At 40.4% G+C, this 72,089-nt stretch overlaps 1 protein-coding gene and 2 long non-coding RNA genes across 3 annotated transcripts; 1 reads left to right on the forward strand and 2 right to left on the reverse strand.

The window, feature by feature from the left end:
- Positions 1-11,903: 11,903 nt before the first annotated feature.
- LOC148160815 (uncharacterized) lies at positions 11,904-20,623 on the reverse strand. The gene is made up of 2 exons (XR_015765971.1): positions 16,697-20,623; positions 11,904-16,604 (listed from the first exon to the last, which is right to left on the reverse strand). It is a non-coding gene; the product is annotated as an uncharacterized LOC148160815 (long non-coding RNA).
- Positions 20,624-32,934: 12,311 nt separating this feature from the next.
- Positions 32,935-35,599, reverse strand: LOC148160816 (uncharacterized). Its single transcript, XM_088015119.1, has 2 exons — positions 34,296-35,599; positions 32,935-33,756 (listed from the first exon to the last, which is right to left on the reverse strand). Exons 1-2 carry the CDS (start codon positions 35,254-35,256, stop codon positions 33,698-33,700), a joined length of 1,020 nt encoding a protein of 339 aa, XP_087871245.1. The 5' UTR covers positions 35,257-35,599; the 3' UTR covers positions 32,935-33,697.
- A 17,154-nt stretch (positions 35,600-52,753) lies between these two features.
- Positions 52,754-53,224, forward strand: LOC148160817 (uncharacterized). The gene is made up of 2 exons (XR_015762399.1): positions 52,754-52,873; positions 52,954-53,224. It is a non-coding gene; the product is annotated as an uncharacterized LOC148160817 (long non-coding RNA).
- Positions 53,225-72,089: the final 18,865 nt, after the last annotated feature.

Raw genomic sequence — 72,089 nt, forward strand, 5'->3', positions numbered from 1 at the left:
TCTGTGTCTGTATCTGTTTGACTGTTAGATGCTACTGCAACTGCCTGATCACAAATAAGTTTATTCTAGACACCTGACTAAGGTTTACAGATGTAAATGTTGGACCATTAAAAGATGTTTTCTCAACAAACTGTCCGTCTCTGCAAGCATAAATAAACCTCATATTTCCATTTTATTATTTTTTTTAATTTAATCTGAATGGACTACTTTAGTTTTAATGTGACAAAATTCAAAATAAGGATCTGTGAGTACAGGCACAGTTTGATGATAGGAAAGATAAATAATTCTTATGATTAATTTGTGTATTTTCCATTTGTTACAAGTGTAATGATCTGTCAATGCATTTCTGTTTTCTGTTATCTATTTAAGCAAGCTCTAAGTCTGGAAAACAGAGATAGCCCCTCTTGCAGGCACTGAAATGCCAACGTCACACGGTAGTCATGGCAACACACACAGAAACTACACACATAATTTATTCCAGTGCAGGATTCCAATGAAATGGAGCACAGAGATCAGAACATGAGAGCTGACCTAGATAGGGAGGAGCTGGTTGTCAAAAATAAGAACAAAAGTAACGAAGCAGACGGTCAAAGGCCGAGGCATCTGGTTGGATTCGGCATCATACTGGTTAGTTAAGACTAACCAAAACCTTTAAACCACATGGATCTCACACATGATCAAGTTCCAAGTTCATGACCAGATAATGGGACAAACTGTACAGCTTGTTGGACAGGTTGAAGGAGAAAGTTGGTTCTCTCTCTCAGTTTGAACTTACAGAGAAACTGTTTCAGATAAGTGTTTCTGGTCAGGTTTAAGAGACTGATTGGTTGAAAACAACTGAACTCCTTAGATTTGGTTCGATGGTCTAGTTCAAACCTGCTGTTGTCTAATCAGAGGAACAAAGGCGATGACCAGAAACACTCAGGTGAAGTGAGTTAGCTTTTACACTTTTTGTAATTTCTTCTAGACACACATTGCAGACATCTTAAGGAATTCAAAGCTTTTTCAAAGTAGAACATTTAACTGCCGTTTGCATAAAAGTTACTTATTAGTCGCACCAAAACCAAACCCATATGACTTCCTGGTTAAAAGTTTTATTCTATTTCATTGGGACATTACAAATGAAATAAAACAAAGTACCGTAAATGTTCTACAGTGCAAAAACACAAACTCGTTTAAAGTAACTTTGATCTAGTTATAGTAAAAATTTTAAAAACACTTGAAATAAGACTAAATTAACTTGCAAGTAAGTTTTCATCAAAAAACAGAAACTTGTTTTAAGTTGATAATTAATTGATGTTGATTTAAAAAGTATTTGTTCCAGTGTCAGATTATTGCACTCATAACAAGTCAATTGTGCATGCAACCCCACTGGACCGCACACAAAGTAAATCAATTAACCCCTTCTCTTGTTGAAATTCAAAATATTTGTTTGTTAAATGTATTAATGTGTCTGGATTTAAAAATCACAGTTATGTGTTATTTTTACTCTGTTAAAATGTAAAAATGTTTAATTTATGTTGTTCTGAAAGACACCACTTTTCTTTGTACAAAATACAAAAATGTCTGTTTTTCACAACAAAATACAATATCATTTTTAACTTTTTGTTTTAAAATCTACACTGGTTTTTGGTTTGACATTATACAACATCATACTGGAAAAAAACAATATTACTGCATTTTGCTGATTTCACAGAATTTTACTCTTTATGTTTCTGACCTCTTTTAGAGTGAAGGAAACAAACTGAAAACCTCTAAATGAAGTCTAGACTTTGGCCTAGTCAAAGTCTAGACTTAAATCCAACATATGTGCTTTGACATAATCTTAAACTGGTTATTCATACTTAAAACTCTCCTAATTGTGGATGAATTCAAACAAAACTTAAGTGTGTCCAAAATGCTTGATGAAAGTTGTTGGCAGCACAACCAAAATAGTTGCCCTCCAAGGTTCTGGGGTAATTATTTCTTCACATTCTAGCTAGGTTGGTTTGGATGTCTGTTTTCATTTGCAGGTTGTGTTTACTCCAGTTATCTGTAATGCGTTCATGACCCGACCCATGCCGGTCTGAGCCCTGAGAACTTTTATGGAACCCCATGGCCGCTGATCTGCCTGGGAGTTGAAGATGGAATCATCACCTCATTTAGCAAAACTCACTTCACCAAACCTGACTGATCAAAGTAGGCAGAATATGAAAGATGATTTATGTTGATTTTAGAGGTATGTTTACCATCATCCAACCTGCACAGCTGTTTGAGAGGCTGCTGGAGTTGCAGGTGGATGCCTCCTCAGATCCCAGAGTGGCTGTCTGTCTGACAGACACATCACTGCTGGTGCAACAGAAGAGCTGTGTGTGTCTGAGGGTGGTCAGCAGCACAGAGGGTATGAGGGGGTGAGAGGACTCTGACAGTTCTTCTTCACCCACTGCACCTCAGACTTCCAGATTAACTGGGTGCGCTGTCAGCTGCAGGAATCCTCAGCGGGCCGGCCCGTTGTGGGCTGTGTCAGCGGTGGACAGCCGGCGGACAGCAGCGACCCGCTCTGTGGTTCTGTGTTGGAATGGTCCTGACGTCTGAATGGGAGGAGGACAAAGGAACATGTTTGCGGATTTAACAGCAATGAGATCAAATGTTTTTTCACCCTGATAACAAAATGAAGAAGGAGGAAAGACAGGCCAGAAAAAAACACTGATGGACCAGAACCAGGCTGATCATTTTCAAACTACTTTCTACTGTGTTGGAAAAGTAATCACATGTTAAAGGGGCAGTACTATGTAAAATCAACTTCTATGAACTTTGCATCATGTTATAATGTTATTCTCGCATCAAAGGCACACCTGGTGTGTTGCTTTGATTCTTTCATACATGTTTGAGAAATCCTGCATCTCCTGTATCTCCCATAGCAACCATGGCAATGCTATGTTTGTGGATGCAGCTCCTCTTCTGACCTGCAGTTTCCAAGCTTCCCCTTCACAGAGCAGGCCTTCTCTACTCAGCTCCTTCAGCCTAGCCAGCAGCAATTAGCAAACGCCTGCTAAAACTGTGTGTCAGCTGAGCTCATTATAGGAGCTACTTCTCAGTGAAACTCTGGTAAAAACATTGTTTAAGGGTTAATAAAGGAGCCATGCTGTGATGACGGAGTTTCACAAAGAGCAGGAGGCTCTTAGAGAGACGGAGGAATAATTTCAAGGCCGAAAAGTGCAAAGTCAATTAATTAAAGTAATTAATCAAGTAAGCTTAATTACTTACTTGATTATGCTGTAAAATGATTCTATGATGCTGACCTTTTAATATTTTCACATTTCAACCAAAAACTTCAATGCATTTCACATGACTGTGTCAGTGAGAGTGTCCTGTAAATGTCTGCTTTATCTCTATCATTTATGGGTATTTAGTCATTTAACAATACTGAACATTTCAAATGAAAATCGAGATTCAATATAAAAGATTCAATATTATTACTCTGAGTTTTGAAGGAAGTTTGTCCAGTTTTAAGCCTGAAGTCTGGTGCTGCTGACTGTAGGAGTTACTTGTCTACAATTGATGAATTGGTCTGATTGTACTGAAGTATTGTTCTATAATAACCAAACAAATAATTAAACAACAGCATAAAGGATCCGTCTGTGTTTATGTGCGTGGGTAAATGAGAACGTAAACAGATTATTAATGAAACTAAATGGAGAGGCTACTGTATGATTCTGCAGCTTTTATAACTGTGCTGTTATAAGGTAAGGTAAGGTCATTTTATTTATATAGCACATTTTCAGCAACAAGGCAATTCAAAGTGCTTTACGTTAATTAAAAGGAAATACAAACAAAATAACAAACCATAAGAAAGCCAAAAAGAAGAAAGAGAGCTAAATCCTTTTCTGGGTTAAAAGTAATATAGACTAAGCAGTGACTGTTCCTGTTAAGTATTTCTGGATTCTAAGTTCGTAGTAATTCTAAATCTAATTCTGATTCCATATCTGGGCTGTATAATGTTGATCTAAATAGTAAGTACTCCACAATTTCTAATTTTACTAATAAACTAAAATAATGTAATACATATAAAAGCTGTTAAACATGATTCTCAATAATAATAATAACATGGCAGTATAATTTATGTTGTAAATAACAGTTATTCAGAGTGTTGCTACAGATGCTCAGTAAAAACAAAGATGTGACTCATTAAATGAGTTGGAAGAGAAAATAAAAGAAGTAAAAAGTTTAGTTTTTTTTCTATGACTGTGACTCAGAGATGAGACAAAGACAGACATGAAAACATGGTGAGAAGTTTGGAAAAAAATTAAGGAGTATACTAGAAGAACAAATGTAACTTTATCCTCTTTTCAGCTTCTCTCATGTTCAGAAGGTGAAAGCAAGTCTGAAAAAAAAAGAAAAATCTGGATCCAGGACAAAAAAAAAATCATTTCCAGATCCGATGAGCATAGAGCCGTAACGACTGCAGTAATTAACCTCATTCATTTTCATAAGTAACCAATAAACAAAAAACGTTTCTGGCTTCCCAGTTTTATGATACCGACTTAATAACTGAGCTATGGGTTTATACAAGACTGAATTATTAAAATGTTGAAATTTTCTCTTATTTTGTATGTACTTCTTTTCTTATTAATCTGTAAATGTAAATATAAATTTTGAGCTTTTACATAAACCTTTTCACTTTTGGTATCGACATTTGCTCTTACATTCTAAGTATCACTTTAATCATCTTATAGCGACCAGAGTTTGCATATTTAACAAGTCTTGTCCAATACAATGTCCATTTGGGTTGATTGTGGTCATAAAACATCATTTATGCAATTTGAAAAATAAAAAATAATTTAATAAATCTACTGCATCGGAGGAATAGGCTGCGATAACATTGACTTAAAAAAGTTGCATCTCATGATGGCGACACAAACGACCCCAAGCTTCTGATAAAGTAAGTTGTTGCTTTCTATCAAAAAAGGTTTTAATGACACAACTACTTAAACTCTAACAGAATATATAACATTATCATAAATTGTAATGTACATTTTATTTTTCTGCAAACACAAAGTGAACCTTAAGAACGGACGTTTTGTGAGCCAGAGTTTCTTCCTCTGATGGATTAATCAATAAAGGTGTCACATAAAACCTGTAGCACAAAAAGATGTTTGGAAAGAAAATCAGTTAAAAAGCAAAATTAAATATTTTTTTTTTCTTTTCTGGAATATGATGTCAACCAAAACTGCTTTTTATTGTAGGATATATATTTTAGAACCTGGTCTGATGGAGTCTCCTTTCTGCTCTTCCTCCTTTCCACCTCTTCTTCCTCTTCCTGCCCCTGATCACCTATGACCTCCACACCATTATTAACTCTTCATCTTTTCCCCTCATCATGTCTGCGGTTCTTCTGTCTGCTACCTTGACCCTCCCCAGCTGTTCAGGGAGAAAAACTCGCTTCAAGCTTCCCAGGATCTCTGTTAGAGTCAACAGGAATTCTGTTTGAAGCCGCCGGTTGGCTTCATGCATTACAAATCAAAAGGCATTTCTCAAATAAGGTTAAAAGTTTCAAGTTCTTTTCTTTTTATTAGGTCAATAAGTGAGTTGAGGCAGTTTTTTATGACACCTTGATTCATAATATACAGTTAAATTTAAAAAGTATTTGTACCCATGGCAGATTTAAATGTAAAGTTATGTTTATTTAACACTGAAGTTTATTAGTGGAAATGATGCAGACTTCTTCCCAAAAACAAATACCGAAAAAAATAATAATAATAAAACTATAATCTACATTTTAACAAAAAATATGGCATAACAAAAATTGCTTATAACATCTGCTGATATGTTTCTTTTTTAGTTTTTTTATTTGTATTATTTTTTTCATTCTTTTCTTTTTTTTTCTTAATGTCTATAGGGGGAAATAATGTAAATAAAATTCCAAATATTCAGAAATGGCAAATATTTTCCCATAATAGAAATTTTATAATTAATTCTTAAGAGTTAGGCTCAGGGGACCAAAACTGTTACATTTGTTTCAGTTTCAGCTGAGGTACGATGGTTGGACATCTCTCAATCCTGAAATGTCAAATAAACCAAAACCTTTGAGCAACCTGTTCCCCCCTTTGCCCCTGTGGGGGCGCTGCACCAAGATCAACTGAAGGAAACAACAAGAACACCTCTGAAGAAGACACTGAGAGCATCTTCTTCTGCATGACATGTAAACAAAAATGGAGTGGCATCAGATTTGCAGTTATGCATTCACATCTCCTCAAGCAAACCGGAGTGACCAGGTCTGGTGTCACTGGAAAGGAACTGCTGACCAGTTAGTTCTGAAGACCCAAGTGAAGAAGAACATCAATCCAAGGTGGAATTGATGAGACAATGAGCGACCAAAGAACAGGACACTGTCTGCAGTGACAGAGGGAGGGACCAACACCTGCTGAGGTCCAGATCTGGTTCCCAGTCAGAATCACCAGCTTGATTCTCAACCGAAGTGAAAAATCCTGTTATCGGTTTTATTGTGGTCCAAAGGTGAAGTTCCTTCCTGCGTCTGTGTCTTTTATGTTTGTCTGTTTTGTTTTGTAGAGTACATTATTGTGATTACTAATAAATTAATAGTTGACTCCATAAATCCACAGCTCAAATGGAATAATTAAAATGTATTTGTGTTTTCAGTATTATTATTCTCAAAACATACATTTATATTAAATGATTAAATGTGTGATTAGAGCTCTAATAGAAAACATTTTCCGTTCACATTTACTATTGATGGATTTGAGACTGAAATCATAAGCTCTATACTTTTCATGATAAGAATTTTGATCCATAAATGTGATTTAAGTACCTGGCACTCAGTGCTTTTATGCCTGACCTTCTAAATGTTGCTCTTTGACATGTGAAAATAGTCTCACCTGCAGCTCAAACCGGCGCCGTCACCACACTGTCAAACACAGAACAACAGCCTGTTCCTCTGTGTAATTATTTTTGTGCGAAGAAGCATAAAGATAATTGGGACAGTGATATCTGTGGGCACCAGATTAACTTGGTGACTGCTGCACAGATCTCGTTTCTGCCTCATTTTCTCATTCTTAGTCTATCGCCTGTTCCAATCTGATGTAGATAAGAAAGTCTTTAAAGATTTTCCATGACTTCTCTTTATCTTGTCAGCATTTAGAGTCATGTACTAGAACTGACCCTACATCTGCACTACACTCCTATTCCTGTTGCTACTTTTAAAATACTCTCACTGATACCAAATGAGAAACGTAGCGACTTAAATGTGTGTACGGAACGCTGACAGGCATGAGGGAAAATTATTTTCTTTTTCTAAGTCTGACAAAAGTTTCTTTCATCCTTGACTTTAATCAGCAGCTTCAGGTTCAGAAACATTGTCTTGACGAGGTTCAGAAACTGAACCTGTGGAATAAAAGACTATTGTAGCTCAAACTGTTATTACACTGAAGGCCTTTTCAGCTGTATGAAATTTTTAATTTTCTTGCAGACGCGTTCATGCTTCTGTTTCAGAGATAATCACATGAAGAAAGGTCTGGTGTTTTGGCTGTGTGGGTTTGGAAAGGACTGGATTAGTTTGTTGACTGTGTCAAATGTCAACATTAGTTAGTAAAGCTGATTTAAATCTGCTTTAGACTGAATGTTGTGTTGGTGAAAAAAGTGCAGGGATGTTTCAAAGAGTTGGACTCTGCTGGGCAGATGCTCCAACGCTCAGAGGCAAATCTATTAAAGCTCGCCGGAGAATCTCAAGTAAAACTAAGTTAACTTAGTTCTTCTGTGTCTATTTACTTCAAACTCTTCTGATCAAAGCATTGCACAGCAACAGAGAAGAGATGACATACTTTTAAAAGTATAAGACAAACTTATGCTGCCTGGTTAAGAGATACACAAAAACCAGCAGCATTTCAGAACAGCGTGTTAAAAAGAAACAAAGTATGCAGAAAGACTCAATGAACACAATGAGAGAGGGAATCTTTTGACAAAGCTGTTTTTCTTTTGTTTATGTGATTCCAATCTGTTCTATAGTGACTTCCTGTCCCTGTGTGTGCGTGCGCATGTGTGTGTAGGCGTATGTGTGTGTGTGTCAGAGCAGGGAGAGTATTGACTAATGCCCTGAGGTGAACTTGTGCTCATTGTCGAAAATTCAGAGCAAGCAGCAAAAAAAAAAAAAAAAAAGTGTCAAGGTTGCAGAAGACAAATATACAAGTAGACCAAGAAAGATATTAATGCACCTTAAACTGAATGGACTGAACTGGATTTCATATTCAGCAATACAGTTATTATAAAAAAGGACAGAAAAATTTTACATTTTTGTTGAATTTTAAATCTTTTAAAAGTACTCAAAAGAAAAACAACTATTGTTTCTGTTTAGTGAAGGTACAGGTCAGAGCTGAGGTTAACAGCCTGACCTGTTAACTTTAGTAAACTCTGTTTTGGAAAAAGGAATTCAACACATTCTCATGTAATTCTGAGATGTTTAATACAGTTTGTCACAAATATAATTGTCCTGCTACAAAATGTCCGACCACCTTAATCTGAGACAGAGTAAGAAGGAGGATCCACATGGATGCAGAGGCTGAAACAATCTGTGACAAGGATGGGACTTAAGGTAGTTACCTTCCAGTAGGATGCTTTTACATTTAATACTGATGCATGTTTGCCATTTGTAAATACTGTCTGTTGGTGGTTAGACAGCAAACAATTTATGTACACCAAGGTGTCTGTGTTGGTAGAAGCTGGTGACATTCTACCAACACTCTACAGGTTTTCTCTTACTTCATCTGAGGAGTTTCTGCTTCCCTTCTCAACACCAGGCCTGATGTGTTGTGTGATTGGAGGAGGCTGTCTACAGAAAGCTGTGGCACCTTCTCTGTAACTGTTTGAAGTAAGAGGGGTGTCCCCAGGTGTTCTGTGAAAGATGTGTGCCATGTGTATGAATATAAACACCCTGCAACGTGACCACACATCAGCTGTTTGGTTTCGGATGAACTATAGGAAGGAAGCTGGGAACTTCCCCCTGAGAACCTGGCGATCCATCACCATCCATGACTGTTTGGAGGAACTAAGATGATATGAGTTATGACAACAAATTTAACTGAATTTGAAGTGACCTGAAGAAAAACTGTTATGTTGGTTAACTTCATCTCCACTGTGTGAGCTTCATTCTAAGCTCTGATGGATTCTCTCCTCTCTCAGCTGAATGTTGGTGGCAGCCTCAACATGCTGGTGGAGCTGGAAGCTTCGCAGTGTGTTGAGTCTGTTTAGCGTGGAGGAAACATTCTGCACAGTGAATTCTTGTGGTGAGAGTTGCAGCCGTACATACACCGCCTATGTTTTCCTCTGAGACCCCGGGACAAGTTGTCAGGACCAATCTGTACCTTGCATCATCTCCAACACTGATGGCAGAAATCTTACACTTTAGCAGAGACATTCTACAACCAAGTCCCAAAAAGTGAAATGTGGTCTGCTTTCCGCAAGTGTGCAGTGTTAATTGGGACAACATGAACTGTCATGGCAACATGGCAATTGTCACACACCCTCTGTGGGATAATTGATATACCCAAAGACTGTACGTGGTGAGTTGTCTTCGCCTCTAATTTGCCTATCTGTGCCCCCCTCCCCTCTCTCTCTTACTGTCTGTCTCTCCTCCTGCATTCTCCTTCCTCCCTTACTGTATCTAGGTCATTGCTGAGCCTAACCAGTAAAGAGCTTTTTCTACACAGATGAAACCTCAGTGGAACACAAAACAAGATGCATGTTTGAAACCACACATGTCTAAACACACACTCACACATGTGCATACAAACACAAATGCAAAGACACAGAGAAGCACCCACAATGGTACGGGGCTTTTTTTTTCCAAGCAGTGATTTTGCCAAGCTGCAATTACCACAGCTACCCCACAGAGCTGCTAAGCCAATGCAGCACATATTACAGCTCGAAAAGAAAGGGTTATAATGATCTGTTCACAGCATTCTGTTCTCTGTCATGTTTATTTGGATAACTGTTATTACATATTCTGTTTTAATGGAGATACATCTAAGTTCAACAATAAACAATACAAAAAGAAATTTTAGTTCCTACATTTTTTAATGAAAGCTCTGTAACAACTTACTTACCCCTGCTGGTTTCCCATTATTGCCTGTGTTGTAGCTCTATGAGTCACGCTAATTCTGATCAGCCCATTAGAGTCACATATTCCCTAACTCCCTAATTACACGCCTCAGCTAAATGTAAACACAGACAGGAACGGACCATAATGGTCATTTTGGCTAACTAGATAGGAGCAATTTACTCATTGTTTCAGTTTGTACAAACAGAGTGAAGTAGCGTTGCGGCTTTTCATAAGCATGTGGGAATGTTTGGAGATTATGTGAGTGAGAGACCTCACATGAAAAGCACAAAGCTTGAAAAGGCGACAACTAAACCGTGTTGTTCAACAATAGATAACGTAGAGAAAACGCTGCAGCATTATCGAGACGGGAGAAACAAAGTTATCATTCTCTGGCCAACAGTTGCTGTTTTTATATCACAGCTTCATGAAAATCACAGACAAAACAAAATGAAGCGCCCAGGAGGAGTGGTGCAATTTGGACCAAACTTGTCCCACACAATGGGTTTTGGTTCCCACCATTAATGAGCTGCTTTTTTCAAACAGTGAATGTCCGTCAGTAGTTATTGTAATTATTTTTTTTTTTTTATATGGAAACTGCTAACAAATGTGATGTTTCTACAAAAACAAGACAATTTTCAAAAGTTCTCAAATTAGTCAAAACTTTTACTAGTAGTTGTAATTGTGTATTTAGATCTGGACATTATATTCAATGAAAATTATGTTTTAGAAAAAAAATAGTAAAATAAACTCAGTTGACCTATATGGAACTGAGAAAACGTCTGACATCTACAGAAAGGTGCTTCAGAAAAAAATGGTAAGATGCATTTATCACTTGACACTTTCACTTTGGTCCAACTAATTGGTTAATCGGGACATGACGACGTCTCTATTCCAGGAAATGAATTCCACCAAAGAGCTGACTACAGAGACACAAGATGGAACCTGTGTCCAAAATGGTTGACCAACATATCAAAGAGAGGAACAATTTCATTAACCCAGTGGTTCCCAAACTTTTTCTTCTGCGCCCCCCAGTGGTTTCCAAACATTTTCTGTGCCCCCCCTATGGATTACAAATGGCTGTCTGGTTGAAACGACGTGTGTGATGGGTGGGGGGTGTGGGGAGGGGGGCATCGACTTTTTGGGGGGCAAAATGTACGTAGCTGAAAATAGACACCAACATCGGTAGCCTACAAGGTACTTGTTAAGCTTAAGGTTCTGTATTGATATTAGCTAGTCATCTTTTAGCTAACATTACCTGCATCCAACAGCTTTACTCAACTCAGTCGGTTAGTTTGGAGGGAAAAACTGTGAAAAGTTCTTTGCGTTTTGCTGCCGTGATTCTAACACAAACCTACGTAGCTCCGCACAGCAGCAGCAGGTCTCCGTCACAGGTGTAAACCCAGCGCGAGCGTCGTAGCGCTCATGTTGCGTTTAAAGGCGGCTCGGAAAAACAGGTTACAACAGTTTTAACTGCTGATAAAAGTAACAGAGGACACAAATATGGGAGGTGTGGAAGCCTCTACTGTATCAAATTGACATAGGAATAACAGAGAGTTGGCCATTCTAAGGTAAAAACCCAGTGCATACAGTGTTCATGTTTTGTTTTTGTTTTTTTCATCCAGACGGCTTCCCGCGCCCCCCCTGCAATGACACGGCGCCCCCCTTAGGGGGCGCGCCCCACAGTTTGGGAACCTCTGCATTAACCCGTAACCATTAGCATGACCAATATGCTGTATTACTCAGCTGAAAAACAAAAGTCTGAAAGAGGGAGAAATGTAAAAAGTAACAGCATCCAATAACTTGGCTGCATAAGTTTGAACACAAAAATACTTTTTTATTTACCATTCGGTCTTAAATAACATCAGTTATATTGAATCTAATTGCAGAATCGTCATATTATTGATTAGGCATATTGCCAGAATGAGGAGTAACAAGCAAAAATCTGAACAGAGACAATGGAGAAAACAGAATGAAACAGAAGGAGCCAGTGGAGAACAATGTAAATGGAGGGCTTAATATGATGAGGAGGAAGGAAGCAGAAGAGCTAATTACAGGTGAGCGGAGGCAGCTGGGGAAGGAGCAGGTAGGAACAAATGAAACTCTTACCCGAAGAAACAAATCCAAATCACAAACAATGAGTCAATGAACTGACACAAGGGATTAACCAAAACGGTCCAACATAAGGAAATAAACAAAGGAATGAAGCTACAATCTACATCCAGAGATCAGTACGATCTTCTGCTCTATCATGTCAGCTACTGACTAAATCACACGCTCCATAATCACTTACCTTTTGTTTCTTTTTCATGAGTGACAGTTTAACAAACGTAGCTTGTTGGCTGTGGATGTGTTTCTGTGGAGATGATTGTAGCTGAAGAGATGGAAAAGTCTCAATAGAACCAATCATTATAGTACACATTTAGTTTGCAAAGCTGCCAAAATGGCATTCAGAGTTGATAACACTGCAACATATGGACTGACGAGGAAGATTAGCACAATACAGCGGCTGCAATTTTCACAGAGGAAGACAAAAACATCCACAGATTTATTAAATATGAAGTTTTGGACCTTCATGCATGATGGGTATTTTTCTTGAACCTACATAAAAAAACCACAGACAACGTATATGAATTTTATGACAAAGCTTTTGCAAAAGGAGAAATCTCCATCAACAACTTCTCCAAGCCGTTCACAGAGAGTTCTGATCTCCTTCCACGCGAGCCCCTGTTTTATTGTCCAAGCAGAACAGCCAAAAGGGTTGGCTGTTCTGCTTGGAACAGCCAAGCAGAACAGCTTGGCTGTTCTGCTTGGACAGAACAGCCAAGCAGAACAGCCAAAAGGGTTGGCTGTTCTGCTTGGACAGAACAGCCAAGCAGAACAGCCAGGGACAGACTGCCCCTTCCTGACAAAAGGGGCAGTCAGGAAGAACAACAAAGGTCGTAAAACTTCTAACCTAAACAAACCAGCCAGGTGTGATATCTGATCTGCGGTCTGAGCTCAGTTCAAATCTCGGTCAAGCTGTTGACAAAACAAAATACAACTGCTCACAGGCAGTTAGGAGGTATTCTGGTTGATAAGAATTAAGGTCTGGGAAACACAGAGTTAACTGTCTCACATGAAGATGAAACAGTCAGTCCTGACCTCCAGGTCAGTTCATACACACATAAGGAAGAGAACACTTTAAACAGAAAATCACAACGATCTATAGACTGAATGTGAACTAAAGTAATTACAAAATGATAATACCGAAAATTCTCTAACATTCCCCCCTTTTTATCATTTTACTATGTGTGTAAACTTTATGCAAAAGCCAAGCATAGAAAAGAAAAGAAAAGAAAAGAACCAATAAATGCAAGACCCTTTTTTTTTCTAATCTAAACACAGAAAATACACAATGAATAAATGTAATATAATGAAATAAATGAAAAATAAAAGAAACAGCAAAAAATCAAATGCAGTTTTCTCATCTCTAAAACCACTTGTTGTAGGAGTCATTCAGCAAATGAATTCATCTGTTTATTGATTACAGAACTTCATCACTGTTCAGAAAACCATCAGAACTCGAAACAAGTCATCTTCAGTTGTCTCATAAGATGCCTTTGCCAGCTGATAGTTGATAACAGTTGTGTTAATTGTTTTAAACATCATGCTTCGAAGGCATGGAAAAATGCAACCTATGAACAGGCAAAAAAGAATCAAAACACCCAGAATAGGTGTTTCAAGCTTCACCAGTAAATTCCACCATGGTCTGGAAGTGAGCCAAGAAAGAAAATCAAAAGGAGATGATCCTTGTGTTCCACTTTCTATGTAATGTTTAAGTTCCTCCAGTTCCTGTTTCATCAGACACAAAAGTACAGCATGTTGGGCCAATGATTTTACAAACACCTCCCTGAGAGGCTGTGAGGAAGTCCAGTACAACACGGTTTTGCAGAACCATCTTTCTCAGTTCAGTCAGCTCTCTCACGGTGCCGTTGGCTGTGTACTGTTGATGAGTCGCAGTAATTCATATCTGTTGATCTCAACGTGGCTTCGAATCTCACCTACTCCGACCCATGGAAAAAGACTTTGCATGACTTTTTCTCCGCCGTTCCAAATCCTGAATTCCCATGGAACTCCAGTATGTGTTGTGAGGCCTCCCCATCTTTTGACCTCTGACATAACTGTTCGCTTAGAGCGGGTGTGTAGATCATTTTGTACTTTCCTGATGAATGCAATCGGGTTGATCAAAGGAACCACAGCACACAGTCCTCCCCAATTTTTCGGCAAGAACATGTACGCTTCATTCCCGCATATGATGTACCAGTCTGCCAACATCCGTGAGCCATAATCTCCTGGCACTATGGCGCTGCACAGTGTTGTCACTTGTCTCCTCTTTGTCTTATGCGTGATGTTGAAACTCCTCTCCTGAAGCAGGTTGTCACAGTCTGGGTTGTCCTTCCAGACTTTGCAGTGTGGAGTTGTCCTTTGACCCCTGCAGGCTGTGCAGTCGATGAAATCCTGTGTCGTGTCGCAGTAGGTGTATGAACAGTTCATAGATCCAAAAAGTCCTTTTGTGGCATCTCCTCGTTCTCCTCGTGAGCAGTCCTGTTCATCAGCTGCCACTACAGGTTGGTGCTGTAGTCATGTGGGTGGAACTCAGGCTCGCTTCCTTCTCCAAACATCAAACATACTGCAGTCACAGCGCAGTAGAAGATCCATCTGGCATATGGAGTCCCCATTGCTGCTCGGCGTACAGAGATGTTAGAACCCCCAAACTAAAGGAGTGAGAATCTTAGCGTTTCTTCACCGGGTTTGAGACGAACTACAACTATAAAGTAGCCCCCCTTTGTACCCCGGGAGCTCTCAAAAAGCTCTCCTTCCTCTCTACTCCGAATTAGGGGTTTAACACTCTCTGCAGCTTACAGTGACTGAGATGTATCCAGCTGGGTCTTTCAGCAATCTTTACTGCTGTTGGTGTGGTCATCAGCACTTGGAACGGTCCTTCCCACCGTGGACTCACCCAGTTCTTTCGTTTGATGACCTTTATGTAGACCCAGTCACCTTGCTCGATGGGAGCGGCCTCCTGCGCAGGAAGAGAATCAGAAGGCAGTAACTTTGCTCTGGACACTTCCTTCAGTTTAAGAGTCCTGATCATATAATCTGCTAATGTCTGATCTCCATCAGCTTTTTGTATTCTGGAGCAAACAGAGGCAATCTGTAAGCTCTCCCATGAAATATTTCAGAAGGTGTTAGACCATCAGCTGTCGGGGTGATTCTCATATAGAGCTTCACCAAATCTAAACATTCTGTGGAATACCGTGTGTTGGGATATAGTTTTGCAGATAGCCTTAGCTACTGTCAAAGCATCTGCATGCTTTTATAAAGTCTTTGGGAGGATTAGTAGTTAATGCAGGTGAACTCATAGGTTTATAGAAGATATTTTAGCAGACACATATTTTAATTGCAGGGTTATATTTTGGTTTTTCTTTGTTAAACTCTAAATTAAATTTTTCAGTTAAATTCAACGAAATATTTCATAATATTTCAATACTGCAATATCAATTATTTTCAACACGTAGAGATGTTTAATTTAGTTCCAAACTAATAAATAAAACATTTGAAAATCATTATTAGCTTAGAATCTCTAATACATTTTTTTAATTGGTGTAATTTAATTGCATAGCTCTATCAGTTTTTTTTTTGTTTAACTTTTAATGATTATAATTTTTCTTGTTCATAGTTTCCCAACCTATGGCTCGTGGGCCCTAAGAGGATCACTGGTCCTTCTGTTAAGGACTGAGTTAACGGGTACAAAATGAACGATTTTATCTAACATTGTACCTAAAAACCTTTAAAATGTTCTGTTCTTGATAGATTATTCCTATATGCAAACAGGATTAGTGAGCACATTCTTTATCACAGCGGTGTGTGTATAACTTATGTTGAGAAAATAAATTTAAAATAAGCTAGTTTTAAAACTTAACATGTCTTGATTCAAATGGCCTAAATTGTGGTTTTAAATCAGTGACTTATTCTGGCCTTTTGACCTTTATTTTACCTGTAGTTACAGCAGATGGTTTGCTAGGATCATTTGAACTGCCTTTTGTCTGTGGGAAAACAATACAGTGGAAGTTGTAGCTTTTCACACTCATCTGTGAAAGGCCGCAAACACGGCAGGGGTTTCTGGCTTGAGAGAGGGTCAGAGATAGCTCCTGGTTGGATGAGCAAAGATACGCCTTATTTGAATAAATTAAAGAAAAGAAGACAAAACTTTCTACACAGAAGTAACAAATCAGATTTGCCCTTGCAATTCTCCAAAGATGTCTTTGCACGTCTTTGCTTTCTTTTCCATTTATGTCAGGTAAATGAATGTATGTCTCCGTTGTTCTGCAGTTTCTGGTGTAAGTTTGTGCATTGTCTTACTTCTAAGTTTATGCATTGTCTTATATTGGATTAAATTCTGTAATTCTGTGACGTCAACACACATTGTTGTTTTCCTTGTGGCTACACGTGGCCTGCCGAGAGGACCTGGGATCTAAGGAAGAGAGAGAGAGCCAACTTTTACCAAAGTTAACTATTTTAGAATTTCTTCCTTAACACTTATCTCGCATTTCTCCACTGTCTCACTTCTCGCTTCCCCCTCCTGCTGTTGGCGTCGCTGCAGCTGGTCCTCCCCCCGCCTCTCCTCCAGCTCCCTGTCAGTCCAACTAGCTCTGGTGTTGGATAAGTTGTCCAGACTGTCCTTAGTGAATGTCCAGGTTGTCCACCAATGAATTTAGTTCCAGTCCAAACGTCCAGCAGGACTCCATACAGTAGTTTGCTGCATGGCAGTTCCCAGATGTCCAGGAATCAGGATCAGCGGACATCTTAGTGCCTTCAGGTGGCAGAAATCATCATGTCCTTTTTCGCTTCTTTATCAACTGTCATTGGCTGGTGATGAAGGAGGGACGTCATCTGATCGGCAGGACAGGTCTGAGTTGAGGTCGGAGGTCAGACGCACCGCAGCGAGGCTCAGACAGGAAAAGGAAAGAAGCAAATAAGAGTCCATTAGGGTTTGTTTGGCTTTCTGTGTCTTTTTTTTCTTTTTACAAACATTTTCCATATAACTTTTCTCTTGTGATCGTATAGTGTTTATCCACTTATTACCCAACATTTTAAGAAATCATAAATCCTTTCCTTATTCAAACACATATAAACATGAAACATGTTAAAAGCTGTAGTCTCTTTTATCCTGTACAATATTAAATTTTAAAGTGTAGAATGTAAATTTATGTTAACTTCATCTGAGTCACGTCTCACCAGAGAACAATGGATTTCTCTAAATTTGTTGATCTTAGTGCTGCAGACTGTGAGGTCAGCGGGCAGCCCTCCTCTCAAAAAGGCCTAAGAGAGACATGAGGCTGGATAATGTCCAGGTCGGTACCTTACTCTGACCTCTGACCCCTCCAGTTATACAGCCAAAGGATCCTTTCACCAAGTTGGTGTTGTAATCTGATTACGACACAATATATTAAACATTGTTCTCTGAGGAGAATTTTATTATTTTATTTTATTTTTCAGCTTCTCCTCCTTCAGGAAAGTCATAATTCCACTTTTAGCATAAAAGGAAGTTGTTCCCATGTTTTTATTTCAGTGAGACGTCTCTCAACTGGTTTTTCTTTGAAAGTGTAGGAACACTAAAAAACAAAACAAACAAACAAAACAAAACAAAACACCAGTATTTCCTAAAAATAATTATTTCTGACTTGTGAGGCTTAAACCTAATTTTTAGTAACATTAAAAATTATTTTGCATGCACTGGTTTCATACCGAAATTCAATTTCTTTTATTTATTTATCTTTTACTTAACGTGTAACAAGCTGCACATGTGTCCACCATTTCATCAATTTTGTCTGGTGGTGTGACTTCTTGGGGTGTGGTAGAGTCTGATCATGCTGTGTATTTCTCCTGTTTGTGGTCCCCTCACTCCACCATCCCTCTTGTCGCCCCGTGCAGCATTCTTTGAAGGGCAGTTTCTTGACCAGTGGCCAGTATTGCCACAAGTCCAACAAACATCGTTGTCCTTTGGTTTATGACTTAGGGGTCGCTGCCTAAGGTGACCTTCTTTGCCTCTGTTTCTCCCCCGGCCTCTTGAGGGGCCGCGGAAAAAGACAGAGGTATCTACTTCTCCAAAATCCTCCAGATGAAAAACATCTGATCCTGTTTTTGGTTTTTTGACTACTTTTTCTGCATGACGTGCCCACGTCATCAGCTGTTGGACTGAGGCAGCGTCATGTTCAACCAGGTGTTTTTTTTTTTTAATCCAGCCCTCAATTTCAGGGCGGAAACTCGACATTAAAGCGTTTTTTAGTTGTTGTTGATATACGCTTTCTAGTCCTTCATCATAAGTGATCCCACTGTGAACTTTGAACTCCTTCTCAAATCGTAGACGAAAGTCATCTACGTTCTCTCCAACTTATTGTTTAATTCCTGACAGATGACTATAATTTGCCCTTTTACGGAAATTTGTTCTAACTCTCTCACACAATGGATCCCATTGTTTTAAAATCATCAGAGAGAGCAGGGTTAGCTCCTGGAGGGTATGGAATTGGAGCTAAAATATTATTATTAGTTATTTTCCTGGTATAATTTCCTCTTACTTCTACCCAATCTTTTCCTAATGAGGGTATGGCTGCTTCTCCTGCTTCTACCCCATTTAGTCTATATGAATGGATTAATCCAGTCATGTCTTCTATCCACTTATCGGGGTCTTCTGATACAGGCGTTATTCCTTCTACCGCCTTTCTGGCCTCTTTCAAGGTCCAGGGTGCAAAAACATATAAGTTTTGTGCACCTTCCTCTAATGAGGGGTACTGTCGTGCTGCTGGGACTGGGGCAGACGGAGCTGCTGCAGTGGCGGGGGAAGGGGCAGCTGCAGGAGCTTGTGCTCCCCGCACCACTACATCATTCCGTGTGCTTAGAATGACTTTATTATCTTTTGGTCTAACAAATAGGTTTTTTGCTTCTACAAATTTTTTTTTTTTTTTTTGTCTTTAACCATAATTTAGCACACCTCAGCTCATCCTCCTTTTTAACCTTTTTTATTCCAGTTTTTCTTTCTACACTACTCTCCAAAATTCCCACAATTGTTTGCCATTGATCAATTTTTACCTTCCCATCTATTTTATATTTCTTTTTCCATTATTTAAAATCAATTTTAGCTTCGAAAATTTTTTATTTATTTAAATTTAGTCCAGGTTCGTTGACTCCTAGGGAGTCCTATGAACTGGAGATCTTTTCAGTAGGCCAGCAATTAAAAGACCTTGTTGTGGTATTCTCCGCTTCAACTCTTTCGAGTGGGAGAATCTTGCCTTTGCATCCACAAGAGGTTTGCTGCTTAACCCCACTGTTTTATATGAGGTAAAATACAGAGCAGTATTTAAACCTCCAATCACTCTTTCACGCACACACACACACATCAAAGCAGCAAGCAAACAGCAATATCAGCACAGTAATAACAGAACAGTATTAACAAGCTTCCTATGTACATGAGGAGTTACCCTTATGGGGTTTCCTCAAATAGAGTTTTAGCAGAGCGACATCATACAAGGATACTCAAACCACAGAGTTTTAGCAGAGCGACATCATACAAGGATACTCAAACCTCTAAAAAAAAATTTTTTTTATTTATTTAAAATTCACCTACGTTTCTGTAGTTTTCGGGTTGTCCAGTCGGATCTCGTCACTCCGCCGTTGGCAGACAAAGTCGGACATGTGTTGCTGGCCCAGCAAAGAATTTTGCTTCCTGGGTCTTTCTTTCCAGGTCCAGTTGACTCTGGCCGTGCACGGATTCAGCGCGTCTTCCTCTGCCTGACAGCGGGGGGTTGAGAGATCCCGGGCTTTCAGCACCAATTAATGATGGGTATTTTTCTTGAACCTACATAAAAAAACCACAGACAACGTATATGAATTTTATGACAAAGCTTTTGCAAAAGGAGAAATCTCCATCAACAACTTCTCCAAGCCGTTCACAGAGAGTTCTGATCTCCTTCCACGCGAGCCCCTGTTTTATTGTCCAAGCAAAAGGGGCAGTCAGGAAGAACAACAAAGGTCGTAAAACTTCTAACCTAAACAAACCAGCCAGGTGTGATATCTGATCTACGGTCTGAGCTCAGTTCAAATCTCGGTCAAGCTGTTGACAAAACAAAATACAACTGCTCACAGGCAGTTAGGAGGTATTCTGGTTGATAAGAATTAAGGTCTGGGAAACACAGAGTTAACTGTCTCACATGAAGATGAAACAGTCAGTCCTGACCTCCAGGTCAGTTCATACACACATAAGGAAGAGAACACTTTAAACAGAAAATCACAACAATCTATAGACTGAATGTGAACTAAAGTAATTACAAAATGATAATACCGAAAATTCTCTAACAATGCAGCTTAAAGGAATCTTATGTTCTTTGAACAAAAGGGAGAAAGCCAGTCTACAACAAGTTTATATCAATACTTGACTAAATTTTCGCCTTCTGAATTTCCTCATACAACCTAAGGTGAGATAAATAATTATATTATAGATAGATTTATAGTTTCAAATAATTTTGCATAATGTTTTGGGCGAGAGGCGGGGTACACCCTGAACAGACTGACAGGTCGCCAGTCTGTCGCAGGGCAACAGAGACGAACAGGACAAACAGCCATGCACACACACACTCACACCTAGGGAGAATTTAGAGAAACCAATTTACCTGACAGTCATGTTTTTGGACTGTGGGAGGAAGCTGGAGTACCTGGAGAAAACCCATGCATGCACAGGGAGAACATGCAAACAGACCCCAGGACGTTCTTGCTGCAAGGCAACAGTGCTACCAACTGCGCCACTGTGCAGCAACGTTAGCTGGAGATAGGCACCAGCAGCCCTCCCGACCCCACTAGGGACAAGAGTGTAAAGAAAATGTAAGGACACTCAGAGGGGACCCGGAAATTCAACCACACACAGGAGTATACAAAAAGGGAAAAGTTTATTTTTTTCAGATACTGGTTACTGCTCAGGGAGAGGTCATCAAACAGCACTGAGGAGAGAGGGGAGAAGACTGGTGATGCACGGATAAAGGAGGGGTATCTTAGAAATGTTCAGCTTAACTGACCTGTAGAGCAGTGGACGGGTGGAGCAGAGGAACAGAGGGTCTGATGACAGGGAGATCCAGGAAACCAATGGAACAGGGTTCTGTGGAGGCAATGAAGATCTCCACGGGGAGATCCAAAATGCAACACCCAGGGACTTTGTCGATAATCAGGCTGAGGTCATACACAGGAGGACAGCGAGAGCAAACTTAGCTTTGAGGGGCAGGCAGTAATCGGTGTCGTGAGGCGGAGCTTGCGTCAGGGCCCTTAAATCCAGAATAGAAGGGATCCATGAGGGCTTGGCAGGAGGGGTAAATCCGTGGTCAGAAGTGGGGGGGGTCGAAGAAACACTGAAGGCTTGGAAGGAAACGCTGGATCTCTACTGGCTTGTGGCTGTTGATAATCTGGCAAGGAAGCAGAGGCTGAGGGGTGTTTAAGTAGGAACAGGTAAGCAATCAGGCGTGGCAGGTGAACTGAATGAGTGCTTAACACAGCATGGACAGGACATGAATCATAACAGAAAATGGATGGATGGATGGATGGATGGATGGATGGATGGATGGATGGATGGATGGATGGATGGATGGATGGATGGATGGATGGATGGATGGATAATTTAGCATCCACAGAGCAGAATTTGAGTTAATGTTTTAAAAGATTTCCGCTATAAATATAACTTCCATAGGTCATAAATAACATGAGGTATGGATGTACATATTAATTACTTTCAGCTGGATAATGTGCCTACAGATACACTCAAAGATAAAATAGAATGATTTTTTATGTGTTAGAATGGCCTAGTCAAAAACGGAAGTGTGTGGTTGTAATTCTAGGTCAGCGATCCTGGACCAGTGTTATGTTCACTGTTTTGTTGTTATCTAATTTGTGCTAAACAATGCCATCTAGTGGTCATTCTTAGTAGTTGTCAAAAGTAGTAGGGAAAATAGAAACAGGAAGTACAGCATAGTTTCAGCCGCATGGCAGTTCCTCAGTCCTGCTTACGTTGTTTTCTTGCTCGCTAAAGCATCAACTTTTCACAGAAAATTGATGTCAGCAAATACTTCAAGACGTCATTCCTGAGTCTGTGGAGTTTCTGCATTCGTTCTGTTTAGCTGTTTGGATAGCTGGTGTCATTCAGCTGGCAAGACCTATACAGTGACAAGATGGCATCACAGCTAGGAAAAAATAACTGAGGCCTTCGCACGGAGCTTCGCCATTGCAACACCTAAGTTAAAGTGCTACAGGCACCTCAACCAGATCGACCTTCCACCATAGGAACCGCATCTCTTCAAATGGCTGAAAGCAAATCTCAAATAACTGAAACTCAATCAGTTATTTCAAGAAAGTCACAGTCCACCGTCAGCTCCAGAGCTAGTATGGAACTGTTAAGAGCTAAAGCAAAAGCTGAAGGAGCTCAAGCCAGAGCCACATACGCTCTCAAAGAAATACAGATTAAAGTGGAGCAAGCCCGCCTTCAAGCCACTCTCGATGCACTTCAAGCTGAGAAAGAAAAGGAAGCTGCTATTGCAGAGACTGATTCACTAGAAGCTGGACTGATTCAACTGGGTTTAGAGACACGCAGCGAAGCCGGCGTCTCATTAAGAGAAAGCCAAGAACAACGCACTGCTCAATACGTCCTAGAACAAACACCCATCAACACAATGGAGATGTCTACATAACCAAAGGTTGAAGATATCACCCCAACACACCTTCATGAATGTGTCATCAGACAGCAAGATAACATATCAAAAGACACCTCCTCCGATGACACAGAAAACTTTCTTCAACCTCCTAGGAACATGACAGCATCTCAATTTGCTCCCTTGAATCCAACATATTACGCCGTCACTCCGGTAGATGGCAACTGTGTACCAACTCAACCTACTTATGACCTTGCCAAATACCTAGCTCGCAGTCAGCTAATAACTTCCGGCCTTACAAATTTTGATGACCAACCTATGAACTACTGGGCATGGAAATCATCCTTCAAAGGTGCCATTGTAGGTCTCGAGCTATCTGCAGGAGAAGAGCTTGATTTACTCATACGCTACCTGGGTAAGAATTCCAGCAAACAAGCCAAACAAATAAAGGCTGCTAATATCAGGAGCCCTGCAGCAGGTTTAATGATGGCTTGGGAAAGGCTTGAGGAAATCTATGGCTCTCCAGAAGCCATAGAGCAGGCACTTTTCAATAAGGTGGAAAGTTTTCCCAAGCTAATCTGTTCCCTAGCTGATCTGTTGCTAGAGCTAGAAGCTGCCAAGACAGATGGCTTTTTACCTGGCCTGTCCTATTTGGACACATCAAGAGGAATTCAACCAATAGTTGAAAAACTACCTCACAACATTCAAGAGAAGTGAATGTCTTATGGTTCAAAATACAAACGCGAGTACAATGTGGGTTTCCCCCCTTTCAAAGTTTTCACAGACTTTATACGCACTGAAGCTAAAACCCGTACAGACCCAAACTTTAGCATGTACAGTTCTAATCATTCAGGCATAACAGATAGAAAACAAGGACAAGAAAGGTTTTCCAAAGTGCCTATATCTGTCCACAAAACACAGATATCAACTGTTAACAAGGTGAATACAGAGGAGAAAAAAGCCTCAACAAGTCCAAATAAACTGTGCCCAATTCATAACAAACCCTATCCTCTTCAAAGGTGCAGAGAATTCAGGGAGAAACCCTTAGAGGATCGCAAACAGTTTCTCAAGAAATTCAACATCTACTTTCGATGTTGTGCCTCTACTGACCATCTTGCAAAAAACTGCACTGTCGAAACCATCTGTACTGAGTGTGATAGCTTTAGTCACATTTCTGCCCTCCACCCAGGTCCAGCACCATGGGAGTCTAAGTCGTTGTCTCCCCCGTTACAGCAGGGCGGGGAGAACGACAAAACAGACACCCAAGAAGTCACCTCCAGGTGTACAGAGGTGTGTGAAGAAGGAGTGAGTGCCAGAGAATGTTCAAAAATAATACTTGTGAATGTTCATCCAGCTGGACAAAGAGGTCAGTCTAAAAAAATGTACGCAATTTTAGATGAACAGAGCAACTGCTCACTCGCACATTCCCAGTTCTTTGACCTTTTCCAGATTAAAGGGCCAAATCATCACTACACATTAAAAACATGTGCTGGGCTCGCAGACGTGATGGGTAGAAGAGCTTCAGACTTCATTGTGGAGTCAGTAGATGAGAAGATAAGTCTTCCCTTACCTACACTCCTTGAATGCAATGAAATTCCTAATAACCACTCTGAGATACCTACTCCAGAAGATGCTCATCACCACACTCATCTGGAACGTATTGCCAGTATGATTCCACCTCTTGATCCAAACGCTGACATAACACTTCTGTTAGGCAGAGATGTGCTGAGAGTACACAAAGTCAGAGAACAAATAAATGGCCCAAACGACTCCCCATTCGCACAAAGACTAGATCTAGGTTGGGTGATCATTGGCGACGTCTGTCTTGGAGGAGCACATAAGCCTGAAGGTGTGAACAGCCACAAAACATACATCTTAGATAACCGTTGCTCAAGTTGTCTCCAGCCTTGTGACAGCCAAATCAAAATCAAAGAGACATTTACATACAGGTCTGAACCCTGCAGCAAACTGGACAGTTTAGGACAACAGATCTTCACACGCACTGCAGATGATCACAAACTGGCGCCATCAGTTGAGGATCAGCAGTTCATGCACATCATGGACTCGCAATTCTACCAAGACAGTGACAACAGCTGGGTAGGGCCTTTGCCGTTTAGGTCGCCACGGCGCCGCTTACCCAACAACAAGCAACTAGCTCATGATCGCCTCATGTCCCTTATACGCACGCTGGACAAATGCCCTCAGATGAAAGCCCATTTCGTTGAGTTTATGGAGAACATGCTGAGTAGAGGCCATGCAGAAGTTGCTCCACCTCTTAGTAAGGACCAAGAATGTTGGTACTTACCCTTGTTTGGGGTTTATCACCCTAAGAAACCCAACAAAATCCGAGTCGTTTTTGACTCAAGTGCACCATATGAGGGTGTCTCACTCAATGACATATTACTCACTGGTCCTGACCTCAACAATAGTCTGATAGGAACATTGATGAGGTTTAGGAAGGAACAAGTGGCTGTGACTGCATATGTTTCATTGCTTTGTTGTCACAGAAAACCACAGAGACTTTTTACGCTTTCTGTGGTACAAAGACAACAGTCTCTCCAGTGATGTTATTGAGTACCGTATGCGAGTGCATATCTTTGGGAACAGTCCCTCAACCTCCGTCGTTATATGCGGTCTGCGGAGAGCTGCCGCTGATGGAGAAATGCACTTCGGAGAAGATGTGCGCAAATTCATTGAGCGGAATTTCTACGTTGATGACGTGCTGAAGTCATTTGCCACTGAAGAAGAAGCCGTTCATATCCTGAAACAAGTGCAGTGCACTCTTGCATCCTCTAACCTCCAGTTAGACAAAGTGACCTCTAATAGGCCAGTTGTTCTAGAAGCTTTCCCACCTGAGGATCGAGCTAAAGACATTGAGAACTTGAATATTTTTGCTGAGAACTTGCCTGTACAGCGCAGCCTGGGATTGTTTTGGAATATAAATACGGACAATTTCACGTTCCGGTTTACAGACGATCAAAAACCCTTTACACGAAGAGGTGTCCTCTCTACAGTGAATAGTCTCTATGATCCGCTCGGATTTCTCGCTCCAATCACAATTCAAGGTAGGCTGTTGCTGCGGGAGCTTAACAGCTTAACAGGGGACTGGGATGCACCCTTTCCAGAGAGCATGAAGGCTGAGTGTACTAAATGGAGAGACTCGCTTAAACACTTGCAACATCTCCAAATACTGCGGCCATACACTTCCCTCTCCACAGAAAATGCCCAAAGGAGAGAGCTTTGTGTTTTTGCTGATGCATCAGTGAAAGCCATCGCTGCTGTTGCCTACATAAAGGTCTCGACAACAGACAACACAGACGTTGGTTTTGTGTTTGCAAAGACAAAGTTGGCTCCTCAAGTAGGTCTGACAGTTCCGAGATTGGAGCTATGTGCTGCAGTTCTCGCAGTTGAAGTCGCAGGGCTGATCTTAGCAGAAATGGACTGTGCATTTGATGATGTTGTGCACTACACCAACAGCAAGGTCATATTGGGGTACATATACAACCAGTCACGCAGATTTTATGTCTACGTGCACAACAGAGTTCAGCGCATCCTCCAGTCCACTCGCCCAACTCAGTGGAAACACACAGTATCCGAACTCAATCCCGCTGACCACGGGTCCCGATCTGTACCAGCAGAACTGCTGAGTAGTACCACATGGTTTGAAGGACCACCCTTTCTCATAAACTCTTCTGTGCAACTTTCATCTCAAGAAACATACGACCTCGTTGACCCTGCACAAGACATAGAGGTACATCCTGAGGTGATTACGAACTTGACACAAGTTGAAAGAAGCACTTTAAGTCCTGAACGTTTCGAGAGATTTTCCAAATACAGTGTTCTCAAGAGAGCAATAGCGCCGTTGAACCATGTTGCCTATTCCTTTACCCACTCTGACCAGGCTACTGGCTGCTATGGCTGGCTTATGTGTCGACCGACAGAAGAAGAGATGGTAAAAGCACAGGCCTGCATCGTAAAAAGTGTTCAGAGAGAGCTTTACAAGGATGAAATCAAGTGCCTCCTTGAAGGATCCAGGATCCCTTCCTCAAGCAGTCTTTGGAAATTACACCCAATTCTTGACAGTCACGGTCTTTTAAGAATTGGAGGTAGAATAGCACAGTCAGAACTGGGCATCGCCACAACTAATCCCCTCATCATTCCTGGTCGACATCATCTAGCGATTCTGTTTATACGCCACTTCCATGAAGCTGTCAAACACCAAGGGAGACATTTCACAGAAGGAGCTATTAGAGCAGCAGGATTTTGGCTTGTTGGAGCTAAGCGATCTATTAGCACAGTCATTTTCAGATGTGTCACCTGCAGGAAGTTAAGGGGGAAGACAGAATGTCAGCAAAAGGGAAGTTTGCCTTCTGAAAGATTGCAAGTTGCACCACCCTTCACGTATATCGGTATTGATGTGTTTGGCCTTTGGGACGTGGTTTTGCGACGCACAAGAGGTGGACAAGCCAATTCAAAACGGTGGGCCGTTATGTTCTCATGTATGTCTGCAAGAGCAGTCCACATCGAGTTAATTGAGTCAATGAGCACTGACAGTTTCATTAATGCCCCGAGACGTCTTTTCGCCATCAGAGGTCCGGCAAGGCAGATCAGATCCGACTGTGGTACAAATTTTGTTGGTGCTGCCCGAGCACTGAAAATGAGTAAAACTGACCTTGGCTTCCAGAACATTGAAAACTACTTGAGTCAGCAAAACTGCTCTTGGATTTTCAATCCACCCTATGCATCGCACATGGGAGGTGCTTGCGAACGGATGATCGGGATTGCCACGCGCATCCTCGACTCCATGTTTCAGGTCTGCAAAAAAGCGCAGTTAACCCATGAATTTCTGTCAACCTTTATGGCCGAAGTGTCTGCCATTATTAATGCACGTCCTCTTGTTCCAGCATCATCTGACCCTGAGTCACCCCTTATTCTTACACCAGCATTGTTGCTCACTCTAAAAACAGATTCTTCACCCACTCCACCTGGAGACTTTAAGAACGGCATAATGCTAAAAGAACAGTGGAAAAGAGTACTGAGTCTTGAGGACACATTCTGGGCTAAATGGAAGCACGAATACCTTCATACTCTGCAGTTTCGCCATAAGTTGCAGGACAAGAGACCAAGCCTTAAGGATGGAGACATAGTGCTGCTCAAAGATATTCAAGTGAAGAGGAACGAGTGGCCTATGGGGGTTATCTCAAAGATCTTCCCAGGCCAAGATGGACTAGTCAGAAGGGTTGAAGTAACGACCTCAAATGGGGACTGTGAAAGGACATTTTGCCGCCCAGTCACTGAGGTGGTTCTGCTTATGTCTTCAAAAGACATTAGTGTTTGAATGTTTATGTGGGACTCTAATGATCCCAGGCGGGGAGTGTTATGTTCACTGTTTTGTTGTTATCTAATTTGTGCTAAACAACGCCATCTAGTGGTCATTCTTAGTAGTTGTCAAAAGCAGTAGGGAAAATAGAAACAGGAAGAACAGCATAGTTTCAGCCGCATGGCAGTTCCTAGGTCCTGCTTACATTGTTTTCTTGCTCGCTAAAGCATCAACTTTTCACAGAAAATTGATGTCAGCAAATACTTCAAGACGTCATTCCTGAGTCTGTGGAGTTTCTGCATTCGTTCTGTTTAGCGAACGCTAAACAGAAAAAATGGTGGAAAAATACTATTGGAGCAACTTGGTAATTTGCTCCGATATCGCCAACATAGATACCAATACTTTTATTGTTTAAATTATATATTTCATTAATCTTCTGAATCATGTTTTTTAGTGTTTTTTCCTTTGAATTATTTTGTTAAAATCCCAGACTGAATTTGAACAAAGTTTATAGGTGTCTACAAAATACAACAACATATTGAACATAACATAACATAATGAACAGAAAATAGAAAAACAAAACAAATTTTTGTGGTGTGCATTTTCCGAGAGTAAATTAAGTGCAATAAATTATCATTTAAGAGCAAATCAAAGGAAAATCCTTTTTTATGTAATTTGAGAAACAAGAATACAAAAATAAAATAAAAATCCATGAGGAAATCTGAAACTAAAGAATCGATCTCACCACACTATAATGAATCAATTTTATCATCTGATACTAACCTTATTTTTTGCTGAATCAGAAAGAATTGCTCTGTAATTTAATGTCAAACTTTATTTTAAGATATTTTTAAAGTCATCCTGTTATAATGTGCACAAGGACAGAAAGCTGCAAACATTAAGCTCTACACCGGTGTAAATAACATACCTGTGGGTCCATTTTCTGTAATGAGGCTCCTGCTTTACCCACCAGTGACAGATGGTCCTGTGACACAAGGATGCAGTTAGATGACGAACCATTCCCCACTGGTGGTCCACAGTGCAGACAGAGAGAGGGAGGGAGAGGGCAGGGGATATGGATTTCATTCTTTGTACTTTGGGAGCCAATCACAATTCATGCTTCTGGGTGTTTGGGCTTCTATACTTTCTTACAATCTTTTAATTTGATATTAAGAAATACAGGGAAGTGACAAACAAATTACAGTTTCTTTGAGTTTTATTTCACATACTATATCAAACACGTTTCAATAAAAAGTATAAGGTAAAGAAATACAAAAGAAGTATTTAAATAATGATTAAGGGGGAAATCTACATTTGGAATTTTATTGGCCACATATATGTCAAATTGTGTCATTATATGGTCAATGGGAATGCAGCTAGTGAGATTTGTTATCCACATGGAGAGACGATGGATCAGTGGACAGTCTGAACCACCAAAATGACTTCAAGAGATCATCGATGACTCATCCAGGAAGTCCCAGATGAACCCAGAACAACATCTCAAGCTCTTCTGGTAAATCTGCAGATCTTAAGTATGATATTTATGCTAAAATATATATATATCCAATGTAACTGAATTACATGACTGAAGCTATTCTGCAGTTAAAACAGTGGGCCAAATTATTATTCTAAAATAGCTCACTTTTTGTTACTCACCGTATTGATCAGTCCATCAAGTAAGGCTGAGGGAGCATTGTAGCAGAAGTAAGAAATAATCCCACCTGCAGGTGGGAGGTAGCATCACGTAAATGTTTTTTGACGATTTTTTTTTAGATGAAATTAAAATTTTGCATTTGGATGAAAAATATGTTGATTTTTTTATGAATTTCCATGAAATATCTAAAAAACTGAAGGGACTTAAAAAAGGATGAATTTAAAAAAATAACTGAAAATAAAATTACTAGCAGAGTAATTCAAGAGTCAAGTTGCTGCTTTGCCTCCTGCATAGAAAAATAATTATTGACTTTTTTTTTAAGATAATGACAATAAGTGACAAGGTGTGTTGAAATGTGATCAGTAATAGCTAAAACAGATATTTAAACATACTTACTTTTTAAGTATCTGGGCATCATGAAAATCCAGGGAAGTGGCTCTTATAATTTCTATTTTTGAGAGAAGCATGTGCTGACTATAAGTTCAGATATGAGATGAATGAGTATTAGGTTGACCTCATTACTTTCTTGCTGCCTCTCCTTCCAAATAGCTGAGTGCTAATCCAGTTATGCTGGGCTTAATGGGTGTGTGTGCATGTGTGTGTTAGAGAGAGATAGAGAGATGAAGAGAGAGAGAGAGAAAGAGAGAGAAAGCAAGAGAGAGAGAGAGAGAGAGAGAGAAAGTAGACTTCAAAAACCTCTAAGAGCTTTTGTGGCTTTAAGACAAATAAAAGCAAACACACACACACACACACACACGCACGCATGCACGTGCACACGCATACACACACACACACACACGCGTGCGCACGCATACACACACCACAAAGCCCAACACACACTCTGAATGTTGGAATTAAATGAATTTTGCCCAGGGAAGGAATTACATAAACCCAAGAAAATGAGAGGCAGGCTTTCAACATCAGAGGACAAAGACAAGAGAGAAGACAGACTGTAAAACACACAAACAGCCGCGTCACTTGCTCCGTCGAACTCTTCAGTTTGATGCAGTCGCTCTGCGTGACCCTTTTGGGAGTTGCTGCATGTGTGGATGAAAACAGAAAGGATGTATGATGCATAGCTGAATATATGAATCTGTTTTTATTAAGACATGAAGCCAAACATCTCTAATTAAAAAGATTCATTTACATTATTTAAAAAAATATTGAGGTGACAGTTGATAATTATAGTAAGAAGCCATTACATGAAAAGGAATACAAAAAGGACCAGTTCAAAAATACTTCAAAAACTACACCTTATTTCTTTTTTATGTTATGTCCACTTTCCAATAAAACTAAAATTGAACTTTGACAGTAGTGAATATTGTAGCATTTGGAGTGAAAAGGCTTAAGAAAAGCATCTCAACTGTAAAGTGCGGGAGTGGCAGCATCATGATGTGTGAGCATTTTGCTGCAGGAGGAACTGGTGCGCTTCATGACAGATGACATCATTATAAAAAAATAATATGCAGACATCATGAAAAGCAACATCTTAAAGCATCAGTAAACTTTATTTGTATGACAATAAAACCGTTTCTAAGTGCCATAATGTAGTCATCAATTGAGAAACAGCAATAAGAATTACATTTCCTAAAATCCCATCATCAAAATCATCAGGTATCAATGGAATTGATCAACCATCAAATACATCAAAAATATTGATCAATGATTCGGTTATAATGAATCAAAGGCAGATCTAAACAGGCAGACTTTATTTAACTGAACTCAGTGTTTCTGCAGTTTTGCAGTTTTCTGAGAGTTTGTTCCAGAAAACTGGAAAAGTAAAACATTAGATATAAATGAGTTTTCCAAATGGACAACATCCCTCAGCATCCCAGCTGTAGTTACAAGCAGAGCATTCACAGACATAGCTGAGAGGTGTGTGTGACCAAGGAGGAATAGAACCTGACCCAGCCCCTCTGGTACTGTCAGGAGGAATGGGCCAAAACGCTTGGAAACTATTGGAAGTAGTAGTTGGGCTGCACAGTGGCACCGTAGGTAGCACTGTTGCCTTGCAGCAAGAAGGTTTGATTCCCAGCTTGGGGTCTTTCTGCATGGAGTTTGCATGCTCTCCCTGTGCATGCGTGGGTTGTCCCTGGGTAATTGGTCTCTCTAAATTCTCCCTAGGTGTGTGTGTGTGTGTGTGCATGTTTTTTTGTCCTGTCTGTCTCTGTGTTGGCTGGCAACAGACTGGCGACCTGTCCAGGGTGACACCGCCTCTCGCCCGAAACATTCGCTGGAGAGGCACCAACACCTCCCAACCCCATTAGGGAAAGGGTGTATAGAAAATGGGTGGATGGATAGTTTACATACTATTGTAATACTGAGAAAATGGGTGGAAACTTAAAGAAAGTTTAAAAAATACAGTCTGATTATTCTGGCATCTAGGAAATACAAAAAAGTTTGGTAAGCCCAGCTGACCTACAACAGGAAAAGTCTGATTTCATGTCAGTTGGAGGACATGGTTGTGTGTCTTTTTCTAAAGTTTGTAGAAATGTTTTGTATCAACCATAACTGCTCTGAAATATTAACATGAAAACATGAACATCGTCTTTGGTCTAAAAACAACCTCCTGGCTGAAGAAAAAACACAATTTTGTAGAGCATTCCAATTAAACATTAATTGCATGTGGCCTACAGACAATGTTACAGAAACTGACTTCAAATAGCATCCTTTCTCTGCTCAAAACAAGCCTCCAGGTCATTCCCTTACAACTAAAAAATTCACCAGCAACCTTTTAGCGGCTGATAGAAGTGTCCTTGGGGAAGCTGAGAGGTAGCATGTGTTTTATTTACTAGCCAACATCACTGTCCATTTTCTGTCTTGTTTTCCAGAAGGTGAAGCAGAAGATAGTCATCATAATGACAGGACGACTGTGAAAATATGGTGAACACTAATGTCTCCTTCTTAGTGGAGAAATTGTATTTTATTTTATTTTATTTTATCATCTCTGCTGATGTAAGGGTCATTCCCTCCAAGACAATGCAACACCACAGCTAAGCTAAGCATTGTCTTTGGACATGGATCAATGGAAAATGACAGTGGATAGAATCCCTAAAGCAGGGGTCCCCAAACTTTTTCCTGTGAGGGCCACATAACTTGATAGGTACTTTTTCTCGAACCTACATAAAAAGACCACAGACAACGTATATGAATTTCATAGACAAGCTTTTGCAAAAGGAAAACTCTCCATCAACAACCTCATCAGCCGTTCACAGAGAGTTCTGATCTGCTTTCACGTGAGCTCCTTCTTTTATTGTCAAAGCAGAACAGCCAAAAGGGGCAGTCAGGAAGAACAACAAAGGTCGTAAAACATTTAACCTAAACAAACCAGCCAGGTGTGATATCTGATCTACGGTCTGAGCCCAGTTCAGCTCTAGGTCAAACTAACAATAAAGATGTAGATTAACATCTTAAGTTAGGAGGTATTCTGGTTAAGGTCTGAGAAACACAGAGTTAACTGTTTCACATGGAGATGAAACAGACAGTTGCGACCTCCAGGTCAGTTTATACACACATAAGGAAGAGAGAACTTTAAACTCAAAATCACAATAATACTGATTAACATTAGACTGAATATGAACTAAAGTAATAATGATAATACCAAAAAATATCTAACATTCCCCCCTTTTGATCATTTTACTATGTGTGTAAACTTTATGCAAAAGCCAAGCATAGAAAAGAAAAGAAAAGAAAAGAACCAATAAATGCAAGAGTTTTTTTTTTCTAATCTAAACACAGAAAATACACAATGAATAAATGTAATATAATGAAATAAATGAAAAATAAAAGAAACAACAAAAAATCAAATGCAGGTTACTCATCTCTACAACCACTTGTTTCCACATTTTCGGTGTAGGAATCATTCAGCAAATGAATTTATCTGTTTATTGATTACAGAAATTCATCATTGTTCAGAAAATCGTCAGAAACTTGGAACAAGTCTTCTTCAGTTGTCTCATAAGATGCTTTTGCCAACTGATAGTTGATAACAGTTGTGTTAACTGTTTTAAACATCATGTCGTAGACAAGGAATAATGCAACTTGTGAAAAGACAGAACAGAACTAAAACAATCAGAACAGGTGTCACGAGCTTTAACAGCAAGGACCACCATGGTCCAGAAGTAAGCCATGAAAGCAAATCAAAAGAGGATGAGCCGCGTGTTCCGCTCTCCACATACTGTTTTAAATCTTCCAGCTCATATAGAGCATCAGAAATAGTTCCTCCAGTTCCTGCTTCATCTGGCACAAAAGTACAGCACGTCGGGCCAATGATTTTGCAGACCCCTCCCTGAGGGGCAGTGAGAAAGTCCAGGACAACACGGTTTTGCATAACCATGTTTCTCAGTTCAGTCAGTTCTTTCATGGTGCCATTGGCCAGCTGGTATGTGATGTTGATTAGTCGCAGTAATCCGTACCTGTTTATCTCAACGTGGTCCCGAATCTCTCCTAGATCAACCCACGGAAAAAGACTTTGCATGAATTTTTCTCCGCCGTTCCAAATCCTGAATTCCCATGGAACTCCAGTATGTGTTGTTAGGCCTCCCCATCTTTTGACCTCTGACATAACTGTTCGTTTGGAGCGGGTGTGTAGATCATTCTGTGCTTTCCTGATGAACGCAATCGGGTTGATTAGAGGTACCACAGCACACAGTCCTCCCCAATTTTTCGGCAAGAACATGTATGCTTCATTCCCGCATATGAAGTACCAGTCTGCCAACATCCGTGAGCCATAATCTCCTGGCACTATGGAGCTGCACAGTGTTGTCACTTGTCTCCTCTTTGTCTTATGCGTGATGTTGAAACTCCTCTCCTGAAGCAAGTTGTCACAGTCTGGGTTATCCTTCCAGACTTTGCAGTGTGGAGTCGCCCTTTGACCCCTGCAGGCTGTGCAGTCGATGAAATCCTGTGTCGGTTCGCAGTAGGTGTAAACTCTGTTACACAAGTTCCAGGGCAACGTCCCTAGAACAACATGTCCATTATTATAAACACAGTTCCTCAGAGATCCTGCTTTGGCTCCCGCTAACGAAATGATCTCTGGTATTTTCCATATAGTTTGTTGAGATGACGGAAAAGGAAGTACATCGTCTGCAAGTGAACAATTTAAAAATTGAAACAGTCCTTGCACAGCCTCTCCCATCCGGAGGTCAGCTGAATAGTCCTTCTCACGTGGTCTGTCTCCCCTTAGGGGTGGGATGCGGCGCGGTCTGGTGCTTAGAACATAGAGACACATCTGTTTGTCGTCAGTAATGTTACCTGGTCGGAGACCTGAGTTGTGTATGGAAACCGGCAGCTGCGCACACACGTAGCAGTTCACAGCATGTCCCTCATAAGCGGTTCTGTTCATCAGTTTCCACCACAGATTGGTACTGTAGTCGTGTGGGTGGAACTCAGGCTCGCTTCCTTCTCCAAACATCAGACATGCTGCAGTCACAGCGCAGTAGAAGATCCATCTGGCATATGGAGTCCCCATTGCTGCTGGGCGTACAGAGATGTTAGAACCCCCAAACTAAAGAGTGAGGATCTGTCGAGTTTCTTCACTGGCGTTGAGACAAACCGCCCTATTGGTCAAGAATCCCTGTGTAGCCAGCCTTCCCCGCCACTCCGGATTAGGGATCCAACACTCTCTGCAGCTTGCAGTGACTGAGATGTATCCAGCTGGGTCTTTCAGCAATCTTTACACCTGTTGGTGTGGTCATCAGCACCTGGAACGGTCCTTTCCACCGTGGACTCGTCCAATTCTTTCGTTTGATGACCTTTATGTAGACCCAGTCACCTTGCTCTTCCTGCGAGGGAAGAGAATCAGACGGCAGTAAATTTGCATTTAACACCTCTTTCTGTTTCAGGATCCTGATCATATAATCTGCTAATGTCTGATCTTCATCAGCTTTTTGTATTCTGGAGCAAACAGAGGCAATCTGTAAGCTCTCCCATGAATTATTTCAAAAGGTGTTAGACCATCAGCTGTCGGGGTGATTCACATATAGAGCTTCACTAAATCTAAACATTCTGTGGAATACCGTGTGTTGGGATATAGTTTTGCAGATAGCCTTAGCTACTGTCAAAGCATCTGCGTGCTTTGCTGGAACTATTTCAACCCATTTAGAAAAAGCATCAATCATCATCTAACAGTATTTGTTAACTCAAAAATTCATAACAAAAAAATTTTATGTAAGAATTTAGTAGTTATATAGTATGTAGTTACCTCACCATTTTCCCTCTTCCCCCCTTTTTACACATGGCATTGCCCATGTGTCACAATCACTTTAACTGTTATAAAGTCTTTGGGAGGATTAGTAGTTAGTGCAGGTGAACTCATAGGTTTATAGAAGATATTTTAGCAGACACATATTATAATTGCAGGGTTACATTTTGGTTTTTCTTTGTTAAACTTTTAATGATTATACTTTGTCTTCTTCATGGTTTCCCAACCTATGGCCCGTGGGCCCTAAGAGGATCACTGGTCCTTCTGTTAAGGACTGAGTTAACGGGTACAAAATGAACGATTTTATCTAACATTGTACCTAAAAACCTTTTAAAATGTTCTTTTCTGGGTAGATTGTTCCTATATGCAAACAGGATTAGTGAGCACATTCTTTATCACAGTGGTGTGTGTATAACTTATCTCGCATTTCTCCACTGTCTCACTTCTCGCTTCCCCCTCCTGCTGTTGGCGTCGCTGCAGCTGGTCCTCCCCCCGCCTCTCCTCCAGCTCCCTGTCAGTCCAACTAGCTCTGGTGTTGGATAAGTTGTCCAGACCGTCCCTTAGTGAATGTCCAGGTTGTCCACCAATGAATTTAGTTCCAGTCTAAACGTCCAGCAGGACTCCATACAGTAGTTTGCTGCATGGCAGTTCCCAGATGTCCAGGAATCAGGATCGGCGGACATCTTAGTGCCTTCAGGTAGCAGAAATCATCATGTCCTTTTTCGCTTCTTTATCAACTGTCATTGGCTGGTGATGAAAAAGGGACGTCATCTGATCGGCAGGACAGGTTTGAGTTGAGGTCGGAGGTCAGACTCACCGCAGCGAGGCTCAGACAGAGGGAAAGGAAAGAAGCAAATAAGAGTCTATTAGGGTTTGTTCGTCTTTCTGTGTCTTTTTTCTTTTTACAAACATTTTCCATATAAGTTTTCTCTTGTGATCGTATAGTGTTTAGCCGCTTATTACCCAACATTTTAAGAAATCATAAATCCTTTCCTTATTCAACTTTTAACATGTAACATGTTAAAAGTTGTAGTTTCTTTTAACCTGTACAATATTAACCTTTAAAATGTAGAATGTAAGTTTATGTTAACTTCATCTGAGTCACATTTCACCAGAGAACAATGGATTTCTCTAAATTTGTTGATCTTAGTGCTGCAGACTGTGAGGTCAGCGGGCAGCCCTCCTCTCAAAAAGGCCTAAGAGAGTCAAGAGGCTGGAATATTATCCAGGTCGGTTCCTTACTCTGACCTCTGACCCCTCCAGTTATACAGCCAAAGGATCATTTCACCAAGTTGGTGTTGTAATCTGATTACGACACAATATATTAAACATTGTTCTCTGGGGAGAATTTTATTATTTAATTTTATTTTTCAGCTTCTCCTCCTTCAGGAAAGTCATAATTCCACTTTTAGCATACAAAGAAGTTTTTCCCATGTTTTTATTTCAGTGAGACATCTCTCAACTGGTTTTTCTTTGAAAGTGTAGGAACACTAAAAAACAAAACAAACAAACAAAACAAACAAAACAAACACCAGTGTTTCCTAAAAATAATTATTTCTGACTTGTGAGGCTTAAACCTAATTTTTAGTATCAGTAAATATTATTTTGCATGCACTGGTTTCATACCGAAATTCAATTTCTTTATTTATTTATTTATTTATTTAACGTGTAACAAGCTGCACATGTGTCCACCATTTCATCAATTTTGTCTGGTGGTGTGACTTTTTGGGGTGTGGTAGAGTCTGATCATGCTGTGTATTTCTCCTGTTTGTGGTCCCCTCACTCCACCATTCCTCTTGTTGCCCCGTGCAGCATTCTTTGAAGGGCAATTTCTTGGCCAGTGGCCAGTATTGCCACAAGTCCAACAGACATCGTTGTCCTTTGGTTTATGACTTAGGGGTCGCTGCCTAGGGTGACCTCCTCTGCCTCTGTTTCTCAGAGGTATCTACTTCTCCAAAATCCTCCAGATGAAAAACATCTGATCCTGTTTTTTTTTTGGTTTTTTGACTACTTTTTCTGCATGACGTGCCCACGTCATCAGCTATGGGACTAAGGCAGCATCATATTCAACCAGGTGTTTTTTGATCCAGCCCTCAATTTCAGGGCGGAAACTAGACATTAAAGCGTTTTTTAGTTGTTGTTGATATACGCTTTCTAGTCCTTCATCATAAGTGATCCCACTGTGAACTTTGAACTCCTTCTCAAATCGTAGACGAAAATCGTCCACGTCTTCTCCAACTTTTTGTTTAATTCCTGACAGATGACTATAATTTGCCTTTTTACGGAAATTTGTTCTAACTCTCTCACACAACGGGTCCCATTGTTTTTTTTTTTTAAATTATCAGAGAGAGAGAGAGGTTAGCTCCTGGAGGGTATGGAATTGGAGCTAAAATATTATTATTAGTTATTTTCCCTGTATAATTTCCTCTTACTTCTACCCAATCTTTTCCTAATGAGGGTATGGCTGCTTCTCCTGCTTCTACCCCATTTAATCTATACGAATGGATTAATCCAGTCATGTCTTCTATCCACTTATCGGGGTCTTCTGTTACAGGCGTTATTCCTTCTACCCTTTTCCGGCCTCTTTCAAGATCCAGGGTGCAAAAACATATAAGTTTTGTGCACCTTCCTCTAATGAGGGGTACAGTCGTGCTGCTGGGACTGGGGCAGACGGAGCTGCTGCAGCGGCGAGGGGAGGAGCAGCTGCAGGAGCTTGCACTCCCTGCACCATTACAGCATTCCGTGTGCTTAGAATGATTTTATTATCTTTCGGTCTAACAAATAGGTTTTTTGCTTCTACAAATTTTTTTATCTTTAACCTTTTTAATTTGTTCTTTCCGGTCTATGGCTGCTTTTAACCATAATTTAGCACACCTTAGTTCATCCTCCTTTTTAGTTTTTCTTTCTACACTACTCTCCAAAATTCCCACAATTGTTTGCCATTGATCAATTTTTAGTTTTCCATCTATTTTATATTTCTTTTTCCATTTTTTCATGTGTACAATGCTACAAGGAAATCTGGACAGCATGTATTTCTCATCCCCATCGGGGCCCTCAACAAGTGAGGAATTACAAGAATTTGCATTTCCCATTATTCAACTTACTTGCAATTTTAGCTTTTTATTTATTTAAATTTAGTCCAGGTTCGTTGACTCCTAGGGAGTCCTATGAACTGGAGATCTTTTCAGTAGGCCAGCAATTAAAAATACCTTGTTGTGGTATTCTCCACTTCAACTCTTTTGAGTGGGAGAATCTCGCCTTTGCATCCACAAGAGGTTTGCTGTTTAGCCCCACTGTTTTATATGAGGTAAAATACTGAGCAGTATTTAAACCTCCAACCACTCTTTCACGCACACACACATCAAAGCAGCAAGCAAACAGCAATATCAGCACAGTAATAACAGAACAGTAATAATAAACTTCCTATCTCATGAGGACTTACCCTTAAGAGGTGTCCTCTAAATAAGGAGGCTCTCTAAGAGCCTTTCCTTTTGCCTTTAGTTGAAACTCTGTCAACTGGGACCCTTATAACTTCTTTAGTCAAGCTGGTATCTGACAAGGACTCAAACCTTACTTTAGTCAAGCTGATATTTGACAAGGACTCAAACCTCAGAGTTTTAGCAGAGCGACATCATACAAGGATACTCAAACCTCAGAGTTTTAGCAGAGCGACATCATACAAGGATACTCAAACCCCAGAGTTTTAGTCAAAACGCTGTTTAACAAGGATACTCAAACCTCTAAAATAGTCATTTTAAAATTCACCTACGTTTCTGTAGTTTTCGGGTTGTCCAGTCGGATCTCGTCACTCCGCCGCTGGCAGACAAAGTCGGACATGTGTCGCTGGCCCAGCGAAGAATTTTGCTTCCTGGGTCTTTCTTTCCAGGTCCAGTTGACTCTGGCCGTGCACGGATTCAGCGCGTCTTCCTCTGCCTGTCAGCGGGGGGTTGAGAGATCCCGGGTTTCGGCACCAAATGATAGGTACTTTTTCTCGAACCTACATAAAAAGACCACAGACAACGTATATGAATTTCATAGACAAGCTTTTGCAAAAGGAAAACTCTCCATCAACAACCTCATCAGCCGTTCACAGAGAGTTCTGATCTGCTTTCACGTGAGCTCCTTCTTTTATTGTCAAAGCAGAACAGCCAAAAGGGGCAGTCAGGAAGAACAACAAAGGTCGTAAAACATTTAACCTAAACAAACCAGCCAGGTGTGATATCTGATCTACGGTCTGAGCCCAGTTCAGCTCTAGGTCAAACTAACAATAAAGATGTAGATTAACATCTTAAGTTAGGAGGTATTCTGGTTGTTAAGGTCTGAGAAACACAGAGTTAACTGTTTCACATGGAGATGAAACAGACAGTTGCGACCTCCAGGTCAGTTTATACACACATAAGGAAGAGAGACCTTTAAACTCAAAATCACAATAATACTGATTAACATTAGACTGAATATGAACTAAAGTAATAATGATAATACCAAAAAATATCTAACATAACTTTTCCCTATTCTGGTGGGCGCCGGAGTTAGTTTGTAACAGAAAAAGTGTGACGATTGCAGGAGTGCCTAAATGTAAAAATTTATTATTTTCCAGAAAGCACAATCAAATAACCCTCTCTGGGTTCGTCACAGAAAAAATCCAGGGAATAACACTATTTTTATGAAATAAATACCGTATTTTCTGGACTAAAAACCGCAACCCCAGAGTTAAAAAAAAAAAAAAAAAAAAAAAAAAAAAAAAAACAGTAAACATACACATATAAGCCGCACTGGGCTATAAGCCGCAGATATCTCTGCTGCTCCAGGTTTTCCACAGCAATGCAGCAGCAACAGATGGGCGCTTTCTTCTTTTATTTCCAATTTTGACTTCCAATGATTCACTTCCTGCTAAAGAGCCCCCTGGTGGTTGAAGAAAAATCCACATATAAACTGCACCGGACTATAAGCCGAATGGTTCAAAGCTTAGGAAAAAAGTAGCGGCATATAGTCCGGAAAATACAGTATATGAAAAAAAAAATCTAAATGCTCTCTGGTATTGTTCAGGGGGCAGGATCCAAATGTGGAGGAAAGCCGGATCCAGTCCGCGGACAGTAGTTTGGGGACCTCTGCCCTAAAGCATCAGGACAGGGACAGAAATGTCTCAACTACTGATGTTCCTTCAAACCTTTGAATATATATTTGTCTTTCCTTCCTTATTTTCAGCTGATTTCGGAGGCCAACATCAACATCTGAATGGCAAGCAATAGTTTCCAAAAATTGGACAAGAAAAGACAAGTACCTCTAAAAAGTCAAGACAGCATTCCAAAGAAATGATCTAAGTATATTTACTTAGATCATTTATTCTGATAAAACATCTGAATAAATGATCCTGTTCCAGCTACAAATATAAATAAAATTGGACACTAAGAACGGAATCAAAGTGGATAAAAAATGATCAGTGATGATTGGGATTCTTCATCGGGTTCAAGTGTTCAGCGAATTTACAAGTGAACAATCCCTTGACAAACAAAGTGACCAAGTAGACATGAGCTCTGTGAGAACATCAAATAGACGGGAGCTGCTCTGTTAACCCTTGTGTTTACAAATGGGGTCCAACTGACCCCACACCCGTATCACTTGTATCATTTGCCTCAGTCCTCGCACGCACAAGGGTTAAGATCGTTGTGGGCGAAACTAAACTTTTTAACCCAACATGCAATTCATGCTTATGTCCAACACTATGTTGGACAGAAGTCTAGCTACATGTGGGTATATCAGGTTGTCTCAATACAACTTTATGACTACAGATACGATACCGATACAAGTATTGAGTACTGGCCAATACTCCTATTGACCCAGTACTATATCAGCGCTAATCATACTTTTATTACGTATTTTGTGAATGTTAGAAAACACTTGATCAAGTTTTCTTAGTCAAACAGAGAACAATAGGTACAAGAACAACTGACCAAGGTATTATGAAACAATGGGTTTGCATTCTGTTATAATTTCATACTTCTTTTTTGGCTGATGTCGGACCGATTTCCGATATTAGTATCGGATTGGGATGCTCCGACTGCATACCACCCTGAACTTATCTTATTGAACTTGTCTTATTATGATCTGAAAGTTTCAAACTTAATACTAACAAAAGCAGCTAAATCCACCCCAAAAGACCAACAACTGCAACTACAACTAATTGCTGACTTAGTCCAATATATATAAGAATCACTTCAAATTTTTATTTACATGTGAAAATTTTGGGAAAATTATAGTAATGCAAGGCACTGTAAGTGTAACAGCAATATTTTTATGCCAAGGAAGTGGATTGATGATTACTGTAAATTAGCCCCACTCCACATGTGATCTGGAGTGGTTTGTGAATGGTGAAGCAGATAAAAACAAAAACAGCATGAAACCTGGAGATGGCAGTGTTTTTTTTTCATATATTTCCCAAAAGAAATTTGCAGACATTCTTTAATCTCAAATCAAAGACTTTACCTGTTGCAGAAGGAGAAAACATGTTTCATCTCTAAGCAGCAGCAGGGGGTAAGAGAAACTATCAGGTCAAAACTTTCAAAAATAAAAACTAAAACAGTGTTTTTTTGTGTAGGAGTCTCTCGGTGTTTGTCAGGGAGACAGAGGGATGGAGAGAAACAGAGGAGAGAAGGTAATTACAGTGGGAGGAATAACGCTCACCTCTGGACTTGCGTGGGCTGTTGGCTTTACTGTTTCTGTGCAAGAGCCTGTGTGTCTGTCTAAGTACAGTAGATTTGTGTGACTGGAGTGCTATGACAGGCATTACATTTCTCTCTCCAATCCGCTGTTTTCCTGTGTTTTTCCTAAACCCATCTCTGCCTCACTCGGCCCCTGCCTCTCAGTCTCATCTCTCCTCCTCATCCTCCCACTCAGTGCACTTAGTATTACAAATCATCCCGCCAACACGCATGCACACACATGTGGATGTGTGTGTGCGTGCATCCTTAGAGCCAGGGGCCACACACACACACACACACACACATTGCCAAAGGGAAGTGTTAGGATCAGTAGGTTGTGTTGTTCTGCTGATCTGATTCCACCTGTTACTTTATTTATTCCCTTTTATAAACTGTATGCAAATCTTTTTATACAGATTTTGCCTTTTGAATCCACCTCTCCAATTCTATCTCCTGGTATTTTTTTGGTCTCTATGGTTTCCTTCACTGAAGCGATGGTTTCTGGTATATTTACATAGATGAATTCGGTCTTACTCAATAAACCCGTGGCTCAAGAGCCTCCCACACAGAAGGATAAAAGATGACTAACTTTCAACTTGTAACAACAGTTTAAGATTAAATTATTGTTTTGCTTCTCTAACATTTCTTTTGTTAGTATCAAACAAGAAATTGATTTCAATTTAATTTACACATCGGCAGTGTTGTGTTCAAGACCACCTAACCCGAGACCAAGACAAGACCAAGACCAGAGTGTATCGAGACCGAGACAAGACCAAGACTTTTGGGGTCCGAGACCAAGTCAAGACCAAGACTGAGGGGAGTCGAGACCGAGTCAAGACCAAGACCAGCGGCCCGCGCTACATGACACAATAAAATGTAAAATATGATCGAAATTGCTTCTCAAAATAATCTGAAAGATCCATATTACCGTAAAACACCTAGATATTAAATACTTAATACATTTTACCAATATTAAATATTCCATTTCTGTGCTAAAAAGTGTGATGGTCTCGTGCCATCCCTAAAAACATAACGCCCTGGGCATTTGCCCATATTGCTCATATAAGAAACCACCACTGTCTGCACCATTAAACATAGCAATTGAGGCAATGCCCTGACGGTAAATAACGCTCAACCATGAACACTGACCAAGGAGCAACAAGCAAGAAGTGACCAAACAGAAGGCGCTCATCGTGACTGTTTTCACTCTCTATCCCAGTACATGAAGCCAGGTAGTCTGACACCATGGCAGACATTACAGCTGCCACTTTGACCGAAAACAATCAAAGAGCAGTGTGCATGCTCTGCGTGCTCTTTCATTCTTGTGTTTTAGTTATTTGTTAATTTAAATATTAACGTACATAATAAAATAAAATAATGATGCAGTGTACACAGAGCATTACAAGAACAAAGAACGGGTGTTCTGTCAGGTCACATCGTCATACGCTTAGCACAAACTCACAGTGTTCTGTCAGATCAGCATACGTTGTCAGATAGTCGTACGCTTAGCTCAGATATGCATACGCTGGCATTACCATATGATTTTATTTAATCAGCAACATAGGATCATGACGTAGATCATCATACACTTGGTTATTAACAGTTGTATGGCATCCAGCTGCAGCCAGACCTGCTTTAAACACACTTTGAAACCACGACAACGCATGTATATCCATCTAGTTATCACATTATGTCATATTATAAACAATTTAATGACTTATTTTCGTCATAACTTCTTGCGTATACTGACAACTCCACTGACGGTCGGACTTCTTAATGCGCATGCGCTGGCATGGTACTCACTGCATGTATGCTATTCTGACAGCGTATGGCTATCTGATAGAACACCGGTTATATCTGTCAGACACGTCATTACCATAAGATTTCATTTAATCAACAACATAGAATCATGACGTAGATCGTCATACACTTTGTTATTAACAGTTGTATGGCATCCTGACTTAGCGGTTAAGTGAGTTTTACACGGTCGTGTGTTGTAGTTGACTCCAGCTGCAGCCAGGCCCTGCTTTAAATACACTTTGAAACCATGACAACACATGTATATCTATATAGTTATCATTGAAAACAATTTAATGACTTATGTTCATCATAACTTGCTGCGTATGGTGAACTGACAACTCCTCTGATGGTTGGATTTCTAAATGCTTAATGCATTTATGCTAACCTGACAGCGTATGGCTATCTGATAGAACAACGGCTCTCAGTGAGTGACACTCCAGTCCTATCTAATAAGTAAAGAGCCGTGGAAGAATCGACTGTTTCTGAATGTCACCTCACTATATTGCAGACTTTTGGACATAGCGTTGTCCCATATATGCGACAAGTCAGTCAACACCTCCGCACAATAATTCAACACAGTGAGTGATAACATTTTTCATCACAATGCTTATGTGTCTCTGTACAGCTAGCTTTGCTAACATCATGTTAACGGAGCTTACCTTCTTTGAGCTATTTTTCTAAGTGACGAAAAAAGTTAGACGTTGTCCCCACCGTCTGTGAAAGCGAAGCGCTGCTGAGTTAGCTGTGGCCATCGGATTTCTTACTATTTATGCAGCGCTATTATATTACTGACGATTAGACAAGCATTTTCTGCCGCTGAGAGGAAACCACTGCGCATGTCCTGGAGCGCCGCGTGCGAGTGAAAGGTGGGGAGGGGAGGGGGAGGGAGAGTAAAAGGTGAGGAGGGGAGGGGGGAGTAACAGAAACACTTAGTTGCTTGGATTTTAATCGGTGCGTTTTGCATCCACTGAAAACAAAAATGTTAACAAATAAAGTGGACAGAATGCTGTACGTTTAGTGATATTTTCACAGTTGCGGTCTTGACTGGTCTTGAAATAAAATGCCGAGTCCTCAGACCCCGAGACCGAGACAAGACCGAGACCAAATGCGGTCGAGTCCGAGACGAGACCGAGACCATCAAAAAATGGTCTTAAGACCGGTCTTAAGACCAAGACCAACTTCGAGTACCACAACACTGCACATCGGGCTTGAAAAACGTCATTAAAGTATTGAAATAGGAACAAAGAGATAAAACAGCAAAATATAAAAATATTCTGCCATTGTTTGTTAAACTGACAGCTCACGCATTGCTGATTTTTAAACAGGCAGATCTATGGGCACCACGCTGTGCTGGCAGCATTTGAAGATAGATTAAGTCCACGCAATGTGACAAATGCGGTCCAAATTCAAAGGCGGATGAAGAGGGAGGTAGAAGAGAATAGTTTTAAATTTAAGTTCAAACCTCGTGGTGTAAATGTTAAAAGTTATGATGTTGTTAGAGTTTTGTCATTTATATGTTTTTAATATAATTTTTGCTTAAAATATAATTAATAAATTAATTAAAGAGAGTTAAAAGGAAGAAAAGTGATACAGCAAGATTTTGAACTTGATCTTTTGCCAGCTTATGCTTAGTCTTGCTATGGATGTTTCACATGACTCCAGATGGAAACACACCCAGTTCACATTTTTCAGGATTTTTAACCCTTTCATGCATGAATTATGATCCTTTGTGTAAGGATTTTTTTCCATTTTTTTTTATTTTCTTAAGGCATTAAAAAAGGTAGGAAAAAAATTAGTAAAAAAAAAAAGTATTATTTTATTTTATTTTTTTAGGTGATCGATTGTAATTTTCTCCAAATACAAAGTGGTTATTTGAAAAATACATGAGTAGTATTGTTCGTTAGGGGTTATCTGTTGTCACAATATTTTTTTTATCTACCCACAAGAGTCGACTACAGTAGAAGGAGGGACCGGGTCGTTTGGCATGCTTTTTTGTCTGTCGGCCATATTGGATTTAACAAAAATAGTTTATTGCATTTGCAGCTGATGGCCAGTAGTTGATAGTGTATTTTATGATGCATTAGTGTCCACTTCAGTGGTCTGTGTGCATTTATAACATAAAAATCCACAAGAAGCATAAGAAAATGGCTTTTAGATAGCTGTCCACTGTAGTGACCACTATGCATGAAAGGACTAAGGTCATGGGTTCGAGACCCAAGAGCACAGTCCCTGTTTGCCAACTTTTAAAAAAGTTGGCAAACATAAAGAGCAATCATTTATGTGGATTTCATTGGACACAAGATATAATTTTAGAATAAACCATGCCTCACCCATTACCGTATTTTTCAGACACCCCATCAAATAAAGTGTTACCACGATTTGAATCATGCAGCATATAACTTGGTGCGGCTTTTCTGTGGATTTTTCTTGAATCGCTGCGGGACTCTTTAGCAGGAAGTGAATCGTTGGAAGTCAAAATTGGAAATCAAAGAAGAAAGTGCTAATTTTCATTTAGAACAAGCACATGCTAACAGCAGGCATGACAGAGAAATGTTTTCACATTCGTACCCCCTCATCATAGCAACCACACGAAGAAGTTCATATGATCCACCTTTTAAATTGAAGGCTATCGATCTGGCAGAAGTTCGTGAACAAATCCATGGTTTGGGCTGCGTCCTTAATAGCAGATTTATTGTGGAAAACCGAGTGGCGGAGATACCAGCGGCTTATATGTATGTTTCCAGTTTTTTTTAAACTTTGTGGGTGCGACTTATAGTGAAGTGCGCTCTATAGTCCGGAAAATACGGTAATTAGCTGTAGCCTAGCTAGTAATAGCTTAGGAGTTTAATCAAATTAAATCATTAAACAACATTTTAGTTCGTAAAACATAAGTATTTTGTATCTCAAGAAAACAGTTTGTTTTGTCTTTTCAAAACATTTTGTCGCATACTGCTTGGCACGTATATAGGAAGTTAAATTTGAGGGTGAGAGCAGAACGCCTAACCGCTTTTCCTCAAGGCGCTGAAGTGAAATGGAGGTAGACAGAGCAGCTACAAATGTTACACATGATTACTCACACACTGACGTGAGTTTTTGCATGGGTGAGTGATCTATGAGTTTACGTACGCACATCTTGTGAAACAACAGCAGAGCTCGCTCACAGGCTTGGAGGCAAACGGATTACACAAAGCAGAACACTGATGCTCCCTTGTAAATGCCGCTGCTGTATACGGACTGCTGCACGCTTACAGAGTCATGATGTTGGATAAATTTTAGATTATTTCGGTTTATTCCATTCATAACCAATGACTCCCCAACACTTCACAATACACAGAATATATGCTGTCAAAACAATCGTACAGACAGAATAAAAGTTGATAGCATACATTCCAATTCTATCCTACTTCCCAAAAATGCAGCCAAGTTCAGTTTATTATTCACTTTCCAAATAAAAGTTTTCTATAACACTTTTTTTGACGAGGTGTGCATAAGACTGACATGACACTGTCATAAATATGACATAACATCTGCTATGAATATGAAGGAGTCTGTATGAATGTCTATGACTGTTGTCATGAAGTGTCATTTGGTAAGTAATGACACTTTTAATGCAAAGTTGCTCTAAAACTTTCTAAAAACTGTGGAGTACTCCCCTTTTAACCCAGAAAAGGATTATTTTAGTTTATTAGTAATATTAGAAATTGTGGAGAACACACTATTTAGACTGTGGAGTACTCACTTTAACCCAGAAAAGGAATTAGATTAGTCACTCTTAAGCTTATTTTATCAGAAACTGTTGAGTACTCACTATTTAAGATGCAGAGACCAGAAGCCCAGAGGAAACTTCTGGATCAACATTGTTAGACTATTTTTCAGACTCCTGTTCTCCTAACCCAGAAATGGAATTAGACCAGAGGATACTTAAGGCGCTTTCGCACTGCACGGAACAGAACGGTTGTGTTCTCATTACAACTTGCGACCGGTTCCACCCGGCCCCATGGAACCACAAGAGCTGTTGTTCCAATCATGCCGGCCAAGCGGTTCTGCTTAGAACCAGCAGCTGATTGGCCGCTGGTTGTTATGGAGTCAGACGTTGATTTTCCGTTGACAGCTGGCTCTCACTATTATATTACTATACTACAGTCTACAGTATTTTTCTTCCGTATTTCTCCTGGCAATACATAGAAGTCGTTCAGCATTTTGTCTTCTGAGGGTAGCTTGTTGGCAGAATTTAATTAATTGTATGAGGTTGATGAGCAGCAAAATTAAATCCATGTCGTCCATTGTTGTTGTCGTCGTAGTAGTAACTGTTCTTCTTCTTTATTAAATTGGCAGTTAGCAACCAACCAACTCAAACCACATTGTTTAGTTTTAAAACTAAACAACGTCCGGCACCGCTTCGATGGCACCCCGGAGTGTAATGCGAACACAACCGTTCCATACCGTTCCGTGCAGTGCGAAAGCGTCTTTAGCAACCCTGAACAGGAGCTCATAGTTTACATACTTTAGATTACGGCTTCCCGCGCCCCCCGCCCCCCTTGCAATGGCACGGTGGCCCCCCTAGGGGGCGCGCCCCACAGTTTGGGAACCTCTGCTTTAGATCAACATTAGATTGTCTTCTTCTTTCTTTTGTTTGTTATTTTGTTTGTATTTCCTTTTAATTCATGTAAAGCACTTTGAATTGCCTTGTTGCTGAAAATGTGCTATATAAATAAAATTACCTTAGCTTACCTTACCTAAAAGTTGTATTAAAAGTCCATTAAAAGTGCCAACTTTGCATTAAGTGCCATTATTTACGAAATGACGTTTAATGACAACAGTCATAGACATTCATATAGACTCCTTCATGTTCATGACAGATGTTATGTCATGTTTATGACTGTGTCATGTCAGTCTTATGCACACCCCGTCAAATAAAGTGTTAAGTTTTTTATCTGAGCTCAATTCAATTTTGCAGCAATCCCTCATACTGACTTTGCATATGATGACAATGGATGAAGCAGCAGTAGATCCATTAGTGAGAAACACACCAACACATGTAAGCTCTGGGCAAGTAGTAAACATACAGGAATAGCTCCTTCAGTTGTTTTTTGTTAAGGTAAGGCAGTGGTTCCCAAACTTTTTCTCCTGGGCCCCCCCAGTGGTTCCCAAACTTTTTCTCCTGGGCCCCCCCAGTGGTTTCCAAACTATTTCTGGCCCCCCCTATGGCTTACAAATAGCTTTCTGGTTGAACGATGTGTGTGAGCGAAGGGGGTGGATTCATAGAGACTCCCTGTTATACTCAGCCCCAGCTCCAGACGAACAACGGGGGGGAATCAACTTTTTTGGGGGCAAAATGAATTGGAGCTGAACATAAACAACAACACCAGTAGCCTACAAGCTACTTGTTGACAAGCTTAAGGTGCTGTATTGATATTAGCTAGCTAGTCATCTTTTAGCTAACATTACCTGCATCCAACAGCTTTGCTCAACTCAGTCGGTTAGTTTGGGGGGAAAAACTGTGAAAAGTTCTTTGCGTTTTGCTGGTTTGCTGCCATGACTAACACACCTGCGTAGCTTTGTACAGCAGCAGCAGGTCTCCTTCACAGGTGTATACCCAGCGCGAGCGTCGTAGCGCTCATGTTGCGTTTAAAGACGGCTCGGAAAAACAGGTTATGACATGTTAACAACGGATTCAACAGTTTTAACAACTGATAAAAGTGACAGAGGACACAGATATGGGAAGTGTAGCCCCTACTGTATCAAATTGACAGAGGAATAACAGAGAGTTGGCCATTCTAAGGTAAAAACCCAGCGCATACAGCATTCATGTTTTGTTTTGTTTTTTCATCCAGACGGCTTCCCGTGCCCCCCCTGCAATGGCACAGCGCCCCCCCTAGGGGGCGCGCCCCACAGTTTGGGAACCTCTGAGGTAAGGTAAGGTAATTTTATTTATATAGCACATTTTCAGCAACAAGGCAATTCAAAGTGCTTTACATGAGTTAAAAGGAAATACAAACAAAATAACAAACCAAAGGAAAAAAGGAAAGGACACATTAGGCAGATGGCAACATTCAGACGAAACAAAGGGGCAAAACAAAGACATGAGTGAAGGCGGTGATGTCAAAGGGCCATGAAGCCAGGTGACTGTGGTCCCTGGCATAGTCCGACAGAGGTGTTTGTTATCGAGGAATGATGTCCTTTGGAGTGCTCAGCTCCACAGCTCTATGGAAACAGGAGGGGGTGAGGAGGGAAGAAGCATTGTGTTTACATATCTTCAAGGAGATTAGAGATATGCAGCCCTTCCAAGGCCACACACGGACAGCCAATTCATAAACATAATGTCTTATAGGTCGGGAAGATTATGAATTTCAATCTTCCCTAAAGTCTCTCCGATATATCTCAGTTCCCAATCATCCAAATTAGTTTGGTAGTTCCACTGAGCCAAATTCCATCCCGTTAGTGAGTCTTAGAGTCATCGTCTCTGTCCACACCAACAGTCTGAGTGTTTGCTAGTTCAGCCAAGTCCGTCACAAATTTGTCGATAATCCAGGAATCCACAAGCTCCAAACAGCAGAAATCCTGTTATCATGAAGAAATCCAGGGTGAATCCTGCCAGGTGTGTCCCCGAAGGACAAGAAGGCTCTCCTGTGCCCAGACTTCTCGTCGAAAAGTTGATCAATTGCATTGAGAGATCGGTTGACCAGATCCATAATTTGTAGATTTGGATGATGTGCAAAGAAAGGCTCCAAAAATCTAGAAAAAGACAGGACAAAAACTGAGCAAGCAGGGCAGACAAGGGCAAGGAGGGAGCAGAGGAAAAAAGCATCCGCCTTCATCGAGAACAAGAGAGAAAGTGTCTGGGACAGACAGGGTTAAGACAGTCAAGTGCATCATCTGAAGACTGAGAATGGAAAATTGTTGGCAGTGGTAAGACAGAGCAGAAGGTCAGATGTAGCATCTATGAGGAAAAGAACTGAAATAACTTAAATTTAATAGTGGACATGACAGCAGAAAATAAATAACTGGATTTCACAGATCTGACCTGTTCCTAGTCTGAGTTGGACTCTATCACGGTCTGTAGTGGTGAAGAAAGACCAGGGCCAACAAGCAAAGCTCTTGATTTACCTGTCTGTTTATGTTCTGACCTTTCTGATGGTCACAACCAGATGGATGAACAACCCAGTCTTGGATAAGCAGAAGATGATGGACATACAGACTTAATACTAGTCTAAAAGACAGATCTCACCTACAGAGAATCACTGTAGAATCTCCAGAGTTATGGTGGGTAAAATAACTCCAGATGGTTCTTGTAGGTCTTCTTCTTTCTCACTGAATCATCCGGCAGCTTTTCTAAAAGGTCCCTGTAGGTGAGAATTTAATCTGAGGGAGCATGTCTGTGTAAATAAGTTTAAAAGGATTGCATGTGGGGGAGGGGTAAGTAGAAAAAAAAAATAGAGTGTTATCCACAGACACACACAACCATAAATCATATCATAGTAGCACTATTGAGAAGGAAAAAGGTCTGGAAAAACACAAATAGAAAATGCCTTCCAATGACACCTACACTCCTACAAAAACAAACATCTGTGAAAAAAGGTCAGCTCTCTCTCTAATGGTTCTGCGATTGAATGTAAATCAGCTGCATGCCGATCTGGAAGCTGCAAAAAGGTGATAAATAAAACAACAGCTGAGAAAAAACAGGTGTAATACAGTTATTTACATTTTGTCTGCTCAATACCTAGAATAGATCTTTTTAATTAAAAAACAATCAGGGGAACATGTGTAATTGTATTCTCTGTATATGTCATGGATTGTGTCACAAACATTACTGAGGAGTCAACCTGCTGCATGAAAGTGAATTTAATTACAGAACTGAACAAACACACAAGGAGAGAAGGACTTACCAGGACATGTAACTGTAGAAACCAGAGGTAATCAATGGAAACCAGTGAGCTTATAGAGAGTGGAGAGAGAGGAAATGGGAACCAGGTGAGTCTAATAAGGGCAGTACTGAAGAGCTTGTGGAAAACAAACTGGAAGACTGGGGAAAGACTAATAATCACAGATAATACATGTGGAACTAAAAAGCCAAACACTAACGTATGGAAAACTAAATGTAAAAGGAAGAATGCTATAACTCAAAACCTAATGACAATAATGAACAAAATAAGTTGAATATGGTAAGCCCTTTCTGACATAAATCAACCTAGAAATGATCAGAATTGTGGGGATCTGGAGTGGGGGTGTTCTGTTGTTTCTCCACCAGGGGGTGCGGAGGAGGCTGAGTCGCTGTGGGCGAGGCTCGGTACCGGGATCCAGCACACCTGTGGGTGATCCAATCAGCCTGGAGGAGTATATCTGTGGGAGACTGTCGACACTTCGACGCCAGATTGTTGCCAGTTATGGTATTTCAGGCCTCACAGCGTTAGCTTGTGGTTACCTTGTTGAAGAGTATTTTTGTGATCCTTTGTGTGCCTCCTTCCAGGCCTTGCATCCTGAGGATCCCCTGGTCGGAAGCCGTTCCAGCAGTCACCTCCACTGGAGCTCGGACCCTCCTGCCCGCCCTCCACCGCAGCTTCCTCACTGCTCGGTTCCCAAACCGTGCGAGCCTGACTCCGGAGGAACCGGGCTTCTCTCTTCCTCGCGGCGGAACTCCCTCAGTCACCAACCTCCAGAGACACCGGCCTGATTTCCTACCCCTTTGAGCCTGTCAAACCAAATCCATCCTGATACTTATTAAAGTCACTCACACTCCATCCAGTCGTCTGCTGATTCCGCATGTGGGTTCGACGAGTAAATAACATGACAAGAATGATTACAATGTGAAACCCAAACAGCCATAGTTCACAACAGCTTAAAATGACAATCTTTTCCAATTTGAAGTTGGTTACTATGACTAATATACTTTCTATTGCTAAATGCCCAAATGAGAGTTTTTTTTTTTTATCATCTTCAAATTCAAGTTTTCTTACAGTAAGATGTTTAAAACAACTTGTTAAAGTGAAGAAGATGATGTCATGGCATTTTTTCAGCTCCATTGTAGCTACATTTAAGGATTTCATCACTGTCAAGTTAAAACAGCAAATGGTACACTTTTGAATGTGTTCACCATCTCCACCCAACTGGTACACAACTCGCAAAGAATCAAGCGTACCCATCCCTTTCACTTCTCAAGCTCAGCAGTCAAATCTATAAGGCAGCGAGTCACCAACACGGTGCCCGCGGCCCCCGGTCACCCGAGGGGACTTTGTCAGTCGCCCACGAGCAAGTTTTAAAAATAGCCATTGTTATTAGGGAGCACTGCCAAAAAAAATATTCAATTAAATGTTTTGTACCAACTTAAAAAAAATAAAAGAATAATATGGATTTTTTATTATCTAACCCTCTTTACTATTAGCAAAATTGTGCAGAAAAAAAACTCTTTTTTTCAAAACGTCTTGTAGTAGCGAGTCTATGGCGGTGGCACGTCAAAGCTAAATGTCACTGGTCAGTTTATGTTTATTTGGCGGCTTGGCGCTTTTTCTGTAAGCTAAAAATGAATGAGCGGAGTTTGATCCCACTCTGGTTCTAACAGCGGTCATTTGGATCCCGGCTGAGCTTTATACCGTGTGCGGTTCTGGCGGGTCACATCTGCCACCCCTACTGAGCGTCTCAGACTGCGGGTTAAACAATTTAATCTAGTCCCCAAAAGAGTAAAAATTAAGCAAACAATGTTGCATCACTTTCTCCTCCTCTGGATGTCTGACACCACCAGAACCTGGGAATCAACATCCCGTCTTTCCGTGGATCATACCGGTAGGCTTCGCTTTCATGTCTATTATTTAGCATCGTTTGTAAAAAAAAAAAAAAAAAAAAAGTCCGCTGCTTTTGTGGTTTAGGTTTGTGCTGGTTAGGTGCAGACAGTGATAGTTTGGTGCTACTCTCCAACCTGTCTAACTTTTCTTTTTTTTTTTTTTTTTTTTTTTGACCCGTCAGCTTTTCAGTTTGCGAAACCACAAAAAGGCTGATAAACCGGCGACCGTCAGAACCGCGCAGGGTAAAAAGCTCTGGCAGGATCTTAGGACAACGGGAGGAGCTCATTCATTTTTAGCTCACAGAAAAAGCGCCAAATTAACAAAAGTAAACAGACCAATATGATTTAGCCTTGTGCGTGCCCACCCCGACAGACTCACACTGCTATACAAGATGCTTTGACACAAAATGTTTTTTCTCCACAATTTTGTTAATAGTAAAGAGGGTTAGATAATAAAATATACAATAACTATTCTTTTCTTTTTTATTTAAAAGGAAAATCTCAAGGAACTCAAAGTGTATACAGCTGTACAGCTGCAGCTGCAATAATCCATACTGTGAGTCACTTGGAGGAAATTTAGAATCACACAGAAAAGCTCCAAAAGGGACTCAAACTTAAAACTCTGAACTAAGAACTTCTGATCACATAATAGCAATAAACTATATCTGCCATGGTAAATCATTACTGACAACTATAGTGAGTAATCCCTAACATTAATATGATCATACCGCATGTAATCATGTGTACATATGTATTATTGTTATTAAGAGTGAGCTAAGAAAATGTATGTCTGTATCAAACAAGCAGCCCTTCGTGTTACTCTGTACCCATGAAGTAGCTCCCAGTCTCAAAAAGGTTGGTGACCCCTGCTATAAGGTAACGTGGCACACCTGTGCTCACAATGATATCTCTTCAGACAAAGAACCTCAGCTGAAAGCTTCCTCAAAGACACCACTGGTAGGACTGGGCATTATTCACAGCTTATATCATTCAAATTGCATTCAGAAGACCAAAATAGACTTGTTTCATACAATGGTTTCCATGTGTTTGGAAACAAATTAATTGTGCTGTTTGGAATGTAGTTTGTTTATTTATTTATTTATTTATTCACTGTTAACTTAAAAGTAAATTATTAAATCATTACTTGAGAAACTACTTAATTAGTTCAAGTTAAAATTAACTCATTGTGACCTGTACTTAATATTTCTCTATTTATTTGTATTTGTCTACTGTGCGTCTACTCATTGACTACTCTGTGACCTACTCATGTGAACCACTGCTCATGTGACCACATGTTGGTCATGTGCTGTTGATGAGATTCATCTAAAGAAAAGAAAAATAAATAAATAAAAGATGTCACTGAGCTAAGTTGTTCCTGTGTCTCTTTGGAGGAAGAAAGCCTTTTCAAGTTTGGGCAAAAGCTGAGTTGGCTTAAGAGAGCAAAAAAATTGACAATCACAATGACATTTGGAAGAAATGTGAAGGCTGATAACATCATCCCACAGTGGTGGCAGCATAATGTTGTGGGGGCATTATGAAGCAAGAGGCAGTGGTGTGCTTCACAAAACAGATACCACCATGAAGAAATAACGTGGTGTGGAAATAACAAAGCAACATCTCAAGACATCAACAGAAACATGCACACAACAAAAACACTATTATTTATATAGGTAATCTCTTTGGGAAATGAGTATTCATATTCTAAATATCTGATATCCTTGCTGAACGTGTGGCTTTATAAGAGCTGTCGGAACACCAATATGTCCAAAACACTCTGCTTTATCTCTACACCATATGTTACATTACACTACACTCATTGTATTTGCTGTTGTTACTGATTTTGTCTGTTTTTGGAGCCACTGGTGACTCGAAAGAAAACATAGGTCCTGATCTTGATGATCTAGACTTCTGTGGACTGATGAGGCAAAGCTAGAAGGTTTTGAAATGTGTTTATATTATATATTAGATCTGTCAAAAAAGTAGTAAATCACTACTTGATATGGTCATTACACCTCCAGTCAAACAACCTGGTCTCATGTTTTGGGGGCCTTTTCTTCTTGATATAATTGACTGAACTATATTCTGCTCTATTTTCTATGTAACATAAGGTCATGATAGTTGGAACAGTATTACCATTTGAGATGAGAGGTGATATTGACACCATCACTACGCATAAAATCTGCATATAAGTCTCTCAGAATATTATCTTAAAAACAAATATGGTGTATAAACTCACTGTAGAAACCCTTTTCCTTTTTGTAGAGCAAATGCTTCAGATTTAACTGATATCTCCCCGTCAGAGATCATTTATGAGTCAGATTTAAGTTTTTATATCTTGCTGGTCTCACAAACCAAACGTCATGTTCTCCAGGAAGAGAGATCCACTCATGAACACATTCATGCACAACGCTGGTCAGATGAAATGGCTAAACTGAATTTTATTTAGGGTTACCACAGTAAAAAGTGTTGAATACAAATTCACAACAACTTTTTCAGAGGGTTTCTGGAAAATTGTAGAAACATTGTCTTGTTTTCCTCTTTGTGTTTGTCTGTCACATAAAATCCGAGAATAATAACCAGACATTTGTGTGTGTAACCCGACAAAATAGGAAAAAGTTCAAGGGATGCAAATACTTTTGAAATGCACTCATTATGGAGAACCTGCTCTCTGCATTCTTACTCTCCTGATATTAATATGAAAAAAAACAACATTGAATGAGACAAAATGGTGAAAGTTGCCTGCAAATGAAGAAAAAAATCTTCTCCGATGTCTGGAACTTTAATAAATTCTTTTATTGTACCTTTGATGTCAGCTCTGGGTTTGTTTATCTGCTGTTTGCGACGCCGAAGGTGTGATTAATTAGGTCAGGCATGTCTGAAGTACACCTTTCCACTTTCATCATTAGAATGAACATCGCCTGCTGGGACCTTTTCTGTTCTTCTATAATAATCTAATAATAATTAACAATTATCTGTCACCATGATCAAAGTGCTTGTATCTTTGCAGACGGTACTTGGCTTTGTTCAGTTCAGTTAGAGGCAGTTAGACTAAAGCCTGCAAAGGGCTTTAATCTGACCGGAATATGTTACCATGTAGTCACCCATATGGTCATCGGCAGATGTGATGGCCGTCATGAATGCATGAATGCACCCAGCATTCACCGGAATGTAATGTCTGCAAAAGATAAGCAGCAGCTACATTTTCACCAGAGAACACAGACAGACAGATTAACTCTTGTCCATCTTCTACTGTAGTCAACAAGTATTGTGGCATGAGACCCAGAAGAAAATAGTGGCAGAAACCCAGCGTCTGGTTTCTGGAATAAGTTCTGTGTTTTCTAAGCCAAGTGAGCTTCTGACATTTAAAAATGAAAGGTTATATCTACAATATGCAGACGACCCTTTCTTAACAACTGAAAGGAAGTCTCTAGGGACTGTCAAAGATGACACCTAACTGCTGGCCATATTGGGTGCAGTCTCAGCATGGTATTTCAGGAAACAGTTCGCTCCTGATTTATTACCCAGGGTTCCTCATTGCTGCTTAGCACAGCTGAGGAGGCAGTAGCTCTTGTTTAAGAGCGTTTTCCAGAAGTTGCATTTTATCCGCACAAACAGATATTTCATCATATGCACTGTGCAAGATTAATGTTAGACTGTGCAAACAAGCAGAGCCCCCATGTGACTCTGAGACTTTATCCAGCCTGAATTCTTTCAGATGATCAAACAAATGTTAATATCAAAGAAAACTGCAATTTAAAAACTCAAGTTTTTATTACTAGTATTATGTTTCTTTTATTGAGGGAAAGAAATCTATAAAATGTAACACTGTAACTGCCTCTATGGTAACAATGGTCAAGTGTTTGAGACTGAGCCAAAGCACTGGTGGAGCAAGAGCGGTTTGAGTAGATTTTTCTTGATAAAGTTTTCTATTTAAAACGTATGTGTCTAATCCAGCAGGAAGTGTAGCCATGCTAATCATTACCCTCTTCAAAGCTAACACCAGTTTACCTTTACTAATGGACAGTAAATCCATTGGGTTACCAGCCTAGCCATGCTAGTCACTAGCCTCTCTGATGCTAACGAAAGTGAGTAGCCTCCTTCTCATTGGTCCCTCTGTGTCATAGGTGGGATTTGTGGAGGTGGTGAGGAGAGACGCAGAGGCCCAGGTTGTAGAAGAAAATGATGAATTTAATGAACAGAGCTCAAACATAGTCCAACATAGGCGGCACGGCAGAGAGTTAGCACACAGCTAGTTACTGGTAGCAACTGAAAAGCTGAGGACTGACGAAATGTATGAGAGGCCCCATGGGCCAAAACTTACAAACTCTCTTACACTCGCTACATGTAAGAGAGTTTGTAAGTTTTGGCCCATGGGGCCTCTCATAGAAGTGAGCTAAACCAACACAGGACTATACAGTTCAACTGTGACGGCAGGCAGACAGACGACAAATGACATACGACAAGGATCAGACAAGAGACAAAGACAACAGGTGGACTATAATACATAGGGAGGGTAATCAAGGAATGAGACACACCTGGTAAGCAATCAACGGGGAAGACGCAGAGACAAAGACTCGCAGGAAAGAAACTGAACACAGAAAACCCTAAAAATAAATACACAGAAACACGGATCATGACACTCTGACTTTCTGTTATTGACCTATCGCTAATCAGACCAGTGGTAGCAACACTGACAGATTTATCTGCAAGGCTAAAATATCAGTTGATCTCTCATTGTCTGTGTAGCTGAGTAACAACTGCTGAAAACCTATACAGTAGACTAAGTTAAAATAGCATAAAACCTGTAGTACATTACAGAGGCCGATGCTGACTGTCAGATAAATTACATTTATGTTTTTATATTCATTTACATTCATGTACAGTATCTTACTACCAAATCAGGTGAGACATTTAATTACAATGAAGTAAAAAATTCATTATAAAATAAAAACTGACAAGCCATACATACCGAGAGCTTCACTTACAAACACTGCTATCTGCACTGACAGCTCTTCAGAGGATTTTGTTTTTATTAAATCTGTCAAATTACATCATGCTGATTTGTATTTTAGGTATTCTGAGTTTCATAAAGAGTTTAATGAAGTGCCAAATTCAAAGGATTGCTTGACATGAATCAGTGTCAAGAAGATAATTACTTTAATTAAAGTCAGAAAGACAGAATGTGTGGACATTACCCTTGAGATAATACAGCGCCCTTTATGCATAGTCACTGATTAGATGTGCAAAAAGCAGGAAATCAGTCTCATATTGATTGGCTGATCAGAGTCCCTGGGAACCTTTAGTCTGTAATTGTTGACTTTGTGTTGGCCTGGGGTATTAATATAAAACCCCAAATATCCCAGCACAGAAAGTCAAAATGGAGAGCAGTGTCTTGCTATCACCAAGTCTCCACAACAACCACTAAACTAAAACTTTCCTGTCCTGAAGTCATAAACTCAAATCTGTAGTGTTTGTCAAACTCTTCTAGAACTTCATCTAGAGTTGTGTTCTTTGGTCAAATGTGACAAAAATTGAGTTTTTCTGCAGCAAACACTGTGGCTAGGAAAACATGACTGCTGTTAAATATGGAGAACTTCTGATGAGTTAGGAAGGTTTCTCTTCCAACGCTCATGGAAACCTTTATGGAGGTCATCAAGAAGTCTTTACTAATAATAGAAAACCTGTGAGGTGAACTTGGTCAAATTTGGTTATTACTTTGATGATGATAACTCCAAACATTTTGTGGTTTGGATCACAGAAAGGTACTCTCATTAAATGTTTTTACATTTCTCTGTCGTAGATTATTTTACTGCAAGAAAAGATAAACTTAAATTATTTTACCCATGAGTCATTTGGATCATTGTGTTTGTTTTTTAGCCTTTTGAAGTCTTTTAGTTTATTTTTTATAATTTGGCTTGTAAATTATTTACGGTTTGTTCACTCTGTTTTCTGTTATAAAGGTTGCACTCACATGTAATTTACAGGTGAGGCTGAAACCAGGTTTTGAAGTCCATTTTAGTAACCAAGACGAAATGCTGCAGTAAGTGCTGATAACACTTCAATCTGGACGTTAAAGTCCAGTAAAATCAGGCTCTCCAGTTACAGATTCATAGACGTAAACTGATTCTCACCTTAAAGAAAATTCACTTTTACAGAGCTTTCCTTCTCGTACTAAACAAAATTATTATTTGAAAACCACATTTTGTATTTATGCAGCTCATATTTCTCTGGTATTAAATGTCATTTGATGATCTGAAATCTTTAAGTGTATTAAAATCTTCCAAAGTATTTTTGTGTAGTTTTCTAGTACACTTGAAATAGACAGTATGGTTTTGTGGGCATAACTCAGTGCATAGTAATGTAGGAGTGTCGCTAGCATTAGCATCTAATAGGTGATGTACATACGCGTAACGTATATCAAAGGAGACATCCTAAAGCCGCTAAAAATCTGACACTGCTCCATTTTTGTTCACATTTTGTGAAGAAGGAAGTTGCGCTGGTCTTCTTCAGAGGTTTTGTGTTGATTTCTTCAGTTTCTCAGTTCTTGGTGCAGCGCCACCATAGGCGACCGGGGAAACAGGTTTTTCAGCTAGTTTGGGTCGTTGGACAAGATGCAGGGTGAATGCCAACCACAACCGCTGAAAATGTAACAAATGTTGAAATTTTGTTCCCCAATGGAACCGAGTCTACGGACTATCAGGTGTGAAAACACCCTAACATACAAATAATTTATGGAACTCCAATAAACATAAACCTAAAACTCCAAGAAAAGAAAACAGAAAGAAAACAAAACCAGAGCCCAATCCTGAGGACCAGAACACTATTTTTGTACAGCATGTTCCAGTATGAACATAGGACCTGCAGACTTGTCAATGGAAACATGCTTCACACTGTAGGCGTAGCAGTCAGTTCCAGTCCTGTGATGTTTTACGAAGGAACTAAAGAGAAAACCTTCACAGTGATTACACTGAATTGTTAGCATGAAACAGGATTGATCTAAATAGTGTGTGATCAGGGCTGTTTTGGCATCTTTAGTGCAAGACCTGGCAACCTACTTCAATTTAGCATTTCACAGGAGAGACGGACTGTAAACAGTCAACTTCCAATCGATGTGACAGGAGAGCAGCCCAAAGAAAGTTACTTCTCTTCTCTTTAGAACTTCCTACCTTTCATCCGAGCTGTGACAGAAAGGTTGGCTGAAGTAAACACCTCTCCTACACTCATCTCTGTTTGTTCCCAGCTCTTATCTAACCCTGCTGTCAGATTGAGCAGCAGCAGCGAGCTGAGTAAAGAGCCTGCGGGCTCATGCAGAAAACCTACAGTACAAACAGTCAACTTATCGGACTAACTGCTCCTCACTTCTTCACCTCAATGAAGCAACGCCTGGAAATAGAAGAAATGCCTTGAATCTCCGAAGGGACAGGTGTTTGTTACAGTGAATGAGTGACAAATGTTCAACAAATTAATTAATCCCTTATCCAATGGTATAAATATCACACATTAATTTATTTGCATTGACAAAATCCCAGAACAATTAACAAAATGCTGTTTAAAAACAGTCAGAAGTTTGCATCAGTTTTCTCCTTTTCAAAACAGTAACAACCAAATGATTTTGCTTTCCTTCTACAAGTTTCCTGCATTAGTTTGCTGGAGTTTTGACCCATTCCTCCTGACAGAACCAGTGGAACTGGTTTGATTGGTCTCCCTGCTCACACATCTTTTCACTTCTGACTACTAGTTTTCTCTAGGACAGTGTTTCTCAACCCTGGCCTCACCGCCCCCCTGTCCTCCATATTTTAGGTATTTCCCTTCTGCCACACACCTGAATTGTATCTCTGGGTGATTAACAGGCTTCTGCAGTACTTGATGGTCATGCAATCATTTGAATCAGCTGTTCTGCAATAGAGGCACGTCTAAAACATGCAGAGCAGGGGTGCGGACCAGGAGAGGACCAGGGTTGAGAAACACTGCTCTAGGACTTTGTGACAGATGCGTTGAAAGCACAAGTTGTGTTGTACCCATGCTACTTCAGCTTCTCAAGCTGCATTTTATTTAGAATATTTTACAACAAATCTGGGAATGGAATCTTCCAGAATGAGCCGGGGAGGAGGCCAATCTCAGACTGATGGGAAATAATGAGTTAATGAGTTGATGGGTTGTACAACTAAACATGTCCTGAAAATGCTTCCCCTAGCTGCTGATGAAAACTCATTTTACCCAAAGTTCTCAAACTTCAGTTAGAATTCTTGAGCAATAGTTTTCAGAGAAATGTTTCAGGTAAAATGTGAGGCACTTTTTACTCTCTAGAGAAACCAGGGAAAATCTCCTGGAAATCCTCCAACAGAAAGCTCAGGTCAGGAGTCACTGTGATCCGGTGTCAAAGGTCAGCAGCTGACTTAGTTTCATGTTTAAGTGAAACCAGTGCTACAATGAGAGAAACTCTGCTTTCTGCAGCTTTTAATCAGTCTTATACATTAACATAGGGGAGCTGTAGAAGTAATTTACTGGTTAATGTGAAGCTTCGCCCTGAGGCTGTGATGTGTGAACATCAATGTGCTTTGCTGCTGTCACAGAACGAATCAATTCCTAATAACAATGCGGCACAGTACTAACAATCCAGCATATAGCCCATAATTAGAAATGAGCTATTTTTCTCATATGCAGCTCCAAACTACACCAGTGAGCATCCTCAGTCACCAGAGAGCAGGAGATCAAACAGCCAAACAAGCATTCATCATTGTGGTTGCTATGCAACACAAACAACCCATGAGCTGTCTTCTTAGTTTCACTGATATCAGCTCTAATAACATTAGAATAGTAAAAAATTTACTGTCAGTGGTTCTCCACTCGCTGCCAAAGAGGAACATGAAAAGCTAATTGTGAATTAGTATGCTGCTGATGCTTCATAATAAAAACGAATTATATAATCACAGCGAAATGATTTATAAACCAAACCGCCAACAGCAGCGAGACACAAACATCTTCACACTCAGTGAACTTCTCCACATTTGGTTCCAAACAAAAAATTCCACTGGATGTTTTGTTTTTATATGAAACACAACAACACAACGTAGAACATTTAATGTAAAGTGCAAGAAAAAAGAAATTTGGAAAACCATCTTTTCACAGATGGTATACTCGCTCTCAGTCAGCTGAAAGCAAGGACATCCACATACACAGCTGAATGCTAAAAAATGAATCTGTTCTTTGATTTGGACTTTGACTAGACTATTCTAACACATGAACCTGCTCTGATCTCAGCCATAGAGTTATGGCTGAGATCAGAGCATAGAGCAGGAGCTCAAAGTTGAACCTCCACCCTGGTCTCAAGTCTTCTGAAGCCTCTAACAGGTTTTCATCCTGGATTGTTCCGAGTTCAGCCCCTAGCTTTGGTTCATCCACAGGCTCCAAAACTCAACATGGAGAAATGATTGTTTGCTGGTGACATGGACTCTGTTGACATTTTAAATGATTGGGTTGCAAATGTTTTGGCTGTGACATATGTAATGTACCAGATCAATTGTGAAGGAGGAGGATAGCAAAATGAGAAAAATATTTTTTTTCAGAGCAATTATTGTAAAGGGCCCCTGGGGTGTCAAGATGGCGCCGGTGTGTGTGGCTGCTCGTCTGTCATTCTCTCGTTTGATTATGTTTGTACTGTTTCTGACCTGTCATCTACGAAACTGAGTCTCTGCTGGTGTATGATCGCAACACACTACTAGACCTCCAACCGTTGGTCCAGGATATGATGTTATTTGATGTTGCTGGCCAACAATCCTTGCCCCCGCTTCTGTCGGGAGATTCCGAGTCACCTGTTCCGGGTTCCTGCGCTGCTTTCACGGAGGAGACGTCGTCACGGTAGACGAAGCGGCCGGCTGGTGAAGCTGAAATTTTATCTGACGCACTGTTCTCCTTTTACCCGATCATCGCATGGATCATTTTTAGGCTCTCGGGTGCCTCGGCGTTACTTGGATCCCGTTGATGTCTGCTTGGTGCCCGTGGTCGGCGTTGAGGCCCCTCTGCACCGCCGCCCTTGCCCTTCCCGGCTCAACATGCGCCAACAGTGTCCTGAGACCGCTGTGCCGGGTTTCCCGACCTGTCGAAGCTCATGATCCAGTTCCTGTCAGGATTGGTCTGGTAAACGCCAGGTCGCTTGGGAATAAAACTTTTATTCTTCGGGACTTTTTTAGTCACCAAAACCTGGATTTTCTGTGTGTGACTGAGACGTGGCTGAGTGTTGGTGAGTCCAGTGCTCTAACTGAGCTTTTACCAGCGGACTGTTCTTATTTTAATTCACCACGGGCTTCGGGGAGAGGGGGAGGCACAGCGACTGTTTACAAACAGGACCACAAATGTAAGCAGTGTTTTCTACAGACGTCTTTCCCCAGCTTTGAGTTTACGGCATTTGAGATGAGACACGTAAACCCAGTTTTCTGTGCTGTCGTCTACCGGCCCCCCAAATATAATAAGGATTTTATAAGCGACTTCTCTGACTTTTTATCTGGGATTATAACTAACTATGAACATGTTCTTATTGTTGGAGACTTCAATATACACGTGTGTTGTCCTGATAAACCTCTGGTAAAGGACTTTTTAAGCCTTCTGGACTCTTAATCTGGTGCAGGCCGTATCCAGCCCAACACATGAGCACGGACACACACTGGACCTGGTTATTTCCTGTGGTCTGCCTGTGACTAACCTGGAAATCTGTGACTCTGTGTTCTCGGATCACCTGCCTGTTTTATTCAGTGTCAGTTTGACACCTGCTGCAGTTAAAACTCGTGCTGCTGCTCGCGCTGTCGGATTATTAACCCTTCCACTGCCACTCAGTTCTCTACTGCTTTTCTTCAGCTCTGTGGATCATCTGACTTCCTCCACTCTGATACAGAAGAGCTCTGCTCCTGGTTCTATTCTTCCTCCCAAACCATACTGGACTCGGTTGCTCCATTAAAAACCAGGCAGCCAAGGATTAAACCTGAGCCTTGGTTTAATGACAGAACTCGTGCTGCAAGGAAGGAATGTCATCGTGTTGAACGCAGGTGGAAAAAGGATAAATTGCAGGTTACTTTTCAGATTTTAAAAGACTATTGGCGTCTCTACCAGAGCACGGTTAAAGAGGCAAAAAGGGAATATTTGGCAAATATTCTCTCAAACTGTCATAACCCACGTGTTTTATTTAACACAATTGACTCTGTGCTTAATATTCCACAGAATGCCTGTTTGGAAGCTTCTCCTGATGTGTGTGTGATGATTTTCTGCTTTTTTTTTATTGAAAAGGTTGGTAGTACCAGGGCTCTTATCACAGCTCCTGACTCTGACCCCTCTGGTTTGGTCCCTTGCTCGGCTGCTTTCAATCAGTTTGAGCCTGTGACTGTCTCACTTTTAGAGGATGCGGTTGGCCATATTAAGCCATCAGGTTCCCCCCGGGATCCTGTCCCTCCACGATTTTTTTAAAGATATTTTATCTAGCATAGGGAAGCCTGCTCTTGCAATTATAAATAGCAGTCTGTCCTCAGGTGTGGTCCCTGCTAGTTTTTAACATGCAGTAGTGCAACCACTGCTTAAAAAACCTGGCCTTGATCAAACTGTTCTGGCTAATTATCGACCTGTTTCAAAGCTGCCTTTTCTTTCTAAGGTTTTAGAAAAACTTGTGTACTGTCAGCTGAAACAGTTTTTAGATGAGAATGGCATTCTGGAGGTTTTCCAGTCAGGTTTTAAAACTCTTCATAGCACAGAATCTGCTTTAATAAGAGTTTTTAATGACATCCTTCTTGCATGTGATTCTGGTAACCATGTTGTTCTGATTTTACTTGACCTAACTGCTGCCTTTGATACAGTAGACCATGATATTTTAATATCGCGATTACATCACGTTGTAGGTATTGGTGGCACTGTTCTTAAATGGTTCAGGTCTTACCTGGCGGAGAGAACAATTTCAGTGAAAATTAGTGACTCTGAATCATCTGCTGCTTCAATGCCTTATGGTGTCCCGCAGGGCTCAATTCTGGGCCCACTGCTTTTCTCTCTTTATTTACTGCCTCTGGGTTCTGTCCTCAGGAAACATGGGATTTCGTTTCATTGTTACGCTGATGATTGTCAGATTTATTTGCCCCTGAAGCAAAAGGATGTACATTCTATCAAACATCTGGCATGTCTAGGTGATATTAAAGCTTGGTTGGCCTTGAACTTTTTAAATTTTAATGAAAACAAAACAGAGGTGATGGTGTTTGGACCCAGTGGCTCCTGTGAGTCCTCCTCTGTTGACCTGGGACCCTTGGAGATTTATTTTAAACCTGTTATTACAGATCTTGGTTTTAAGGTGGACAGTGATTTTAAATTGGACAGCCAAATCAGAGCTCTGGTTAAGTCCAGCTTTTATCATTTAAGGCAGGGGTGTCAAACTCAATTTCACTGAGGGCCACTTCAGCATATTGGCCCCCCTCAACGGGCCACATTGACGGTACAAATCAGGAGTGCCCAGCTGCAGTCCTTCAGACTGCAACTTTTAGATTCATCCCTGCTAAAACACATCCCAGACAAAAGGTTGACTTCCCTCATTCAGTTCTGTAGAGGCTTATAATGAGTAAATGATCCAGGTGTGTTAGAGAAGGAACGCATCTAAAGTTGCAGATGGTAGTTCTGGAAAACTAGACTTGGGCACCCCTAGTATAAATGTATAAAAATACAGTGCTAAAAATAAATTAAACACCTCATATTGTCAAATAACGCTTTGGAACGTCTGGTTAGGAAGCACATTCAAAACCTTTGTTTGAAATGGAGCGTTAAATTCAAGTTTCCATTACAGACCAGAGAAAACTAAAGAGAATGCAACGTTGTGTTAATCCATTTGAGGAGCCGGGAGTTTATCTTGAGGAAATAAATGACGATGCAAAAGTTAATTAGATTGTAACATGCGCAGTGCGCTGCTCAACCACGGCAGTTACGTTACGCCACTGCGAAGAATTAAAATCCGCTGGAAGTAACTCATCCAGCGGATTTAACAAATGGAGCTTTCTGGGTTCACGTTACCCAGGAGAGCGGTACTCTGGAGGAGCTGCAGACGTAACATCTGTCCGTTTCGGAAAAGCTAAAAAAAATAATAATAAAAAAAAATCCTTAAAGCGCACACCGGACCCCGCAGGGTAAAACACTCAGAGTTCAGTTGATCTGTTTGGATCAGACAGATCCAACTGACTGATGAATTAGCGCAGATTTTTCTGCAGATGTCAACCAGGAGGAAGTGCGTTCAGACCCCAGCGGGTGAAGTGATGCTAATTTAAGTGAAGTCGCTTAATTTAATTTATTAAAAGTTATTGGGGCCTCAGTCAGTGGTTTTTGTCACTACGGAGAAAAATGTAGATGCATTTATCTGCTTAATTTGTGATGGGATCAGGATTCACGGTGAATATTAACTAAACCGCATAAAATGCGGCTAAATATCCGATGTTAATATGATTGTAATTTCACGGATAAAAATAGTACATGACCGATTTTTTTTTATGTTGCCGGTCAAGATAACGGATAACAAAAAAAGTCTAGCGCGACCTGCCGCCCTGACACCAACTCACACATCTTCATTCAGTCTTACTTGTAAATCGATTTTTCTTTTCTTGGACGTTTTGATGTTAGCTTGACGATGTCTCAGTTTTATTCGCTGGAAAAATCAATAAGCAGCTTAAGGTGACTCTGCTGCTCTCTAGTGGCGAGAAGCCGTAATGTTTGCTAGTAACAATCGGAATGCATTGTGGGAGATGTAGTTTGTAGTCAATTCGTGCTCAAAACCTATTTTAAGTCAATCATGGGCCTATAAAACGCTTGGGGGGCCACATAAAATGACATGGCGGGCCACATGTGGCCCGCGGGCCTTGAGTTTGACACGTGTGATTTAAGGCGATTGGCGTCAGTGAAATCTTTTCTTTCCAGGCAGCATTTTGAAACAGTGATCCATGCTTTTATTTCAACTCAATTGGATTACTGTAACTCTCTTTATCTGGGAGTCAGTCAGTCGCTGCTCTCACGTCTGCAGCTAGTACAGAATGCTGCTGCACGACTGTTGACAGGAACTCGAAAGAGGGAACACGTGACCCCTGTCCTGGCCTCACTTCACTGGCTGCCTGTATATTTTAGGATTCATTTTAAAATTCTTATGTTTGTTTTTAAATCACTACATAATCTTGCCCCGGCTTACCTCTCTGAGCTTCTTCACCCATACATACCTTATCGGTCTCTCAGGTCCGCAGATCATCTGCTTTTGGAGGTACCAAGATCAAGAAGGAAGCTCAGAGGGGACAGAGCTTTCTCTGTCATGGGCCCCAAATTATGGAACAACTTGCCTTTGCAGGTCAGAGAGGCCCCTTCACTGTCCACTTTCAAAGCTCCTCTTAAAACCCATCTATTTTACTTGGCTTTCAACTCTAGCGGGATCTAGTTTTAAATTGTATGTTTTTGTTTTTAAACTGTAAGTTTTTATTTTATGTTTTTTTATTGCTATGTTGTGTTTTGATGTACAGCACTTTGTATCAGCTGTGGTTGTTTTAAAGTGCTTTATAAATAAAGTTGGTATGGTATGGTATGGTATGGAAAGCTGCACTATGAAGCTTACCAGAAATTGCATGGTAAAGCTGTTTCCTACACAAAGTTGGCAGTTAACACCTGGCTTGCTTGTCAAAAGAAGATCCTGGATTCAAAAACCTGAAAAAAATTACCATTGGTGTTCATAATGTATTTATTTTAAAATTTGTTTCACACATCATCTGACATTTAGAGAAATGGTCATTTTACTATTTACAAGGCGCTGTAGGTTAGTTGGTCAACACGCCTGTCTAGTAAGCAGGAGATCCTGGGTTCAAATCCTAGCAGTGCCTTTGATTAAGTGTTCTGCTTTAATGGTGGATGTATGCAAAAACTCCTTGTAAAAGGTTAAGACCAAGGACATAAAGCTGTTAGTTTTGAATTTCTACCCATTGGTAAGTTTTGGTTTGACTTTGGCAGTTTATAACACAAAGTTGGCAGGTAGACAAGGATCCCAGAAAGCACACGACGTTAAATCAACGTTGAATTATAGTTAGAATTGTTGATTTTTGGTTGAAGTGGATCAACCATCAAACAACCATCCAATCAAACCGTAGAAACTGTGTCATTGAATCAATTTTGTTTTGTCGTTGAAATCTGATGACTGAAATGCCGAGGTCTGATTAATGGTTGATTTGTGGTTGAAGTCGACAAATGACGGTGGATCAACCATCAAACAACCATCCACCTCTAGCCAAGTAACTAACATTGAAACTGTGTCATTGAATCAATATTGTTTTGTCGTTGAAATCTAATGACTGAAATGCAGATGTCTGATCAATGTTGAATCAATGTCAGCTGTTTTGCCGCATCCCTTCCCCTCCTCTTCTCCTCATCAGAGCTCTGGGTCAGAGCATTTTATTACTGAGCGGGGGTTATCACGTTTTAAATTAAGCACTGTAGGGTGCTGATTCCATTCTGTACATTTTCTATAGCAATTCTCACTGACTGTGACACAAAAACATCTACAGCTTACTACAAGGAGTGGAGTGGTCCACCCCCACCATTTACATGAGTGGGATGTCCCAACCACACAGCTGCTTCGCATTTGGCTTGTTGGCAAAAGATGTTAATTCAATGTCGAATTATTATCACAAAGGTTGAATTTATGGTTAAGGTCAACGACAGAAGCTGGATCAACCATCAAACAACCATTCAATTCTAGCCAATTAACATCCATTGACTGAAATGCCAACATCGAATCCAGTATTTTTCAACACCGGTCCTCCAAGCACTCTGCCCTGCAAATTTTAGGCATTTCCCTAATTCAGCACACATCATTTTAATTGACGTCTGATTGACAGGGTTTTTGGTTAGTTTGCCTTGAGGATAAGGTTTGAGGAAGAACAAGTAATCTAAATGTTCAATCAATGTAAGCTGTTTTACGCACCCCTCCACCACTCAAATGCCCAACCCCTCTCCCTCCAACTGCCAAAGACACACACACACACACACACCCCTTTAAAATGTGATAACCCCCACTCACTAATAAAATGCTTTGACCCAGAGCACTGATGAGGAGGAGAGGAGGGGAAGGGGGTGCGGCAAAACAGCATACATTGATTCAACATTGATCAGATGTTGATCAGACATAGGCATTTCTTTCATTAGATTTCAACCACAAAACAACATTGATTCAATGACACAGTTTCAACGTTAGTTAATTGGCTAGAGCTGGATGGTTGTTTGATGGTTGATCCACCATCAGTTGTCGACCTCAACCAAAAATCAACCATTCTGACTATAATTCAACGTTGATTTACCATTTTGTGCAATCTGTGCAGTTTGTTGCATCCCTCATCACCTCCTCATCTCCCCCTACTCCCTCCCAAACCTACCCCCACCCACCTGCTCCTCCCAACCTTCCCTTCTTTACCCCCTCTCATCCCTTCTTCCCTCCCCTCCTCCTTGAGCTCTGGGTCAGAACATTTTATTACTAGGTGGGGGTTAATCATGTTTCAAATTAAGCACTACATGTTGAGAACAGTGGTTTGTGATTCCTTTCTGTACATTTTCTTACTTGTCTGTAAATATTATTACTGACTGTGCATAATGTGTTGACACAAAAACATCTACAAGTCTGTACAAGGAGTTGTACAGTCCGACTCCCCGATTTTATACTAGTGGTTTGTCCCAACCAAACAGCCACTTTGCTGCTGGCTTGTTTGCAGTCGGCTTCTGAATTGAATTCTCCTTTGAGCAGTTTTATGGTAAGTTTTTCAATATTACTTTGATCTTAAATGTGTTTATTGAAAAATAAGGGCATTGTTTTGTGCCCATAGCAATTCTGATTATTTTGGGGCAAAACAGATATTTTTAATAATTGAGGTCATGTCTCCTTTTGTATTATTTTCATCCTACCCACCACTCCAGGCCTAAGTATGAAATCCTGTGAGATTTTGTGGGATTTGAGTTTTTAAAATAGGGCAGGGCCTATTGTTAGGTCTGGGAGAGCATGTGGTGGACAAGGAAGTGTAAGGCTGGCTGCTCCAGGTGGGTAGGCATGTGCAGTGGGGGTGCTGGGGGTGCTTGAGCACCTGCCCCTTTTGCTCCTTGCCCCCACATTATTTCATCTTTGTGCACCACCAGGGACTTGGGATTCAATATGTATGTCATAGCAGAACAGTAGGGCTGCAGATGGTTTGTGGATTGGTGTTTTGATCCTGGACACACACTCTCTGGTGCTCATCTAGCCTCTCCTGGATGTCTTTTGAGGTCCATTCATGTATTTGCTTGTACTTAAATACTGAAGCCAGTTCTGCATCAGGGCAGTGTTTTACAAACATTTTAGCAATTTCACTGCTCATATCGTCAGTTTGTTTTCCCTGACGCTTTAAACCTTCTTCAGCCATATCTGCAGCTTTGTTGAGCCGAATCCAATAGTCAAAACGTCCTCTTTTTGAAATGGCAGTGTGGAGTAGAAGTCTTGCAGCGGCAGGCAGGAGGATGTGTGACTGAAGTATTGTATCAGCATGTTATAAATCACATCTGGGGAGCATGTAGCATTTAAAACAGGGTCACTTTTAAGACCAATCTTAACCACATCTCTGGCTCTGCCCATTAGCCTCCCCATAATCTCCTATGCTTGAGTGGAACTATCATAGTTCTGCCTTCTAAGGTAATCTCTCATCATTTCAACCCACTCAGTAATAGTCAGTGTTCTCACCTCTAAAAATTGGAGGTGCTGTTTCTGATTTTACAATGATATTGAATTTTTGACTATCAAAGACAGAAGTGTCTTCAATATGGGCACCATG

The sequence above is a fragment of the Poecilia mexicana genome, unplaced genomic scaffold (assembly GCF_051168715.1).
Source record: "Poecilia mexicana isolate PSO_F unplaced genomic scaffold, ASM5116871v1 scaffold_2, whole genome shotgun sequence".
Taxonomy (NCBI): Eukaryota; Metazoa; Chordata; class Actinopteri; order Cyprinodontiformes; family Poeciliidae; genus Poecilia; species Poecilia mexicana.

Excerpts from the sequence above, each read along its gene's own strand:
- LOC148160816 (XM_088015119.1), bottom strand. The coding sequence starts at position 35,256 with ATGGGGACTCCATATGCCAGATGGATCTTCTACTGCGCTGTGACTGCA. Across the intron at positions 33,757-34,295 it reads ACATACTGGAGTTCCATGGG|AAAAGCATCTTATGAGACAA; the intron begins AATTCAGGATTT and ends CTATCAGTTGGC.